The sequence below is a fragment of the Ruditapes philippinarum genome, unplaced genomic scaffold (genome assembly GCF_026571515.1).
Source record: "Ruditapes philippinarum isolate M1 unplaced genomic scaffold, ASM2657151v2 ctg7075_1_1_1_1, whole genome shotgun sequence".
NCBI classification, from domain to species: domain Eukaryota; kingdom Metazoa; phylum Mollusca; class Bivalvia; order Venerida; family Veneridae; genus Ruditapes; species Ruditapes philippinarum.
The window spans coordinates 562-72,650 of NW_026864059.1; the positions used below are offsets into that span (position 1 = coordinate 562).

Here is a 72,089-nt window from a genome sequence, read left to right on the forward strand (position 1 = left end):
TTGTAAATGATATTGTGGATTGTAATGCAAGTTGTGATCACGTTTCTGATATTTGATGCACTAAAAACATCGTAAACAACTTAAATTTACTGTTTTCCTTACATTTAAACAAACAGTGATCATTTAAAAGAAAAAACCGCACGCGCCATCATTGCTGTCCATTTTCATATTCGTGATTGTGGGTACCAATATTTAACTTATTTTGAATGTGATTTTCATTTTTATAGGTTAAAATAAACATAAAATTTCCTATTTTAGTTTGTTTATAGGGGGGTATTTTGGTCAGATCGTGTAGGAAGCTATAAGTTTCTAGAAACATTCTCTACTCCGTTCCTGGAAATTACCAGTACTGAGCAATGCGTGTAAAGTATCTTGCTCAAGGGGGTTTAAACCCACGCAGCTGAACTTCTGAATTAGAGGTCCAGCTCGTTACCACTAGGGCAAGCCACCACTTATCCTATTTGATTAATATGATTTTTCATTTCATTGAATAATTTTCAAATGAAATTTAGCATTTTATCCTCCGTTATTAGAACATTATAATTTCACTTTCATTTGGCTTTATTTCTTTTATCAAAATTTCTTTTTAAAACAGTAGCAGAAAAAGCACATGTCAGTAAAAAATATATCTTTCTTTCGAGAATGTCGTACGAAGACTTGGACGATACTTGCAGCAAATGGAGATTTTTTAAAATTCTATCTTACAATTGCAGAAAAGATAAATGTCATCAAAGGCTGCTTATTCAAAAACCCAAACAACTCCTTAATGTATAAATATGTTTTTTAATTTCATATCTGTTTTTATATTCTATTGCTCGGTACTAGGTAGTAGAAAAAATTTTTTACACTTTGAACAAATGGCTTACGGCAGTATGATTTAATGAGCCTGAGAAAAGGTCATTGCTTTAAATTTGGAGCGACGGACGCGACCGGTACCTTTATATTTAATTAAATAATGAATAAAAAGTTATCAATTAAACGTGTATTTTAATGCAAAAATAGCGTTTTGATAAATTTTAAAAGCATCACAAGAGCCCTCGTATTTTTTTTAAAATTTTTTGAAATCTTTTTCTTTCTTTATTTTAGAGAGATATAGATCTCTTATTACACTTTCTAAGTCAAAGGGGCATCAGATCCTGAAATATTTAATTTGCATATGTAAGTATTATTGGAATACATATTGTACTAATTATATTGATCTGTGTGTTTGCTATATTTTCATGGTGTTCTAGGTATTTTTCAATGTAATATACAATTAGATATTAAATCATAAACAATCGCCGTAATGAACACATCTGCGGATGTTCTAAATTAAAAATTTTACCAGTTCATGTTTAAATGTTGAATTCTGCTTAACCCGGGTTTGCCAGGGCGTGGATTGAAGTTTGACTTGACTTGCACTTGGCAGTACCGTCCATGAACAGGCTCTGCAACTTTTTTCAATTTGCCGTTTTGGACTTTCTTATGGATTATTTTCTATTTTCTCTATTTAACCATTATTAAAGGGCTATAAACCCACTCGTGTTTTTTGCATAATATTTAAATGATATTGTATTATATTTAGGGCTTTATACAGAATTGATTCTACAAATGTAAAAAAAGTTCTTCAATGAAATGTTGCTTTTAAAACTTTTCTGGCACACATAAAATGTATTTTTATTGTGTTAGAATGTAAAAGGACTTGTTTAATCATCATGGAAAATTGTCAAATTTTTTTTCATTTCTTTTTCATTCAGATGGGAAAGGTCGGGGGGTACTAAATCCCTTACAGCGATCAAAAGTTTTGCATCGTTGATGTTTATCAGCACCCCTAGGCAAAGTCCAAGTAACAAAACCAACTGTGATGAATGTAGGGAGAATTTTTAAGAGATATTCTAGGGGGACGTAAATGAAAGGAAGATGCCCTTTGCTTTGGAAAAGACCCTAAAATATTTCAAATGAAAAGGTTGAAATTTTTAAATTTAGTTTTTCATTAAAACAAGAATAGACGGGTAAAACGGGCGTTCGGGTTTCGATATGCGTTTTTTAATATTTTTTAAGTAAAAAGTTAAGTTATAGTTTATACAGATTTTTTTAAAGTTTCTTTGTTTACCCCGCAACTTGTTTTTTAATGACATGTTTATTTTGTTTGGTACAGTTATAAAATGTATTTGGGAAAAAAAAAAAGGAAAGCTGAAATTAGTCTAAAAATGTTTTTATCACTTTTTTACTACTAAAAAATTTGTTTAATAAAAAATAAAAATTTTGTTCCCAAAATTAAAATTTTAAATTATTTTGGTATATGTATAACAAAACCCTTAATTTTTCTCTATTGGGGAGCATTTTTTCTTTTTTAAAGAATACTTTTTTAAACTTTTATTTTTATCTTTATTTTGTTTTAAAAATTACTTAAAAAATAAAAATATTATTTTTAAATTTAAATTAAAAGTGTTTTTAAATTCGTTTCGGGTATGTATCGGAATGCAACGGTAAATACAATAAAGTTTTATAGTCCCAATTTGAAAAAAAAAAGGAAGACTTTTTCCTGCAAAAAGCTGTAAATTCAAATGAAAAATTAACTCCCCGTGTGAGTTCCAAAGGCACAAAAAGTTGGGGTGATGCAAAGATCCTTTTTTATGAAAATAACGTTTTATACATAGATAAAATTTAAAAAACGGGCCATTTTTTGTTTTAAATAAAAACCGTATTAAAGATTTTACCCCTATCTGTTTCGTCTGTTAGGGGAAAAAATTTAAATTTGGAAAGTAATTCTTTAAATTTTAATAAAATTTGTTTTTATATTTTTCCCCTTTATGTTCAATTTCATTTTTATTAGCTTTATAACCCAATAAGGAAAAAATTCTGGTAAAAAAAAAGGACGGACTTTTAAATTTTCCAGAAAAAAGAAAATTTTAACTTTGACTAAAATTTCTTTAAATTTTATTTTCCCTAACCCACGAGTTTTTTTTTTTAATGAAAAAATAAAAAAAACAAAAACAACAATATAACAACAAAAAAATAGGGATATTCAATTTTCGTTTTTTTTATATATACGGGTTTTTAATTTTCACGATGGGGGGAAATGAATACTTCATGATGGCTGTTTTATAAAAAATAACTTAAAATAATTGTTTTTTCGGGTTTTTTTATATACATTTTTTTTTTTTTGAAAAAACCAATTTTTAAAAAAATTTCCCGTTAAATTTTTTGTATGCAGTTAAAAAAAAGCGCCCGGAAAGAACCTTTAAAAATAGGGAAAATTTTTTCACTCAATAAAAAATAATTTTTTACTTTTAAAAATACAAAAAATAAAAATACCATCTTATTTCATAAATATTGCTAATTTTTCTTTTTTAAAAGGTTTTAAAAAAATCATATGTTTGCTTGGGTTTATTTGGAAAATCCCTTCCCAAGATAATTTGCCAAAGTGCTTAATTTATTGTGAAAAAAAAAATTTTTTTTTTAAACAGATACATTTTAAAATTACTTTTTTTAAAAATTTTTATTAAGGAAAAACCTTTTAAAAATTCACTCTGTAAATACGAGGATGAGCAAGGCCCACTTGGGAAAAATTAATGAAATTTAAGGGAATATTTTTAAAAAATACATCCCATAACCCTCGAAAATATTTTTTGTTTTAATTATTCTTTTTAATTTTTAAAACCCCCAATTATCAAAATTGAACAAAATTAAAACCCAAATATGTGCTTCTGAGCAAAACTGTTCCGAAAGGGCTTTTCCGGGTCTGTGACAAGTTTAGATTAAATTTAAAAAAAACACAAAATTTTTAAATTTTGCTTTTTCTGCTGCGTAATCCCAAAAGTCAATCCCATAAAACATTTTGGGGTTTGGTTCTATTCTTTTTTTGGGGCAAGTTTGGATTTTTTCTCCCCTTTACGTATGCTTAAAATTTAAACCCCTTTGGTTGAAGGGTTGGACGCCAAATTTTTTTCTAAAAGGGACACGACTTTTGGGCTTTTAAAAACGAAAAACGTTTAAATTGAAGAGAACTACATTTTTTTAGAAAAAATAAAATTTTGGTTTGATGCACCTTTTACAGGTTTTAGATTATGATTTTTGGGTTTGTAATAAATTTTTTTTTTCCATGAAATACAGTAAAAAGGGAAAGATTCGTTTTAAAGAGTTAAACAACAGTAATCTAACTTTTTGTAAAAGGGGTTCATATTTCTTTTTTAAATGTACATAACGAAAATTTTAAAAAATGTTTATTGTTCAGTTTCATTTTGCAATTGCTATGATTGAAATTGATAGAACAAGGTAAATAACTGTTTTAAACAAATCTGACATTTTTAATTTTAATTTTTTTTTGCTTTTGGGGCCGAAAAGGACTTTTTAAAAAAATTTTTAAAAAAAAAAGTTTTGTTTACTTTTTGGTTTGAACCGCCATGATGTTTGAATTTTTGTTAATGAAAACCCCCAAAAATGTTTCCCGGGTTTTAATATACTTATGATGTCCTTTAAATCTGAAGGGCTGTCAATTTTGGGATGAAAATTTGGGTTACTTTTTTACTTTTTTGTGAAAAAATTTAAACGAACTAATTCAAATATTTTCATATTTCTATTTTTTTTAGGGGGGTTTAAAAAAAATTTTTATTTTTATCCAAAATTAAAATTTAAATTTTTTAAATTTTGTTTAAAATTAAAAATTCCCTGCTCTTTTTAAAAACCTCGAAAATTCCCTGAAATATAATCATAGTGCCTTAGTTATTTTTATTATTTATAAAACAATTTAATAAATTTTTGGGTAAAAATCAAACTCGTCAAAATAAAAAATTTATTTTGTTTTTAAAATCTATCTTTTACTTGTGAAAATTTGTTTGTTTGTTTTCCCAATTAAAAACATCATTTTCTTTCCCAATATATGTTGTTTACCATTTAAAAACCTTTTAAAAGGGAAAATTTAAAATTTAAAAATATAAATTTTGATTAAAGATTGTTTGAACTAATGCAAAAAAATAATTATAAATTTATGTAAAAAATTTAAATTGAAATGTAAAAAAAAGGTGATTCTTCAAAACAATCCTGTTTCAACTTATAAAGTACTTATAAAAAACTTTGTGCAGTTTTTAATATATGTTTTTATTTTAAACCTAAAATACAATGATTTGGTATTAACTTTTAAAAGTTTTAAATAACGAAAAAAACAGTACGGGGAGAGCTTTTCTTGTTGCTGTTGTTTTTTTGAATCAAATATCCACAAAAAAATCCATAAAAAATTTTTTGATTTGATTTGTCCCAAAATTTTTTTTATAAAAATTTTTATTTTACTTGAATTTCTCGGAAAAATTTTAAAAACTCATTTAATATTTTTGGGGGAAAAATTTTTTGGGAATGCCTTTTTCATAAAAATCCCAAATTAATCAAGTAGCATGCATGAAAAAACAATTTATTGACAAATCATAAGCTTATGTTTTTCACCCAAACCCGTTTGAAGCGTCTTAAGTTAATTTCCCAAAGAAATTTATTTTCTTGACACAAAAAGCTCACGGTTTCTTTCTAAAAAGGCCCAAAAAAAGGGCAGGTCAAGAGCTTTTAATGGAAAAATTTTTGTCCCCTTTTTTATTGAAAAGAACACTAAATTTTTTAAATAAAGAGAATTTCAATCCCGGGGAAAAAAAATTTAACCCGACCGTTAAAAGTTTTAAAAAATGGAAAGTTTTTTGTTTATCATTATCGAGGGGGAACCCTGCAGAAAATGTTTTGTCCTGAAAAGGGACTTTGTTTCAAAAAAAATACTGTAATTTTTTTAAGAGTTTCCTTCTATTGTTTTTACATGAAAAATTTTAAAACCGAATTTACCCGAAAAGTTACCAAATTTTTTGTTACATTAAAATGTTGTTAAAGCACAAGAACTAAAGTTTTTATTAAAATTTTAAGTAAAAGGTTTTTTGGCTTTATTTTTTTCTTCGTCAAAATTTGTTAAAATTTAAATCAAACAAAATAGGTATAAATTTTTTTTATTAATGCCAAAAGTTACGTTTTTTTTGTTGGGTTATTTATTCCCACACAACACGTTCACAATGAGAGTAAAATATTAAAATTTTTTTCTTTTCTTTCGGCTCAAGGGGGTTTTTCAAATTTTCCCTTTTAATTTAAATTTAAAAAATTTGGGGTTTTAGGGGGGACTAACTGTATTGTATTTAAAATATGTTCATGAAGAAACCACAAACTAAACTTCGGAAGAACCCTTTTCTGATTTGTAAAAAAACCGTGGTTCCCAACCCCTTTTGTATTTTATTTTGTATTATGATAATATTTGTTTTAAATGTGTAAAAAAAAATAAAAAATGTTTAAATCAAAAAAACATGCAAAAAAAACTTGCCGTTTTGATCGAAAAAAAGCTTGAAAAATCAATTTTAAAAAGGTATTTACATACAAATTTGAAAATGCAAATGTCAATGACAAATTTCAAAAGGCCCAACCCTTTTTGGGGCCCCTTTCCCTCCGTCTTCGGAAAAAGGGCCTCGAACCAGTTTTATGAAAACACAAACGGATACGGTATTTTCCGGGTTTAAATCCGTAAGAAAAAACCCCATAAAAAATTATTTTTTTGTAATTTTGATAGTTTTTCCCAAAATTAATCAAGTAAAAATCAATTCGATTTAATATCAGTTCATTAATTTTTTTCTTTTTTATGGTCCCAGAATTCTAAAATACAAAAAAAAACCTTTAAAATTAAGTCGGGATTTGTTTTTTAATTATGATCCTTTGGGTTTTTTTCATTTAAAAAATTTTTTCAAAAATTTTTCATATTTGTTTCCAAACGCATTATTTTCCTTGGATTTTCAAATTTTAAAATTTTCATTGGGGTTTAAAATTATCGAAAATTTTAAAAACCCCGTTTCTGTTCACTTTGATTTCCTGTTTTGGGATTTTTTTAAAACCCTATTGTTTTGAGGGTTTTTTATGAAAAAAATCCCAGAGAAACTCGATTAAAATGATAAAAGCAGTTACAAATTAAAACTTAAAAAGTTTTTAAAAGTACCATCCGGGTTATTCAAGGGTTTATTACTGATTAAAAATTTTACGGATACCAAAAAATTTCAAATTTAAAAAAATGTTTGGGCCCCCTCAACCAAACCTTTAAAAAAACCCTTTCATTTTCGATTTATACCCGCCAAAAAACGCATGGCCCCCCAAAAAATTTGTACCTTGTCCGGGGTATTTAAAATAACCCGGGACGCTTTCAAAATCAAAGTATAAAATAAACCCCTATTTTTTCTTTTTAAATGTTGTTATTAAAAAAAGTTAATAACCAATCTTACGTCAAACATCGAAAAACTAAAAAAAACGTGCTTCGTCTCCTCAAGTTAAATACTTAAACCCCCCTTAGTGAAAAAAGACTTAATCTTGCAGGCAGACGTATAGCAGCGTCTATTTTTAGTTCATCGATGATTGACGTAAGATTGGTTATTAAGCCTTTTCTATACCACTAACAGTTATAGTTAAATACGGGTTACTTTATGACGTCTGATCTTTGCAGCGTACCGTTATTTTAATACATCGGACAAGGTGACGAATTTTCAAGGGTGTCCATGCGTGATTGCTGGTATATAGCTCGTAAATGCAAGCGTTTTTTAGAGATGGTGTATGGGGCCCTACATTTTGTTTCAATTGTAATTTGTATCCGTAAAATATTTAATCAGTTAATCAATCTTTGACTTGAATCATCGGATGGTACTTTCTTGAAACTTCTTAAGATTTTATATTTGTAACTGCGTTTATCATGTAATCGAGTTTCTCTAGGATATTGTTCATAATAACCTCGGAAACAATACGGATTGAAAAAAGTACCACATGGACTCAAATGTGAACAGAAACAGGGAGTGTAATCTTCGATAATGTTAAACGAATGTATATTATATTTGACATCCTAAGGAAAATAATGTCTGTTTTGGTACAAATATGATTGAAAAAATGTCTGACAACAATTTTTAATGTAGATATACCCAGTGATGCATAATTATAAACAAATCCGACTTAATGTTAACAGGTTGGCATTTTGTACTTTAGATTTCTACGACCATAATAACAAGTATATAAATAATGAACTGTATACAATTATATCTATGAAGTTGACTTTTACTTGATATATTGGGAAAAAACTAGTCAACAACTCCTAGCATTAAATTACTAATTGTTTATAGGTTTAGTTTCTTAGCGGAGGTTAGACCGGAATACCGTATCCGTATTGTGTATTCATACTACTGTGATCGAGGTCCTTAACCGAAGACTGACGGAAAGGACCAAATAGTTGCCATTGCAAGTTTCTCATCTGACATGTTGCATGTTACGATATTTGTGATGTCATACCTGTTTAAATTGATATTTCAAGCTTATCTTCTGTATCAGAAACGGCAAGTTTCTTTTAGCATAGTTTGTTTGATTTAAACATATTTTATTGTTCTTTTTTTACACATTTATAACATAATATTATCATAATACATATATAAATACAAAAGTAGCAAAAGGGTTGAACCACGAGTTCTTACAACATCAGCAAACGGTTCTTCCCTGAAGTTTAGTTTGTCGGATCTTCAGTGAACATATTGTTACAATACAATACAGTTAGTACGTCCTATACTGCCAATTATTTCAATTATTACAAGTGGACGATTTCGAATATCACCTTGAGCCGAATAGAAAAGAAAACAATTAATAGTTACTCGTCATTGTAGAACTGTGTTGTGTCAGGAATAAATAACCTCGACAAGAAGAATCGTAACATTTGCATTATTATAAGAATCAAATATTATATCCCTATATATGATTGAGTAAATTTAACGACTTTGACGAAGCAAAAACTAAAGCCATAAACTCTCTTCAGCATTATATATTTAATGAGAAAATCGTTAGTTCTTGTGCGTTTACAACACTTTAATGTACAAATAATTGGTGAACATTTCTGGTAACTATTCTGGCTTCTTATGAATTTTCATGTAAATACACATATGAAGGAAACTCTTATATAAATTACAGTATTTATTGAAACGAAGTGCCTTTCTAGAGACAAATTACTATGCTTCTGCATGGTTGCCTCCATCGATAAGTGATAAACAAGAAACGTACATGTGTTGTATCAACACTTTTAACGTGTCTGTTAATTTTTTTTCTCCGGTATTGAATATTCTGCATTATTTAGAAATATTCAGTGTTCATTTCAAGTAAACAAGGACAAAATATGTTACCATTAAAAGCTCTTGACCTGTCATTTATTTCGCCTTTTAGAAAGAAACTCGTGAGCATTTGTGTCTAAGAAAATAAACTGCTTTGAACTTAACTTTAAGACGCTTCAAGCGGAGTTAGGGTGACACAACTAAGCTTATGATTTGTCAATAACTTGTTTATTTCATGCATGTCTACTTGATTATTGGCATTTCATGAAAATGGCATTCAAATTTGTCAAACATCATTACTGATGTTAAGTATTATCGAGAAATCTCAAGTAATAGTAAAATTGTTATAAAAAAAACGTTTACGTTGACACATGCAAATCAAACATTTGTATGGATTTATTTGTGGATCATTTGATTACAAAACAACAACAGCAACAACGAACGCATCTCACTCGTACTGTTTATTTCGTTATTAAAGCTTTAACAGCTTATATACAGTACATTCGTATTGTATGGCATTGAAAATAAAATCAGTATATTATCAAACATGCACAAAGTTGTTTTATAAGTACTTTATAAGTATGAAACAGGATTGTCTGAAGAATAACACTATTTCTTTCACATGTACAAGTGCAATTTCTTACATAAATTCAGTAATTCATTTATTTGTCAATTATGTATCAAACAATCTTCAATCAATAATTTATATTATTATTTCAAATTACCATTTAAAAGGTTCTTTAAATGGTAGATCAACATATATGTGGTATGATACTGAGTGTTATTAATGGAACACAAACATAACAAATTTGTCACAAGTAAAATGATAGTATTAAAATCTAAAATAAATTATGTTAGTTATGACGATGTTAGATTGTTACCAATGTTATATACATGTAGTTTGATAAACTAATAACTAACTACGGCACATATGATTATATTACAGGTATCATGTCGATGGTTTTAAGAGACAGAGCATGGATATTTTGATTTAATGCAAAGTTATCTGAAAACTTTAAATTGTAGATATTAGGAGTAATATAAAATATTTTTTGTAAACGCCCTCGTAAATAATATAGAAGTATGAAAAGTATTTGAATCAGTTCGTTTAGTTTTTTGCACAAACAAATTGTAAAATGTAACCAAAATTTGCATCCGTAATATTGTACAGCCATCAGATTAAAGGCACATCATAAGTATATTAAAATCCCGTATCATTTTGGTCTGTTTCACTTGAACACAACTTCAATCATCATGGCATGGTTCACCAAGAAGTCAGCATACTTTTCATCTATACTTTGTTAGCTCTTTACAAATATGTCACTTGCGTTGTCACCTCAAATGTCTGAAAAAATAATAGTTAAATGTAAATATGTGCAGCAGTTTGTATATACAGTTATCTTACAATTTCTTGTTCATATCATTACAATCATAGCATCATGTGCATATGAAGACTGAACAATAATCATTTTTAAACTTCTTCGTTATGTACATTTAGAAAGAAATATGACCCTTGTTCACAAATAGTTTAGACTGACTGTTGTTAACTCTTTTAAACGACTCTACAATATACGTGTATTACACGTGGAAAGAAAATAATTTGCATTACTAATATCAATAATACATAATCTAAAATCCTGTAAAATGTCGTACTATCAATACCATAATAACATTTTACTAAATTAAATGTAAGTTCTCTTCTAATCAATACATTATTTAATCGTTCGTTAAATGCCAAATGTCGTGTCCATTTCAGAACAAAAGTTGGCGTCCAACATTCAACTCAAAGGGTTGAATTTGAAGCATACGTATGGAGAGAAATATCCAAACTTGCCCAACAAGAGAATATGACCACCCAACATGTCCTTATGCATTGACTTTGTATTATGCGCAGCAGAAAACGCATTGAAAATATTTGTGTATGTTTTAAATCAATGCTAATAACGTTGTCACAGACTGAATGCCGTATACGTATTACTATGTTTGCTCAGATATGCACATATTGGTTATAATTTGTTCAATTATGATAATTGCTGTTTAATTGTAAGAGAAATAATTACACATAAATATTCTCGTAGTGATTATGGTATGTATTTTTGAAAAATATTCCTTAACTTTTCATTTAATTTCCGAGTGACTCTGGCTCATCTCTCGTATTTACAGAGTGAATATAAAGGTTTTCCTAAAGTAAAAGTTAAAAAGAAGTAATTTTACAATGTATCTGTTTAAAAAGATATTTTGTTTCACAATATATTAATGCACTTTGGCACTTATCTCTGGTAAGGCATTACCTGAATAAATGCTTAAGCAAACATGATGACTTTTATATACTTAAAAATGAAATATTGAGCAATATTGATGAAATAAGATGCGTATTTTCATTTTTCGTATTTTAACTGTAAAAAATTATTTTTCATTGCAGTGAAACATATTTTCCATATTTTCACTGGTGTCTTGCCGGACTGCTTTCTTCTTAATTCTGCCAGTACAAAAAATTGAACGGAAATTCTTTCAAATTGTTATGTCAAAATAAAAAAAATGTATATAATAAACAGAAAATACAAGTTATTTAAGTTATTTTCTATAAATACAGCCACTCATGAAGTATTCATTTCACACCACTCGATGAAAATAAATCCTGTATATATAGAAAAAAACGAACTTGAATATCCTCTATTTATTGTTGTTATTATTGTTGTTGTTGTTGTTTTTATTTGTCAGTTAAAATAAAAACTCGTGATTAGGGAAAATAAATTAACGAATTCTACGTCAAAGTTAAATTAACTTGCTGGACATCAACACGTCCGTCCCTTTTTTATTATCCAGAATTTTATCCTTATTGCTTATAAAGCTAATAACATGAAATTGAACATTATGTCAAATATAATAAAAAATCTTACTTTGATTACACATTTAAAGAATGTACTTACCACATAATTTTTGCCTCTAACAGACGAGCAGATATGGGGTAAACTCTTTACATCACGTTTATATTTATACAAAGATGGACCTGTTGCATTTAAATCTTCATCTATGTCATAAGCGTTATTTACATAAAACACTGGATCTTCGTCATCACTGCAACTTTTGTGTCGCCTTGGTAACGTCACACGGCGAGTTATTTTTGCATTAGAATTTACAGCTTTTATTGCAGGAAGAGTCTTCCTTTTATTTACACTTGGGACTATAAAACTTTCATCTGTATTCACTCGTTGCATATCCGTATACATATCCTGAAACGAATTAATAACACGTTTAATTGATAATTAATAAATAATATGTTCTTATTTTTGAAGTAATTTTAAGACAAAGTAAAGATAAGATAAACTGTTTAAATTATGTATTCTTGAAACAGAATAATGTCTCCTATATAGTGAAATATTAAGTTTAGTTCATACATATACCAAGATAATTTAAAATTGAATTGTGATATCAAAATTTATATTTTCTATTATCAATTTCTTAGTATGTACACAAGTGATACACATTTCAGGACTAATTGACAGCATTGCTTTTCATTATTCTAAATACACTTATTATAACTGTATCCATATCAAACTATACATCGTCATTAACAAAACAAGTCGCTGTGTAACACAATCGAGCTAAAATAATCTGTATAAACTATAGACTTAACTTTGTACTTAAATATATTCATAACGCATATCGTAACATTTGAACGCAGTTGACTCCGTACTATTCTTGTTTAATGAATCTATTGAAATTGCAACCTTGTCATTTGAAATATCTGTAGTGGTCTTGTCCATGTCAGTGTCATCTTCCTCTTCATCATCGTCACCTAGAATATCTCTTATCAATTCTCCATACATATCATCACAGTTGGTTTTGTTACTTGGATCTTTGCCTAGTGTGCTGATAAACATCAACGATGCAAAACTTGTGATCGCTGTAAGGGATTTAGTACCCCGACCTTTCCCATCTGAATGAAAAAGAAAATGAAAAGAAAATTGACAATATTCCATGATGATTTAAACAAGTCCATTTACATTCTAACACAATAAGAAATACATTTTATGTGTGCCAGTAAAGTTTTAAAAGCAACATTATCATTGAAGAACTTTTTGTACATTTTGTAGAATCAATTCTGTATAAAGCCTTAAATATAATACAATATACACTTTAAATATTATGCAAAAGCACGAGTGATTTATAGCTTCAATAATGGTTAAATAGAGAAAATAGAAAATTAATCCATAAAGAAAGTCCAAAACGGCATAATTGAAAATGTTGCAGAGCCTGTTCATGGACGGTACTGCCAAGTGCAAGTCAAGTCAAACTTCAATCCACGCCCCTGGCACCGGCTTAAGCAGAATTCAACATTTAAACATGAACTGGTAAAATTTTGAATTTAGAAACATCCGCAGATGTGTTCATACGGCGATTGTTTATGATTTATATATCTAATTGTATATTACATTGAAAAATACCTAGAACACCAGTGAAAATATAGCAAACACACAGATCAATATAATTAGTACAATATGTATCCCAATAATACTTACATATGCAGTTAAATATCTCAGGATCTGATGCCCCCTTTGACTTAGAAAGTGTAATAAGCAGATCTATATCTCTCTAAAATAAAGAAAGAAAAAGATTTCTTAGAATTCTAAAAAAATACGAGGGCTTCTTGTTGATGCTTTTAAAATTTATACAATAACGCTATTTTTGCATTAAAATACACGTTTAATTTGATAACTTTTGATTTCATTATTTAATTACAATATAAAGGTACCGGTCGCGTCCGTCGTCTTACGCCAATGACCTTGCTCAGGCCGTCATTAGTCATACTGCCGTAAGCCATTTGTTCAAAGTGTAAAATTATTTCTACTACCTAGGTACCGAGCAATTGATATAAAAACAGATATGAAATTTAAACACATATTTATACATTAAGGAGTTGTTTGGCTTTTTGAATAAGCAGCTTTTTGATGACATTTATCTTTTCTGCAATTGTAGAGATAGTAATTTTAAAAAATCTCCATTTGCTGCAAGTATCGTCCAAGTCATTCGTACGACATTCTCGCAAAGAATGATATATTTTTGACTGACATGTGCTTTTTCTGCTACTTGTTAAAATGAAATTTTGATAAAAGAAATAAAGCCAAATGAAAGTGAAATTGATAATGTTGCTAATAACGGAGGATAAAATGCTAAATTTCATTTGAAAATTATTCAATGAAATGAAAATCATATTAATCAAAATAGGATAAGTGGTGGCTTGCCCTAGTGGTTAACGAGCTGGACCTCTAATCTCAGAAGTTCTAGCTGCGTGGGTTTAAACCCCCTTGAGCAAGATACTTTACACGCATTGCTCAGTACTGGTAATTTCCAGGAACGGAGTAGAGAATGTGTCTAGAAACTTATAGCTTCCTACACGATCTGACCAAAATACACCCTATAAACTAAACTAAAATAGGATTTCATGTTTATTTTAACCTATAAGATGAAAATCACATCTCAAACTAAGTTAAATATTTGGTACCACGAATCACGAATATGAAAATGGACTGCAATGATGGCGCGTGCGGTTTTATCTTTTAAATGAATCACTGTTTGTTTAAATGTAAGGAAAACAGTAAATCAGTTGTTACGATGTTTTTTTAGTGCATCAAATATCAGAAACGTGATCACAACTTGCATTACAATCCACAATATCATTGAACAAGTCAAATATGAAATTGAAACAATAACCTGGGTCATAAAAATATCAACAATATTTTCTGAAATGAAAGAATGGCAAGAAGGAATAATAAATTGAAATTCTAAACAATTATATTGCTAAATAGGAATTTCATCTCTTTATCCAAACATATCACGGAAACATAAACACAGGAAGAAACTAATAACAATATTGTATGAAATTTCTCCACAATATTTGTACACACCGACATCTTTCTATATAAGGGTTTGTAAACATTCCTTGGCATAACTTTCAGTCATTAATCAAAATGCCACAGCCTAGCTATCACAGTCTAAATGACTCAATGCAATGATTTATTTCGATTTGAAGATTGATGTCAATCTGTCTGACGGAGTGCTGATCTTTTTGTTGATGTTGTTGTTGTTGTATTGTTTTATTCTCTATATTTTCATTGCATTTCTAACATCTTCATCTTAATTCGAACGTAAATTAATTGGAAACTGTGATATTCTAAAATGTTGCTAAAGTAATCTTTTATTCACTAGCAATATATCGACAAATTTATATCATTTGCACTAATTTCCAATAGATTATTGCATCATTAAATTCCTAAATTACCAACATAGCTCAAACTGCATTGTATCTGATCCTTTTTCAGCATTGTATTATGTTATTCAATAATGTATAATGATTTTGTCTGTACAAAATGTTCGAAATAGAATATGTTTAAACCAAACTTCATTGTATATAAACACACATAATGTTAATGTAAACAAGACCAAACAAAGCAAGCTTTTTTCGAATTCGTAAATAATTAGCTAATATATGATAATAAAAAAAGGTTAATGACTAAAAACACACACGCGATGTACTTACCCGCATTTCAAGCATGAGATGTCGTAATTTCTTTAATTTCAGCACTACTTTCTTCTTAGACCGCTTTACGGTCATTAGTTCTATATGATGTTTACGATTTATTGTCATCACGAAACCTGTAATGTACAGAGTATAAGAAAATAGATAATTTTTCTTTGTATGAAAATTCATAAATATTTTAAAAGATAAATTCTTTTTTTCAGTATTTAGCCATAAACGTAAAACAGGAAAGGAAGACAATGCATCATGGCGCTTATACTGAAATATTTCAAAGTTAAGTCACATTTAAGTCAAGAGTGTATCAGTTACATGTTATTGAAAAATTTGATCAATTTTATAATTAATTGTAAAATAAAGTCTTATCACCGTTCAAAACGTAAAGTTTCATTAATTAGATTGCATTGACGTGAAAAATGAGAAATAATGAATCAGAACAAAACTTAGCAATACTTGCTAATGAAACATATTTTAAGGAGATATTAGAACTTACTGTTGATGATTCGTACAATCCTCCATGGTAACAGAAGAACAAGAATAGATGTAGCGTCTTTCCCTGTCTCATACCAGTTACTGTCAATAAACATAACGTCTAATACAAAAGACACCAACACAATGACCGCATCAAATACCTGCCATTAAGACAATAGAGAGCATCAATGTTAATGAGAATACAAAATAAATAAATAAATAAATATAAATACAGACGTTGGAATTTTACATTTTCCTACATTTACAAAATCATGTTTGTCACACCTAAGTATATTTAACGGACATTTGACATTGAACACATTTAACCATGTTTCACCGTTATAGCTTTCTATCCTAGTCATGGTCTTATTACACTACAAATAGGTATAACAATTAAAAGCACATTATGCCTGATAAATGGAAAAACGCAATGTTACTATAAAATGGGAACATATGTGTTATATACTGTTGTAACTTCAATAACAAATGTGCGAGATATAACCTGAAGATAAGATCGTTGAATGTGACAATTTGCTTTTGACTTCCATACAAAATGCTTATTCACTATAACTGAAATAATTGCCAAAACACGAAAAAAACAAATGTTCACTTAGGTTACAATTGGTGAACCTTTTGGAAAATGTTGTAGGACACTAAATATATGCAAAGAAAGGTTGTGAAAAATGAAAATGATAACATGTTTTTAGCTTAGTAATTATGCCTTATATTATGATATAAATACATTCAATCATAAACCATTTATTAAAACAGGGTACTTACTTCAATTTTCTTTCTGAAGAACACACAGCCAAGACACACCATTTTTAACAATGTCTGAAAAATGGAATAAGCTTAATTGCAATACTCTCTGTCACTATCCTTAAAACACAGGCATTGTCAATAAATTGCCTGTTTGAACAGTAAATATATACAGGTTTTTCCAGGCAGTGTACTGTTGAATATGTAGTATATTTATGTAGTTTTTGATAAGTGAATATTCTTTTATCATGAATATCAAGCTCGTAAAATAAGACATTTATTTTAATATCATATCAAAATTGTTTCTTTTTAAATCGTTGGTAGTTTAAAGTAAAGATAACATGAATAGATAAATTTGTTGATTGTAAACAAAGAAAACTTAAAATACACAGTACCTGATCATTAACCGCTTTATTTATTGGTTTTATCAATTTTACCCACAACTTGATTGTTGACCCGTAAAACTTACCATAATATAGATGATCATGTTATTTTAAGTATGTCAGTTCACCACAACATTAGATAGATCTATTTGATTTATTGCTTGTCATCAGAAATAGAAATGGCATAGTAACTAACATCATTTTCGCGTGGGAAAATGTCTTAAAGTTATCATCTAATGAAGGCGCCGAAACAATTCATTAAACAGACAATTTAGTATAGTGAAATACCCTTCTTGTACTCACTTGAAACGTGTTAGTCCTTCAGCATTAACGATGATTAATTATATTTTCTTATTTTCTATTAGTATTATCATTTTAATGTACACGCCAAACAAGTACAAGATATATATTCTTTGAAAGTATGGTGTTTAAAACATCTTTTTTAATAATGCATGCGCTTAATGTGGTTTTCTTTTTTCATTTTAGAAATCCAAAATGTTCTTAAACGGAGGCCCTTTAAGTCTCCATTTAAAATGGAGATGTCTGTGTAAGAGGCAAAACCGTTTAAATAAATAGTTTGTGGTATATATAGACATAACGCACTCTGCTTTCTCGTTTTAGCAACGCATTTGACGAAGCAGAAAAAAATCAGGTTTTCCAAGTATCAATTTTACTGAAATGCATAAAGGTTTCTGATTACTATTAAGAGTCTTTAGTATTCCCAAATGACTCCTTATGAAGATATTTTAAGGGTGAGAACATTCTGTACAGCTAATGTATCAAGACACACATTTAATAGGCCTGTCATGACATAACCAATACTCGCAGACACATTACCGTAATAGTGCTCTGATTTAGCGATGGCTGTCTTTTTTATTACGAATTTTATGGAGATTCTGGAAAATAAATAGACACACAGCTTGTATGCTAGGCACGAACTATCTCACGTTCAATTACGACTTACGTTTGGCAAGATTATTTGCAAACGACGATCTGAGTTTTCAAGGACCAAATTGCCCTGACTATACGGTTGGTATTAAACCGCATGTATATGATTGATTTTATCGTATAACAACCATAATGATACAATAACGACCAGTGTAATACATTGCAGTGAACTGCTTTGCTTTTATATACTATTCCTTCAATGCATAAAAAATAAACCCAAGGACTATTATGCATACAAGTATAATGATAGAAGTTTTAAAATTGCAAGACACTCCGACAAATAAGCGCTATGATTGTATTAAACTAGCATTGAAAATGAATGTGAAATAAAATCTGAACATCAAAGGTGACAAAAAGCTGACTTTTGTTGCAACAAAGGACCGAAATATTACCAGTAATTAAGTTGCACAAACAAAATATATTAAAATAACATGCTTTTGCGTGTTATGTTGAATCTTGTTTGAAAACATCAACTGTTTTGAATTTATTCTACGTACCTCTACAACCATCACAGATAGGATTGAGAAGCCTATATATTTGATAGTGTGTGATATTGTTTGGATCTTTTCATTTTCTTCTTTATAACCATCATATCTTGTACTATGAACACTGCCGTTTGTTTTGCGCAAGACTGACTTACAGACATCTTCAAATGTCGATATCACCATGTAATTTTCTTTATCAACGTGAAGGGTAAACACAAACACTTTTGGATCATGAGTGTTTCTCTTAGACTTTCTTGTCGACCTCTTTTTAACTGAATATCTATGAGGTCTTGCGCTTGACTCGTTAATAACACTTTCTTCTTTCTCACTCATTTCACGTTCATCATCCGAAGTTACATATCTCTTTCTTCTTTTGGCATCATCATTGTGACTGTTTGAATTTAAAGAAGATTTTGAACTATGCAGACATTTGGTGGTATTTCTGGAGTGTAACTGAGTATTTATAACTAAGTCTAAGACATCTCCCAGAGAGTTTGCATCTGTTACACATTCTCTATCATCTGACTTAAGTTTTTGTGTAAAAAGGTCCAGTTCCGCTTCTTCGTGATCGAACCGCACTGAAATTAAAATGACACTAAAATGTCTCAATGCTGTTTCATACAAATGATATATTGTTTTTTAACTAATCTAGAATTTAAGAAGGTTATGTATTTGTTGTTTTTGTAGCAAGCTCAAAAACCATAGATATGATTTATGTTCAATTTTTTTTTAATTTAAAAATAACGGTTTTCAGAATAGGGACTACTAGATTTAATTTTCTGAAATTATTTAAATTAGAGTGTTATCAATAGAATAGCTACTATATAAATGATTCATGTTTGCATATATTTATCACTTGTGGCAATCATAAAATTATATAATGTATTGTAACCCTACTTTATTTCTACTGAACAGAGACATACAATTGGTATTTATTACGTAAATTGGTAAGCAGCAGAAATGTTATTTTAATAAAAACACAGCTTCGTAGATTTTAGCATAAGAAAGAAAGAAAACCTAATTAGAATTTTAGAATTTAGATAGCATTTTGTGGACATCATACCTACATGTTTTCAGCATAACAACTTAAACACCATTTTTTTACACCAATCATACTTACATGTATTTCAATTGTTTTTGTATTGAACGTTTATGTGTTTAGGACTGTTGGTCTTTTTCACTGAATAAATTAGTAAAGTTGGTATATACATTAGTAATTATATGTTTCGTGACAGTATCTTTCACATATTTTTTGAAGTAGATGGAAACATAACAAATTACCCAAATATGTGACCTATTAAAAAGTTACACATAATTTTATTTGTACCTCTGATTCCATGAAGATCGACCATAAGTTCTGCCATAACACATAGACATTCCAAAATAACCAACATACACACAAATATTAGCATCGCCCGGCTGTGAAGAGATTGCAAGATTCGCCCTCGTAAACTGTAAAAAGAAAAGGTAAACATAAAAGTCATAAGTTTTTTATGAATATAAATTTCAGATTATTTTTATATCTCGGTTTGAATGTTACACAAAAAGATAACAATAGCAAAGGCTTGACCAAAATGAATTTACATTGTATTTACCTTGTATATTTATTGTTATATAATTATAATGCATCTTTATTTCATTTATGTAATTATTTTTATCCGTTTAAAGTACAGATAAAAGTATATTATATGCCTTGTAACTTTATGTTATTTACTATGTATCTTTTATTATGTTAACCTTGTATCTTTATGTTGCATGCCTTGTATCTTTATGTTTTATACATTTTATTCTTATGTTTTAAAATATGTATCTTTATGTTGTATGTCTTGTATCTTTTATGATGTATGCCTTGTATATTTATATTATATTCCTTGTATTTTAATGTTATATTCCTTGTATCTTTTATGCTGTATGCCTTGTATCTTTAATATTTTATGCCTTGTATCTTTATGTTGTATACCTTGTATCTTTATGTTGCATGCCTTATATCTTTATGTTTTATACATTTTATTCTTATGTTATAAAATATGTATCTTTATGTTGTATGCCTTGTATCTTTTATGATGTATGCCTTGTATCTTTAATGTTGTATGTCTTGTATCTTTATGTTCTATTGTATCTTTAAAGTTGTATGCCTTTTATCTTTAATTTTGTATGCCTTCTATATTAATATTATTTATATTGTATCTTTTTGTGTTGTATGCTTATATCTTTTGTGGTGTATGCTTTGTATCTTTATGTTATTTATCTTGTATCTTTAATGTTATATACCTTGTTTCTTTTATATTGTGTGCCTTGTATCATTATGGCATACCTTGTATTTGTATGGTATATGCCCAGGACCTTTATGTTATATGTTTTGTGTTTTATGTTATATAGCTTGTCTCTTTATGTTGTAAGACTTTTATTTTTAGGTTATATTCCTTGTATCTCTATGATTTATTACCTTGTATCATTATGTTGTATACCTTGTTTCTTTATGTTATATGCTTCATCTTTAGGTTATATTCCTTGTATAATTATGTAATATGCCTCGTATCGTTATGTTATATATCTTGTATCTTTATATTTTATACCTTGTTTGTTTATGTTATATACATTGTATCATTATGTTGTAAACCTTGTATTTTTATGATATATGCCTTGTATCTTTACGTTATTATTATTATTATTATTATTATTATCTGTTAAAAGTACAAATCGGTTCCATCATTATAATGACCTTTATTACAATGTTCACAACAACCGTAAACCTTAATGATAAACATATTCTAACGATAACTTATTGAAATATGTCCTCGACTGTCTGTAAATTGCTTCAAAAATAGAAAATCAAATTTAACTATAAGAAAATCAAAACACGACAATATTTACATTTTAGCCCTTCCTTGTCAAATTGAATAACTTGAAATAGACGAAGTCTTACAATGGTGTAAACGAAGTATACAGCCAGGAAACTTTGATTGCAGACTTAAATTAACTGAACGGTCCTTTTACGAAAACAAACCCCAAAAAACATCACTTAAGTTAAGCGTATATATCTCGTAATTGTAACATTGTTATGAAAAATGAATCTTCTAATTGCAAGAAAAGTGATCTTTACAAATTCAGTATATGATTATTAAACACTAATATGTTTTAGTTAGTAGAAGTAATGTTGTCGCTTCCGTTTCTTAAGTATAGTTTAAAGTTTATAAGTAAGTATTTACAAAATTAAATTGGTCAGGCGCTTAAATAATTTCATAAAGTTTTCTTTATATACAGTTTATTTCAATCAAAACCATTAGGCTTAAAAGCCCATGAGGCATACATACACAAAACTTTATACATTTAACAATAATTTAATTTTAACAATATATGTCTATTCCCTGAATAAATCGATACGATCTTGCAAACATAATTTACTCAAATACGATATATATATCATAAAACATAAGCAGAGTTCGATTGACGTACGAACGAAAATTGGACAATATGTTGGCAAGATTAGATGCTTCAATATCAGACTTGAAAGAGCAAATATCCATTTTCTTCAAGATTTTACCATATGTTGATGCATAATCAAAGCGATAAATAGAAACTGATTTGAATAAAATTTGTCAGAATAAAGTTCATTTCTTGATCTACTTGTAAATCTTCATCAGCATCGCTATTGGCTAGTTCATGTAGTATACAAATTTGAAATCGAATAATTTGATTTAAATGTAAATGTAAACAAGCATAACAAAGGAAAAAAATCTAGATTTCGCTTAAAGAATAGTACATGTAACATTAATTTTTTTAATGATTTCTTTACTTGAAGAGAGGTTTGCTTGTATATTGATACAACTTGTCCAGTCATGTACGTTTATAATTATGTTGATGACAATCGGTTATCGACAAAACGTCACTTTATTTACGACACACATTTTAGTATAGTATTTAAAGTTAAAGATTGTTCGTGCTTTAATTCATATTTTTATATCAACTTATATTGATATGTTAAATGTCAACATCCTGAAATTTGGTAGTTCTGAATTCCTATGACGAGAGTGAAGCTACGATTCTTGGTCCAGTAAAATCCTATTGATGTGATACATATGAGCCGAGTCACGACAAAACCAACGTAATGCGTTTGCGACCAGCATGGATCCAGATTAGCCTGCGCATCCGCGCAGTCTAATCAGGATCCATGATTTTCGCTTACAAACCGTATTACAAGTAGAGAAACTGATAGCGAACAGCCAGCATGGATCCTGATCAGACTGCGCGGATGCGCAGGCTGGTCTGGATCCATGCTGGTCGCAAACCCTCTATGTTGGTTTTGTCGTGATGTGGCTCAGATTGCTTTGTAAAAATGTATCATTCTTACAAGCATCACATTATTTAGATATTTTACAGACATCATTGGAGTGCATTACGTTATGATAATCAAAATAATAAGGATATTAATGTTTACACCAATCAGCGTAAGATCTGGATTTGACATTAATAAACAAAACATACTTCTTTGCTCATATTTATGTCAATTATTTTCTTTCTATAAACATGTAATTAGATATTATTTTATTTTAAACTGTTTAACAATATTACATGGTATATCGATAAAATGCTATGTTGCCTATAACCTTCACATTTGATATGTATTTTCTAAATTAATTCATTAATTATAATTATGGAATCATCTGGCAAAGTGTTTGTTATTAATTATTTCAAATCCAATATATAAAAGTTATGAAAAACTATTGACATTTCGCAAAGAAATATTCTTAAATGGTTCAGAATATTTGAGTAAAATTATTATTTTCATTTATTCAATGAATAAATTCTTACTGAATATCCTTTAAATATCATTGAATTTAATTTCATTATGAGAAAGTAACAACACTGTAATAAACTTGCTCTGAATTTTCTTTCATCGGCAATTTGTTCTTGCAATAAAAAAGAATCCTTGATAATAAGACACTTGAATAACAGGATGTAAAAGGTTAATTGGAGTTCAGAAACCAGAGTCAAATTACAATGTCGTCAAATTGCGCTGAAGATTTGTTTTATAAAATAGCGTTAAATGTCACATTGAATGTAGAACAAAATAATTAGTGTATAGTGATATAATGATATAAAATATCATCGTCATAGCATATACATGTATACACACGCAGAAATAAGATAAAAATCCTCTATTTTTAATCAAAGTCGACAGAAATTAACAAATGACATTAAAGAATCGTTCGTTTCAATTAAAATACAAAATTTCTAAAGCCTTTAGTATTTAATTGATTTACGTGAATACAATTTAGTCAACAATAACTGGCATTCTAAAAAAGTAAAAACAGAAATACTTAATCTCTCGTGTATGCATTTCCATTAGTTAAATCTGATCTGAATGTTGACCGTTAAAGAATGATTATTTCCGCTGATATTTTGTTACAGTGCAACCTCCGCAGAGTAACATACTTTGGGAAACAAGGATTTAGGTCAATACTGGGTGATGTCCCGTGTGGCTGAGGGGTTGCCGACGATGGTTGAGGCATAAGAATTGCAATCACCGTATATTCCTGAGTGATCGTAAGAGGTGACCAATAGGTTTAAATAATTGGTGTCTATGCACCTCCTAGCTCCAGCAGGTGACGTGATTTTTATACCTGATGTTTGAAGTTTGTTATATCTTTCCTGTCTCACTGCCATATTACATTTACTATATGTAGACCAGTTAAACCAAACAAACAAATAATGTTCGCTGGTGTTGCTTTCCAGAGGTTTAAGGGTATATTGGTATATTCTTATAAAATTTATAAACGAAAAAATTAGATTGCTTTCATAATATAATGTAATAGTTTTGATATAATATGTCTCTATTATTTGCACATGAATATTGTACGTAATCAGAACAAAATATAACGCTGCTATTTCATGTAAGAATTGTAACGTTTTGCAATAATTTCATGCATGCCATATTCTGAATGAAATGCATTGTATTTAAAACAAATTTCTTTCATACATGTACTTGGTATCATATTTTATTTAATCAAATAATAATATTGTTACTACAGACAACATAAATATAGCTTTATACATTTCAGACTTATTAGATAATCTTACTTTAGGGAAAACCTAAATATTTTTACAGAGGTTATTGCTTAAGGAGGGCTTTGTTTTTCCTGAAAGGTTGTACCGTAAATATAATATAGCGTATCTGATTATTGCTCGAATGCTCTATTCGAGATATCATTAAAAATATATTTCCTTAATGGACTTTGTTAACAGCTGAAAAGATCAATTTCATCTTTCGATGTTAAAGTGGAATAAATGTTTTATATATTGAGTTTTGCTTGAGTGGATATTTCAGGGATTGATTAAACAGTATTTCCTGTTGGTAATATCCCACGAGCATCATTTCAGTTATTTCAGGGCTTCCTCAAACTGAAATGATTTGAGATTTATTCAGATCTGCTTCAATCACATTAGACGAAAAGTATGTTGAACGTGCGTGTGTGCACATCTTCCCGTAGAATTATTTAGTAAAAGACCTATATTCACTTTAGATCCCACCAACGACAATTATTTACTGTCATATTTACATCCCATAATTTTCATTCTCCTGTTTTTGTTTACCTTACTTATAATTTTCTCTTTCTCATATTATTTCACTGAATTTGACCTTTCTGTTAGGTTTTTATTGCGAACCTGCCAATCATATACCCTAATTTTGATTTTATTTTCCATTAAGACTTTTTATTTGAAGCTCTAATATGTTTGAGAAAACATTGAACGAGTATGTAGTGAATATGCAGAAGTCGATAAATGCACGGAAATGTCGTATTTTCATAAGAACATAGCAGTTATAGCAGACGACCATATTCTTTAAGCTCATTTCATATGACGTCATGACAATTTAGAAAATACTTAAAATCGTCTTGTTGATACGTTTCTATACCACTGAAAACGAAGATTTTTCAGTCAGTATTGCATTAGAGTGACACGCATTTTAAGAAGTTTTGCGTAAATCTTTAACACACGAGCATGCAGTAATACCATCATAAAACTATCAGTTGTATAGACGTCTACGCTATTCAACAGAATTATCGTGCACACACGGAACAAATTTCATAGAGTTTTCCTGGTGCTGGATAGACAAAAAAGCACGTTATTACGGGCTTGGCTGACAGCGTTTAATTATTGTTTCCCGCTTTGCAGACGACATTTGTATTTGAAGCAGAATAACTGATAGAAGACTGTTATATGTCGTTCAAATGTCACAGAAATTCAAATAAATCTTACTTCTGAAGAAGAGTTCTTTCATAGTTAATACAGGTCAGGATCGATCGCTGTTGATGGAAGCAGAGAGACGAAACACATAAACTACGTATGCTATATATTATAACATAGGATAATGCTTGTCATTCTTTAATGATATGTGTGTGTGTGTGCGTGTGCGTGCGTGCGTGTGCATGCGTGCGTGTGTGTGCGTGTGCGTGCGTGCCTGACACACACACATATAAATCATACTTAGCCTTCTTTACAATGTTACAAATTTCCAATTAGTATATCATTATAGTATATCATAAGCGATTAGCAATATTTTACATTGTACAAGTGTATTTCTTTCTAATACTTTATCTATCCTATCTTCTTTATAAGTAAATTCATTCTTTTTCGTGCATGAAGACCATTTACTTTTTCAACAAAAAGTATTTATCATGTAGGCATATACTTATGAAAAAAACATAATTATTGTTATTGCAATGATTTCACAAATTTATGACATATTGATATATTACATCTGAGTAACTTATTCTATTCTAGATTACGGTTAATGTCCAAGCAAAATAAAACAAGGGTGACAAATTTTATTAATAATAATAATAATAATAGTAATAATAGTAATAATAATAATAATAATAAATAAATAAATAATAATGATCACAATTTGTTAGAAATGATACAGGTAGTTAAACGATAACCTACCAGATATTGCACTATTTCATTGCAGTTATCATTCATATATCTGTTAATGAAGAATAAGCTTTATTGTGCAATGGTTCACACAAGAACCACGAGCAATACATCAAAAATTCATGTCACAGTAATTAAAACGAAAGTCGTTTCTATCTGCGGCGTTTTTGTGCAATTAAAGCATGATAAAATAACTTGTCTTGATATTAAACTGTTCAGACCAATGTTATTTTTTTACACCTGTATGATATACTGTATCGCATAGAGAATGATTTTTCAAACAAAATTCAAAATTTTATGATATCAAAATAACCTACATATGCCTATTTCAGTGTAAAAACAATAACAAATTATGTAGTATAAATTTAATGAGCGCAGTTTTTATAAGCTCTTGCATGCTACATCTAGCTATGTTTCGAGCAATAAAAGTAAACAGACATTAGTCTTGTTTTTAGTTTTCGTAATTTGTATTTTTTGTTCCACACAATAGTTTTAAGATCATAATTCACACCACAGTTAAATGATCACAGTTCATACAAAGCTTAAATGGTCATGATTCATACAACACTTAAAGGATCATGATTCATACAATACTTAAAGGATCGTTAATCATACAATATTCAAAGATTAAATGATCATATTTCATAAAATAGTTCAAAGGTCATGAAATGCTTAAGGGATCATAATTCATACAGTATATATACAGCAGTAGTTGAAGGATCATAATTCATACAATATATGAAGGATCAGTATTCATAAATATTTAAAGGATCATAATTCATACAATAATTAAAGAATCATAATTCATACAATAGTTTAAGAACTATAATTAATACAGTGATGAAAGGATCATAACTCCGACAATACTCATTTTTACTTCGGAAGTCAAATTATTCATTGTAACAACGCGATAATTTATGCCAGTTCCAGAAAAACATTCCTTACAATGGGAGTTATAATTTTTAAATGATAATGTTTTATATTAAAAGTCTTTTGACATTTAATTTCTTGACTTGTAAACTATTCTTATGAACTGATGCTTATAAAATTATCCTTTGATTAATATTTTTGATTTTCTCCAGGTTATGGTATGCTTTGAGTAAATGATAATGTAAATAAATAATTCCGGTAGAATGTTTAATAATGAAAAAATGTGTTAAATTACAATCATTTTGAATATCACATAAACCACTACACAGTTGTGTAATAAAGCCATTTAATAAAAAATTATATTATACATTGGTTAATTTTTGTATATACTTATATACTACTACTGCTGCTGCTGCTGCTACTGCTACTGCTACTGCAACTGCTACTGCTACTGCTACTACTTATAATAATAATAATAATAATAATAATAATAATAATAATAATAATAATAATAATAATAATAATAATAATAATGAGTATATAAAGTTTTATATTAGAAAAATACAAAAATAAATCTTAAATCTATTTATTTTTTATTCCACATAACTTCAAAATGCGCTTACCTATTATTTTTAAACGAATGAATATACTGTCTTTTAGAATCCCTTGTCAACGACATTTTTTTTTTCATTTACTTTAAATCACTGATAATCCAAAATGTTAACGCTGCTTCTATCATCGGAATTTCAGCAGTCTGCTTTCTTCTCTTGAACAGCAGACGACACTGATTATCGCATCGGAACAATTATTGATACTGGTATACAACGCCTGAGAAGGCGATATACAAGACACACTTATTTGGTAAAACGTCGTTTGCAAAGATATATAATCACACACACACACACACACACACACACACACACACACACATATATATATATATATATATATATATATATATATATATATATATATATATATATATATATATATATATATATATATATATATATATATATTAGTTTTTGATAGACATTAAATGTCCATGTTGGTCGGACAATAGGATAATATTAAGGCATTACATTATTTAGTTAATAGTAGGAATAGTATTATCATACCATTTCTGCTCTTTGTGATAAAAACTTTCTCTGCTTTTGAATTTTAGCTTTCTTGTTAAAATTTACTAATGTGCCCATTTCCTTTCGTTTTCAACATGCTAAAATGTCAATTTCACACTATGATTCCGTATGATTGCGTTTTTCTTCTCATTGTTAAGTTTGTTAGCTGTTTGATAAGTTGTTAAAAAAAGCAACAAAAACTATTCCAAAACAAGTACAAAACTCAATAAAATGGTTTTATGACATGACTTTTAATTTCTTCTTGTTTCCATTGAGAGTCAATATAAATTGACATCGACTAGACTGATATCGATGTAACCGAACTACGTCAAAGGTGTGGCGCTAATTTCAACTGTCTGTCATTAGTTACCAATCGTTAATGGCTTATTGGGGTACAAGGTTCTACCCGAACAAGTAAGCTTCATGTTTACAATATAGTTTTGTATTTTATTTCGATCATATACTAAAAACAATTATGAGATTTAATGCTTTCGGTGTATATCCGAGTCTGTGGAGCTCGCTAATATGATCTTAACAAAGCTGAATTAACATGATCCATAGTATTGAACATTTACATTATCACCATGCAATATATATCCTAAACAATTTCAAATTGTATGGCCAAATTATATGTCATCATTACAGATTTGCATACAGATGTATATTACTTCGTGATGTATGATTTACTGTACAACAATTAAATCTATCGTCACTGATTGAAAGGGAAATTAAAGAAATTAAAGGCAAACCATTCATTCACGAATATAAGAAAAATATGAGAAAAAATGTTCCATGGCATTTTGTTATGAAAAAAAGATCACTTCATTTGTTTACCTTCATTCATGTATTCAGAAGCTTAAAGTTTTTGTTGAGTAAACATGAATCGAAGAGTGAATCATTTGTTATGTAAGGTCAATGTCTTATATAAATTAAACGTATTGACTAAAGTGTTTCTGGCATAAAATCCAATTAAGCCTTACTTACAAGAGGAAATTAGATGGCATACACCGTGATTCCATAGAAATATCACCGGAAATGTTTTTTTCAGAATTAAAGCAGAAGAGTAGTTTTATATACACAATTCATTACAGATGTAAAGAACTTAAGGACAAGTAGGAAAAGGTGATAATTCTGTAAGGCTAGAACAAAAACGATAAATTATTGCTATTTTAGAATTAAAATTTGTATCTCTATAGTGATGTATTAATGTATTATAAAATATGATTAACAAGATCAATAAGGAAGGCGGCGTTCATTGAACGTCTTGTTAGTACAGACTATAAAACTTGCATTGTTTTACCGATATTTTATTGTTCTAAAACCATATTTTGTAAGTCTTTAAGAATATCGTTCGGTATTTTCACTTGTTTGAACGTAAGATCAAACATTGCGCCATTCAGTGTATTTTGTCTATTTCAACTCTAGCGGTATATCATAATCGATTTAACATCGTAAATTTGCCGTATTATATTATACATGATATGTTTTCTAGAGAAAATTAAACTGGCATTATACCAATCCAAGTGTGAGGAAAAAGTCAAAATACCTTTTACATTTTGCCATAATTGTTTTTTATTTGTTTCCTTTGTTCTGCTTCACAAAAATAATCAATAACTCATGTGTCTTTGATGATCTTTCGTAAGTGGTCGGAAACCTTCACTGAATAGAAGAGTGGTTTAGTTTCCATTTTTGGCTTATCCTAGACTCTTATCAATTATTGGTCAATGACCAGTATAATAGCCAATATTTTGAAATATACAGCTAGTTCAACTCAACTTGACAGTGGACAAATAAGCATAACGCGATTCTAAAGAATGCGTTGTGCTTCTTACGTAAATTTCGTGAAGAAAAATATAAAAACGTCAAAGTCACTGGCCAAGGTCAACTTTAGCACGAAAGTGTCACATTAAAGGTTCCATGATAACCGCCGTATGAACATACCTGCCGATGTTTCTAAATTCATAAATTCGAAATTTCACCATTTTTATGTTTAAATATGGAAATTGACTTAAGCAGGTGCTAGAGGGGGCGTAGACGGTTATTTGCATTTTCCAGTACCTCCATGAATAGGCTCAATCAAACCTAGCAATATTTTCAATATTGTCCTTTTTGACGTTCTTTATGAATTCAGTTTTCTCTATTTTATTTGGTTATCAAAACGTGTGAAGTCTTTTATACAAAATCATTGCTTTAGGAATGTTAAATCTATGTCAAATATAAGGCAATAATATATAGTTTAAATTTCTGCATCAAAACACATTTAAATATTTTACTTTCAGTCGATATCATGAAAATTATCGCGGTAATATATTAACAAGACTAAAGGTGCAACGTTTAATCAGAAAAAAAACCCACGATGAATTGTTCCTGCTTCGTTTGGATTATTTGAAGCTCTCTGTGTTTCTTTAAAATGATTAAGTAAAATAAACATCTGGTATATTTACCATCAAACTGTTACTATGAAACACATTTCATAAAAAATTGTGAAGACTGTTTCTGAAGTATATAATTGATGTATTGTCAAAACATAAATAAATTGTGCATGTTTATTAAAATAATTAATTTGTCCTACTAACAAAATAAAGCTCGCAATTGAATTTGATGATTTTACAATTTTCTGATAATTAAATTTCATAAAATAGCATAGCATGATCTCCGTCATTTAACGATTTTTTTATTCATTTATTTGATAAAATACTGTTACTTGAGTTTTGTCAAAATACAGAAGTACCTTTGGATAATCATGTGATATTAAACAATATTTATGAGCTATGACAAGCTGTTAAATGATATGTATAATTATATAACTTCACAATGAAATGTCACAAAAAGTAAAACATAATGAGTTCCCACACAAGAAAATTAATTATTAAAATGCATCACAATCATTGAAAAGTCCTTCAAACATGAATCTTTATTGTTTATATTAGTAAAAGTAAGGATATAACGTCAAGTCACTACCTTTGCAGAAATAAGTGAATCCTTCCTATCAAAATCTCAGTTTGAATACATATAATGCTAAAATGCCTAAATGATGTATTCAGTACCTGAGTAGATATTATGATATCTGGTGATCGATATCTTGTAAAAAATACGATACCAATTAAAGATATAATATGCTCATCTTTTGGTGAAAAAAATTAATCACAGAAATGTGTTAAAATCTATGAAATTCTAACTGAATATGTCTGACATGAATAAAAGAATGAATAAAATAATGAATAAAATGTGAATGGGAAGCTGCATTCCCTGATACGGGTCAAGTAAAGTTGGTCTTTTCTTAAAAAACTGCCAGTTTTTTTAATGACACTATATATTCATATTGTGACCACCTATAGTTTTAGAATTTTTAACATAATATATCTACTATGTATGAAGTCAAAACCTTTTTTTATATTATGTTTACAAAGAGTCTGTGTAGCAATTATCAATATTTTCGAATATCAAATTTGAGCATAATATATCTTTAAGTAATCGTAAACGAGTAAATTTATGGGTTTAGTTATTTTTAACAAAATTGTTGAACCATAAGCAAAAGTGTTGCCTTTTACCAAAAATGTAAGTGTTTATAAGTATAGTGTTGCAAAAAACCATTTACTTGTGGATATGTTTGGTAAATCTTGACGATTTCGTAACCTAAAAGAACATTATGTAGCCAAATGTTTAAGATTTCGTCACCTAAAAGGACATAGTGTAGCCAAACGTTTAATAACGTGTGTAATCGCCATTTGCTAGGATTACGGTCTCAACCTTTCTCCTCAAACCCGGCATTTGCCTCAATTTTGACATGACCACAACTGAAATTTTAAATTTTATTTTGACAATTCCTCAAACCACCTGTAGTCAACGTGGAACATCTGGAACAAGCTCTGCACCAAGAATGGCACAATGTACCTCAAAATTGCATTAGATGCCTTACTGGTAGTATGAGAATAATGGTTGAGGCTATCATTTGAGCACGTGGAGGTTACACACGTTATTAAAAATTTGGGTACATAATAATTTGGTTAAGAATTAACTAAACTTTTAGATTAACTGCTACTTATCACATTACTATTTTTTAGCTCAATTAAGTCGTCGTCTCATGACAGTGCTTTCAATCACAATCAATTGTAATTTTACAGAGCGTGATTAACTTATTTCCAGGTATACAGTTTATATCTGCATCAACGAGAGGCACAGTATCAATGAAAGTAATTTAAAAACGAGATCCGGTTGCGTTGGCGAATTTAAGTTTACATGTATATAATGTCTATAAATTGTTGTATGAGTGTAAAAAGTTCTATTTTGTGTATGAATATTCGCATCGGAACAATTATTGATACTGGTAAACAACGCCTGAGAAGGCGAAATACAAGACAAACTTATTTGGTAAAACGTCGTTTGCAAAGATATATATTTACACATATATATTAGTTTTGATAGATATTTTGATAGATATTAAATGTTCATGTTGATGGGACAGTAGGATAAGTATTAAGGCATTACATTATTAAGTAAATAGTAGGAATAATATTATCATACAATTTCTGCTCTTTGTGTTAAAAAAATACGCTTCTTTTGAATTTTAGCTTACTTGTTAAATTTACTTATGTGCCTATTTCCTTTCGTTTTCAACTACTAAAATGTCAATTTAAAACTTAAATTACGTATGATTGTGTTTTACTTTCATTGATAAGATTTGTTAGAACTGTTTGATTAGTTATTCAAAGACAGTAACTAAAAAACGATTTTAGAACAAGTACAAAACTCAATAAAATGTTTTATAATATAACTTTTAATTTCTTTGTGTTTCAATTGACAGTAAATAAAAAGTGGCAACGATTAGACTGATATTGATGTAAACGAACTACGTCAAAAGGTAGTGCGTTAATCATAAGCAACCAATCGTTAATGGCTTATTGGGGTACAAGGTTCTAGCCGAACAAATAACAAAAACAACATTTCATGAGATTATAAGATTTCGGTGTATATCCGTGTCTATGGAGCTTGCTAATATGATATTAAGCAAGCTGAATTAGTAGTTCCATAGACTTGAATATTCACATTATCCCCATACCATATATATCCTAATCAATTTAAAATTGTCTGGCCAAATTATTTGTTATCAATACAGATTTGCATACAGATGTTTATTATTTCGTGATTTATGATTTACTGTACAACAATTAAATATATCCTCACTGATTCTTTAGAAAAGGAAATTAAAGGCAAACCATTCATTCACGAATAAAAGAAAAATGTAAGAAAAATGTTCAATGGCATTTTGCTGCATGAACGTCTTATAAGTACAGACTATAAAACTTGCATTGTTTACCGATAAAACATATTTTATATGTCTTTAAGAATATCGTTCGGTATTTTCACTTTTGTCTGAAAGTAAGATATAACATTGCGATACTGAGTGTATTTGGTCTATTTCAACTCAAGTGGTATATCATAATCGATTAAACATCGTAAATTTGCCGTATCATATTATACATGATATGTTTTCTAGAGAAAATTAAATTGGCATTATGCCAATCCAGGTATAAGGAAAAAGTCAAAATACCTTTTACATTTGGCCATAATTTTTTAAAATTATTTTTTATGTTCTGCTGCACAAAAAATAATCAATAACTCACGTTTCTTTGAAAATCTTTCGTAAGTGATCGGTAACCTTCAGTGAATAAAAAGAGTGGTTGAGTTTGAATTTGTTGGCTTATCCTAGACTTTTGTCATCATCAATTATTGGTCAATGACCCGTATAATAGCCGAAATATACAGCTAGTTCAACTCAAATTGACAGCGGACAAATAAACATAATACCATTCTAAAGAAGACGTTGTGCTTTTTACGTGAAATTTATAAAAAAAATAAAACGTCAAAGTCAATGGCCAATGTCACTTTTGGCACGAAAGTGTCACATTAAAGGTTCCATGATAACCACCGTATGAACATATCTGCGGATGTTTCTAAATTCATAAATTCAAAATGTCACCATATTTATGTTTAAATATTGAATTTAGCTTGAGCAGGTGCTAGGGGAGCGTAGACGGTAACTTGCATTGTCCATGAATAGGCCCAATCAAACCTAGCAAAATTTCAATATTGTCATTTTGGATGTTCTTTAGGGATTCCGTTTTCTCTATTTAATTTTGCTATCAAAACCTGTGAAATCTTTTATACAAAATCATTGTCTTTCGGAAAAATTGTCATTATGAAATGTTAAATAATGCCAAATATAAAGCAAGAATATATAGTTTATATTTCTGCATCAAACCACATTTAGATGTTTTACTTTCAGTCGATATCATTATATTTTCGTGGTACAATATTAACAAGACTAAAGGTGCAACGTTTAATTAGAGGAAAATCCCCACGATTAATTGTTTCTGCTTCATTGGGTTATTTGAAGCTCTCGGTGTTTCTTTCAAATGATTGAGTAATATTAATATCTAGCATAGTTATCATCACGTTGTAACTATGAAACACATTTTATCAAAATTTGTGAAAAATGGTATCTTATTGATGTATTGTCAAAACAACATTAAATTGTACATGTTTATTAAAACAATTAATTTGTCCTACTAACAAAACAAAGCTTGCAGTCAAATTTGATCATTTTTACAATTTACAGAAATTGGAATCTCATAAAATAGCATAGCATGATCTACATAATTTAACGATTTTACTTTAGTAAAAGTACGGATACAACAATATATTTATGAGCTATGACGAGCTGTAACTTGATATGTTTAATTATATAACTTCACAATGAATTGTAACACAGAGGAAAACATAATGAGTTTTCACATAAGATATGCATTATTAAATGCATCACAATCATTGAAAAGTCCTTCAAACATGAATTTTTATTGTTTATATTAGTAAAAGTACGGTTACAACGTCAAGTCACTACCTTTGCAGAAATAAGTGACTCCTTCCCATCAAAAGCTCAGTTTGAATGCATATATCATGCTAAAATGTCTAAATGATGTATTCAGTACTTGGGTTGATATTACGATATCTAGTGATCGATATCTAGTAAAAATACCATTCTTTGCTGATGTTGAAGTTATGAATTGTTTATCATCTGCAGTTATGCAATCAATTTACATTATATTTAGAAATCACTAGCTGTCAACAATTGCTCAATCCTTTGTATAAGTAAACATATTATCTGAAATAATTTGTTGTGTTTAATTGAAATGATAAGTTATGATAACAAGAAGACTTGTAAACTCATAAATAATTCAAAAGTTTAGAAATCTTGAAGATAATGTTCAAAGCTGGTGAATTAAATTTGCATTTATCAACGACTTTACTGATGCAACATCATTGATATAGAAACGTTGATGAAATGCAGAACCGTTTTTCATCTTAAAATAATGCTTTAGTTTTAAAAATCTGAGAATCGATCACATTTAGGGTGAAAATAACTTCCTACAGCGATTATTAAATTAGCGATAATATGATTGCATAAAGATTGCCCTAAAGTGTCTGCCTGTCAAAATTTATCATCGCCGCATGGTCGAACAAGGCGTAGCAACGATTTTATCCAGATTATATTGAAATTAAATATGCCCTCATGTTTCCGTTCAACTTCAAATATAAAACAATGCTTGTTTATATCTCGGTTAAACCGTTCCAACATACCAGGTGTGTTCTCTTCGACGTTTTGACAATAAAGATGATTATGTATTCGTATTGATTATTTTTTATTTGATATTTATATATATCCATTATTATATATTGATCCATGTCAAGGGTGATCCTCTTTTTTACTAAAAGACTTCATGAATTTATCCAAGGAGAAAATACGGTTTTCTTACAACACAAGTCCAAACAGTTGGATATTTGCCTGTAATCGTACACTGGTTGTATTTGTAAAGCTTATTAAACAAACTAAGTAAGTACCTGGTATTTAACACATTTATGTGTCTTGATGGCGAACTGCTCAAATATAAAGATTAAAATAAAAGAAGATGAATGAGTTTCAAATAAGCAGTTTCTATTTCATCATTATGATCCTCATTTTTTTATTGAGGGAAAAATTAAAGTTAACCCCACAGCTTAGTCCAGTTGTAACGAATATATTTCAGTCAGACTAAAACTGAAATTGACATTTGAATGAAGTTTTTTTAACCACTCTCGAAACCGCTTCTTGGAACATACCTGTGAGGTTGCTTTATAAGAGAGCTTTTATAAGAACAATGTCGGGCACGTTGAACAACAACATTATTATTTATCTAAAAAATGATTAGCTGTTTTTTGAAAATGAAAATAAGCCTAAACTTTTTATTTTAGACAATCTGTTCAGTTTTGCTATAAAATATAAAACTTCTTCGAGATATAAGAATCAAGATATCAGATTTCAGCTTGTCATAGTAAGTTTATGGATTAATAACATATGACTTTTTGGCCGGCAATATTGCAATTAGACATAGTTTTCTGGATTTTATATCATTAACGACGTAAGATAATGGCCGTGAACCTTTTTTGCGACGGTAATTTTCATTTCTTAACAATGCTTCAGTAATATTAATATTAATAATAATATTTTTCCTTACCCTTATGTTAGTTTATTGTTTGTAGAACATTTGTAACAACAACGCTCATATTTATACATATTAAGTTGAAGAAACATTACTGCTCTTAACAATGCAATGAAAATAATGTAATTTGTTATCTATAAAATTATGTATCTTAATTGTATGGAGAAACGTCTTAAGAACTTTCAAGGTTGTTTATATACCATACAACGTTTTATTGAAACGTTTTTATTTCAACAGAAACAATTCTGATATCACTCAATCATAACATGAACCGTTTATGCATTAGTTAAATGAATTCTATATCAAAGGTGATCGATGCCTATGTTATCAATAACAATATATCTGATTAAAATGTCTTTGTTTCTGAAATGCTAAAACATCACTGGTTATTTTCAAAGATGAATTAAATGATTAAATGCATCCCAGTTGACAAAGTCAGATTGGAAAAATGATAAAAGAAAAAATACAAATTAAAAAACCACGATACGTCTATTTCTAAAATTCTTATAATTCTTTGACTGTTACTTACGTTTTATATGTAACTGCCAACTCTTTTATCTAAATCGAACATTAAATAAAGTTTAAGTGCGTTTCCTATGTTATCAAGATTATAATAATTTACAGACAAATTGCGACAAAACGCTTCACAAAAGATGTTTAAATGTGGCTTAATGTTAAAAAAACATTATAACATGGACTACATCATTTATCAATCTTCAAGATGTATTATTTTATCCAGAAGTACTTGCAATGTGATAAAAACTTTCAGATAGCATTTTGTTTAACCAATAATTTTAAAAGAATTAATGGTTAAATAAAAATGTGTTTATATGAAATCGATTCAATGTTTTGTGTCGTATTTTTTATCGTGTAAATGATTATGTTCAGATAGTTCTGTAGTACCCAATCACCTATAGTAACTTACAAAGAATCTTTGTTCTCTCCCATGTGTTTTTCTCATCATTAAACAAACATCCCTTCACTGATGAACGTTCCGCCTTTTCCACTTTCCAAAAAGTTTACTTAGTTCTACATTGCAGATTGCATAGTCAGTTTAATAAGAGATAAAAGCTTATTTCAATCTTAAAATCTTATAATTAAAAAGAGTAAAATGAAATTAATTGAGATTTATATTCAATCAATGATATACTCAACACATTTGAGAACGATTTTAGTAAGATATTTGAAATTTAAAATTAAGTTACATTCGGAACCCTTCAATCTAATCCCGTCGAAATCTTAAAATCTAAAAGATTACAAAATTAGAATGGTCGTTTTTTTGTATCACAAACTCATTGTTTTCAATTCATGCGGATATGTTAAGATAAAGCAGAGGACATAATCTTATTTCTCTATTGCACAATAACAGAACTACATATATTAAGTAGAATATACATCAAAATAGATAAAAAAGAATATATAATAGAAAACTTAAAGAACGTTCTAGATGCGAAAAAATAAATTTTATGTTCCCCATATAAACAAATCTTAGCATTACCTACTATTATGTCGACCATCTCTTAAATAGAGGATATTGAATGAGTGTAGTTTAATACTAAATTTGTTGAACGAGTTGAATAATAACATATTATGCGAGCCTCTGGCGAGCATAATATTGTTTTATTCAACGAGTTCAATAAATCTAGTATTGAATCTACACGAATATAATATTCTATTTATCACATTTATGAAACAAGGACAGTAAACTGCTAAAATGAGTATTTTTTTCAATGACGCGCCCATATTGTAACGCTAACGTCAGCGCACTTTAACGCTATGTTTCTATATAGCACAAATGACGTCACGTCAAAGTGTTATTACATTAGTGTAATATCGTTTTCATTAAATGGCTTTATTACACTCCTGCGCCCCGGTTTATGTGATAAACTTATTTACTTCCTAATCGTATTTATAGCTAATGTAATAATTTTTTAGTTATAAAAAGGCTAAATAACACTCAAACCATAATCAACATTTGTGATTTTCCCATACTTAACAAAAGAGCAATCCTTTTAAATTCCCCAATAAAAGCAATGAAAAATTATGTGGTATGAATTTAATGAGAGCAGTTTTTTATAAGCTCTTGCATGCTACATCTAGCTATGTTTCGAGCAATAAAAGTAAAAAGACTTTAGTCTGGTTTTAGTTTTCATACTTTGTTGTATTTTTTGTTCCACACAATAGTTCTAAGATCATAATTCACACAACAGTTAAATGATCACAATTCATACATTACTTAAATGATCATACTTCATGCAATAGTTCAATTATCATAATTTATACAAAAGAAAAAGGATCATAATTCATAAAATAATTAAAGGATCATAATTCATACTATACTCAAAGGATCATTAATCTTACAAAAATTCAAGGATCATAATTCATACAATAGTTCAAAGGTCATAATTCATGCAATGCTTAAAGGATCATAATTCATACAGTAGTAGTTCAAGGATCATAATTCAAACAATAAGAGAAGGATCATTATTCATTAATATTCAAAGGATCATAATTAATACAATAATTTAATGACTACAATTTATACAGTGATTAAAGGATCATGATTCAGACAATACTCATTTTACTTCGGAAGTTAAATTATTCATGGTAACAACGCGATAATTAATGTCAGTTCCAGAAAAACATTCATTGCAATGGTATTTATGATTTTTAAATGATAATGTTTGATATTAAAAGTTTTTTTTACATTAAATATCTTGACTTGTAACCTATTCTTATGAACTGATTTATATAATCATCCTTAATATATTTATTTTCTTCAGTCTTTCGAATGCCTTGAGTAAATAATAATGTAAATAAATCATTCTGGTAGAATGTTAAATAATGATAAAATTCGCTAATATATCAATTATTTTGAACATCACATAAACCACTGAAAAGGTGTGTAATAAGCCATTTAATAAATAATTATATTAATCTAGTGTGGTAACAATGCAACGCACGGTCATTTTGTTATATTATCATTGAGTGAAAGTGCGCTTAATGTTACATACAATGTTACTGAAGGGTGCTTTTTATTGAAAATAGTTATTTTTGATGTGATAAAATGATACTGATATTATAGTTGTGTAAGTTCATTACTAAAATTATTGAACTCAATGAATAAAATAAATTTGTTTTCGTCAGAGACGCGAACTTTCATTGCACTGGTTCAGTAAGTTAAGTATTCAAACATACACTCATTTGACAATTACAAAATACATGGTTTATTTTTGTATATACTTATATAATATAATGATGATTTTATATAAATTGGTAAAATACCAAAATAATTAAAATATTATTATTAATATTATTATTATTATTGTTGTTGTTGTTATTATTATTATTATTAGTATTATTAGTATTATTAGTATTATTATTACAAATCAAAAAACATAAATTATTTGCTTTAACAATGTTTTTCCACATAACTGCAAAATGCGCTTACCTATTATTTTTAAACGAATGAATATACTGTCTTTTAGAATCCCTTGTCAACGACATTTTTTACATTTACTTTAAATCACTGATAATCCAAAATGTTAACGCTGCTACTATTATCAGAATTTCAGCAGTCTGCTTTCTTCTCTTGAACAGCAGACGACACTGATTATCGCATGGAAACAATTATTGATACTGGTATACAACGCCCGAGAAGGCGAAATACAAGGCACACTTATTTGGTGAAACATCGTTTGCAAAGATATATATATATATATATATATTAGTTTTTTGATTGCCATTAAATGTCCATGTAGCTAAAAAGTATTAAGGAATTGCATTATTTTGGTAAACGTAGGAATAGTATTATGATACCATTTCTGCTCTCTGTGATAAAAACATACGCTTCTTTAGAATGTTAGCTTACATTTTTAATTTACTAATGTGCCCATGTCCTTTCGTTTTCAACATACTAAAATGCCAATTTCAAACTATGATTGCGTATGATTGCGTGTTACTTCTCATTGATAAGATTTGTTAGAACTGTTTGATAAGATAATAAAAAATAGCAACAAAAAACTATTCCAGAACAAGTACAAAACTCAATAAAAATGTTTTATGATATGACTATTAATTTCTTTGTTACATCGACAAGACTGATTAATATTGATGTAAACGAACTTCGTCAAAAGGTGTGGCGTTAATTTCAACTGTCTATCATTAGGAACCAATAGTTAAGGCTTATTGGGGTACAAGGTTTAAGCCGAACAAATAAGCTTCATATTTACAATATAGTTTTATATTTATTTTTGATCATATATTAAAACAAAAACAACATTTTATTGGATTATAAGATTTTGGTATATATCCGTGTCTATGGAGCTTGCTTATACAATATTAACCAAGCTGAATTAGTATGGCCCACATGCGTGGATACCTTATCACCTATATCCTGACAAAATTCAATTTGTATGACCAAAATATATGTCATTATAAAATATATGCATATTACTCCGTGATATATGATTTATTTTACAAGAATTAAATCTACAGTCACTGATTCTTTCGAAAAGGAAAACGAAACTGTACAATTAAAAACAAACCATACATCAACGAATATAACAAAAACATATTCAATGATATTTAGTAATGAAAAAAGATCGCTTTGTTTGTTTGCCTTTATTCATGTATTCAGAAGCTTAAAGTTTTTGTTGAGTAAACATAAATCGAAGAGTGAAACATTTGTTATGTAAGGTACATTGTTATTCCAAAGAAATATCACCGGAAATGTTTTTTTTTTCAGAATTGAAGAAGAAGAGCACTTTTATATACACAATTCAGAACTTTAGGAAAAGTTGATAATTCTGCAAGGCTAGAACAAATACGTTAAATAATTGCTATTTTAAAATTAAAATTTGTATCTTTCAAGTGATGTTTTAATTTATAAAAACATGCATTGTTTTACAGACATTTCATGATGCTAAAACATATCTAATATGTCTTTGAAGTGACATTCTGCCTTGTCTCACCGCACTTTGGAGTCAAACACACTTTGGGGTCCGATCCCAGAGTGTGTTACGCACTTTAGGGTCCAATTTTGACCACAAAGTGCGTTAAACAGGTACATATGCATTTTAACATCAGACAAACGACCTCACTTTGGGGTCATAAAAAGTCAATCAATAAAATGAATTTTCATTATGTTTTAAATTATATATTGTAGTCAAAGCCTTATGGTAAACAAAAGTCAAGGTGTTAAAATATAGAAAATAAAAATCCCTTAAGAAAGCCTAACACGGCACAATTGAAAATGTTGAAGACTCTGTTTGATTGAGCCTGTTCATGGACGATACTGAAAATGCAAGTTACGGTCCACGCCTCCTAGCACCGGCTTAAGCAGAATTCAACTGGAACACTTTTGAATTTAGAAACATCCGCGGATGTGTTCTTATGGCGGTTATCATGGAACCTTCAATGTGACACGTAAGTGCCATTCCATGAAAAGCAGCATATGGTCCCCAAGTAAAAACATGCGTGTGCCCTAAACGAGGAAACAATGGGCGGAACTAAATGAAATGGAATTTTGAAAGGGGATCTGAGGCCATGAAGCCTGCATATCACAGACAAGACGTCAAAAGACAAATATAAAAAGCAGGCAACATATCCTAAGGGAGATTATACAGTATTCAAGTAGGAATACTGGAACCACCCAAGTTGACAAAGGCCGAATACAAGAAACTTAACAAGGCTAGAACAAAAACGATACAGTATTACTATTTTACAATAACAATTTGTATCTCTATAGTGATGTATTAATTTATATAATATGATTAACAATATCAACAAGGGAACGCGGCGTTCATTGAACGTCTTCCAATTACAGACTATAAAACTTGCATTGATTTACAATATTTCATGATTCTAAAACATATTTTATATGTCTTTAAGAATATCGTTCGGTATTTCACTTTTGTCTGAATGTAAGATATAACATTGCGCCATTTAGTGTATTTGGTCTATTTCAACTCCAGCGGTATATCATAGTCGATTAAACATCGTAAATTTGCCGTATCATATTATACATGATTTGTTTTCTAGAGAAAATTAGACTGGCATTATGCCAATCCAAGTGTGAGGAAAAAGTCAAAATACCTTTTAAATTTGGCCATAATTGTTTTTTAATTACTTTTTTATGTTCTGCTGCACAAAAATAATGAATAACTCACGTTTCTTTGAAAATCTTTCGTAAGTGATCGGTAACCTTCATTGAATAAAAGAGTGGTTGAGTTTGAATTTGTTGGCTTATCCTAGATTTTTGTCATCATCAATTATTGATCAATGACCAGTATAATAGCCAATCTTTTGAAATATACAACTAGTTCAACTCGACTTGACAGCGGACAAATAAAGCATTATGCCATTATAAAGAAGGCGTTGTGCTTCTTACGTAAATTTTATGAAAAAAGTCAATATCCAAGGTCACCTTTGGCACGAAAGTGTCACATTAAAGGTTCCATGATAACCGCCGTATAAACATATCTGCGGATGTTTCAATATTAATAAATTCAAATTTTCACAATTTTTATGTTTAAATTTTGAATTTGGCTTGAGCAGGTGCTAAGGGTGTAGACGGTAAGTTACATTTTCCATTTACCGTCTATAGCAGGCTCAATCAAACCTAGCAAAATGTTCAATATTGTCGTTTTGGAACTTTCTTTGGGGATTCCGTTTTCTGTAATTTATTTAATTATCAAAACGTCTGTTATACAAAACCATTGCCTTTCGGAAAAATTGCCATTGAGGAATGTTAAATATATGCCAAATATAAAGCAAGAATATATAGTTTATATTTCTGCATAAATACACGTTCAAATATCTAGATATTTTACTTTCATGTCGATATCATGAATATTTTCGTGGTAACATGTTAACTAAAGACTAAAGGTGCAACGTTTAATTAGAGAAAAAACCCCACGATGAATTGTTCCTGCTTCGTTTGGATTATTTGAAGCTCTCTGTGTTTCTTTAAAATGATTAAGTAAAATAAACATCTGGTATATTGACCATCAAGTTGTTAGTATGAAACACATTTCATAAAAAATTGTGAAGACTGTTTCTGAAGTATATAATTGATGTATTGTCAAAGCAACAATAAAATGTGTATGTTTATGGAAATAATTAATTTGTCCTACTAACAAAACAAAGCTCTCAGTCAAATTTGATGATTTTACAATTTACAGAAATTTGAATAATCTCATAAAATAGCAAAGCATGACCTACACCATTAAACGATTTTCTATTCATTTTTTAAATTATTTATTGTAACTTGAGTGTTGTCTAAATCAGAATTTCCTGTGGATAAATCATGTGATATTAAACAATATATTTATGAGCTATGACGAGCTGTAACTTGATATGTTTAATTATATAACTTCACAATGAATTGTAACACAGAGGAAAACATAATGAGTTTTCACATAAGATATGCATTATTAAATGCATCACAATCATTGAAAAGTCCTTCAAACATGAATTTTTATTGTTTATATTAGTAAAAGTACGGTTACAACGTCAAGTCACTACCTTTGCAGAAATAAGTGACTTTTTCCCATCAAAATCTCAGTTTGAATGCATATATCAAGCTAAAATGTCTAAATGATGTATTCAATACCTGGATTAGTATTATGTTGAAGTAATTAATTGTTTATCATCTGCAGTTATGCAACCAATTTACATTATACATGTTTATTAAGTAAGCACTAGCTGTCACTAATTGCTCAATCCCTTGTCTAAGTAAACGTTTTATCTGAAATAATTTGTCGTGTTGAATTGAAATAATAAGTTATGATAACAAGAACACTTGTAAACTCATAAATAATTCAAAAGTTAAGAAATCTTGGAGATAATTTTTAAAGCTGGCGAATTAAATTTGCATTAATCAACGACTTTACTGATACAACAGCATTGATAAAGAAACGTTGATGAAATGCAGGACAACTTTTCATCTTTAAACAATTCTTTATTTTTAAAAATCTCAGAATCGATCACATTTGGAGTGAAAATAACTTCCTACAGCGATGATTAAATTAGCGATAATACGATTGCATAAAGATTGCCCCAAAGTGTCTGCCTGTCAATATTTATCATCGCCGCATGGTCGAACAAGGCGTAGTAAAGTCTTTAGAATAACGATATTTTCCAATTTTTTTATTGAAATTGAATATGCCCTCACTTAATGTTTCCGTTCAACTTCAAATATAAGACAATGCTTGTTTATATCTCGGTTAAGCCGTTCCAACATACCAGGTTTGTTTTCTCAGACTTTTTGACAATAAAGATGTTTATGCATTCGTATTGATTCTTTTTTATTTGATATTTATATATATCCATTATTATATATTGATCCATGCCAAGGGTGATCCTATTTTTTACTAAAAGACTATATGAATTTATCCAAGGAGAAAATACGGTTTTCCAACAGCACAAGTCCAAAACAGTTGGATATTTGCCTGTAATCGAACACTGGTTGTTTTTGTAAAGCTTATAAAACAACTTAAGTAAGTACCTGGCATTAAACACGTTTATGTGTCTTGATGGCTAACTGCTTAAATATAAAGATGTAATAAAATTAGATGAAAGAGTTTCAAACAAGCAGTTTCTATTTCATCATTCTTCATTTTTTCAAGTTAACCTGTGAGGTTGCTTTAAAAGAGAGCTTTTATAAGAACATTGTCGGACACGTTGAGCAACAACATTATTATTTACCTAAAAAAAATGATGAAGCTGTTTTTGAAAAAAATATAAGCCTTAACTTTTTATTTTAGACAATCTGTTCAGTTTTGCTATAAAATATAATACTTCTTGGAGATATAAGAATCCAGTTATTAGATTTCAGCTTGTCATAGTAAGTAAGTTTATAGGTTAATAACACATAACTTTTTGGCCGTCAATATTGCAATTAGACACAGTTTTCTGGATTTTATATCATTAACGACGTAAGGTAATATCCGTGAATATAAAGTAACCTTTGGTGCGACGGACATTTATATTTCTTAACAATGCTTCAGTAATATTACTTTAATACATGTATGTTTCCTTACCCTTATGTTAGTTTATTGTTTGTAGAACGTTTGTGACAACAACGCTCATATTTATACATATTAATTTGAAGGAATATTACTGCACTTTACAATGCAATGAGAATAATTTGATGTGTTATCTTTAATGGAAAAATTATGTATCTTAATTGTATGGAGAAACGTCTAAAGAAATTTCAAGGTTGTGATATATGACAACCTTGAAATTTGTTCAGACGTTTCCCCATACAACGTTTTATTGAACGGTTTTTATTTAAACAGAATCAATTCTGATATCACTCAATCAATATATGCACCGTTTATGCATTAGTTAAATGAATTCTATATCAAAGGTGATCGATTCCTTTGTTATTAATAACAATAGATCTGATTAAAATGTCTTTGTTTCTGAAATGCTAAAACATCACTGGTTATTTTCAGATGAGTTAAATGATTGTTTTAGGTAATTTCATTCCAGAGAATCTCCGCGAAGCTATAGATGTTGAATTACGTTCAAAGCTTAGTGCGATAGGTGAACGGACAATTTCTAAAATTATTAAACGTTCAAATATTAACTAAACAGTTCATGTGTTTTGATACAACGTTACCAAATACTGTAGAAGAATTGATATTACACATCCTAGTTGACAAAATAAGATTGGAAAAAATGATAAAAGAAAAATACAAATTAAAAAACCACGATACGTCTATTTCTAAAATTCTTATAATTCTTTCACTGTTACTTACGTTTTAAAGAGATTTGTAACTGCCAACTCTTTTATCTAAATCGAACATTAAATAAAGTTTAAGTTCGTTTTCTATGTTATCAAGATTATCTCACCAATCGTTATTGGCGTATTGGGGTGCAAGGTTCAAGCCGAACAAATAAGCTTCATGTTTACAATACAGTTTTATACTTTATTTTGATAATATACTAAAACATAACAACATTTTGTGAGATTATAAGATTTTGGTGTACATCCGAGTCTGTGCAGCTTGCTAAATATGATGTTTACCAATCTGAATTAGGCTTGAATATTCACATTATCACCATATCTTGAAAAAGAATTCAAATTGTATGACCTAAATATATGTCATTTTAACATATCTGCATATTACACAATTTTTTTCTATCATCGTCGATTCTTTAGAAAGGAAAGTGAAACTGTACAATTAAAAACAAACCATACATTAACCAATATAAGAAAAAGATATACAATGATAATTACTAATGAAAACATATCGCTTTGTTTGTTTACCTTTATTCATGTATTCAGAAGCTTAAAGGTCTTAGTGAGTAAACATGAATCAAAGAGTGAATCATTTGTTATGTAAGGTCAATGTCTTATATAAATTAAACGTATTGACTAAAGTGTTTCTGGCATAAAATCAAATTAAGCCTTACTTACAAGAGGAAATTAGATGGCATACACCGTGATTCCATAGAAATATCACCGGAAATGTTTTTCAGAATTAAAGCAGAAGAGTAGTTTTATATACACAATTCATTACTGATGTAAAGAACTTTAGGACACGTAGGAAAAGGTGATAATTCTGTAAGGCTAGAACAAATACGATAAATTATTGCTATTTTAGAATTAAAATTTGTATCTCTATAGTGATGTATTAATTTATGAAATATGATTAATCAAATCAACAAGGGAAGGCGGTGTTCATTGAACGTCTTGAAAGTAAAGATAATAAAACCTGCGATGTTTTACCGATATTTTATGATTCTAAAACATATTTCATATGTCTTTAAGAATATCGTTCGGTATTTTCACTTTTGTCTGAATGTAAGATCAAACATTGCGCCATTCAGTGTATTTAGTCTATTTCAACTCTAGCGGTATATCATAATTGATTAAACATCGTAAATTTGCCGTATCATATTATACATGATATGTTTTCTAGAGAAAATTAAACTGGCATTATGCCAATCCAAGTGTGAGGAAAAAGTCAAAATACCTTTTACATTTGGCCATAATTGTTTTTTTAATTATTTTTTAATGTTATGCTTCACAAAAACAATCAATAAATCACGTTTCTTTGAAAATCTTTCGTAAGTGATGAGTAACCTTCTGTGAATAAAAAGAGTGGTTTCACATTAAAGGTTTCATGATAACCGCCGTATGAACATATCTGCGGATGTTTCTAAATTCATAAATTCGAAATTTCACCATTGTTATCTTTAAATATTGAATTTGACTGTAGCAGGTGCTAGAGGAGCGTAGACGGTAATTTGCATTTTCCAGTATCTCCATGAATAGGCTCAATCAAACCTAGCAATATTTTCAATATTGTCATTGTTTTATTTATTTTTTATATTTGGATGATTTTTTCCCCATATAAACAAATCATTCCGTTTTCTCTATTTCATTTGGTTATCAAAACGTGTGAAATCTTTTATACAAAACCATTGCCTTTTATAATTGTCTTTCAGAAAAATTGTAATTTAGGAATGTTAAATATATGCCAAATATAAGGCAAGAATATATAATTTATATTTCTGCATAAATACACTTTTAAATATTTAAATATTTTACTTTCAGTCGATATCATGAAAATTACCGTGGTAACAAATTAAATAGACTAAAGGTGCAACGTTTAATTAGAGGAAAATCCCCACGGTGAATAGTTCCTGCTTTATTGGGTTATTTGAAGCTCTCGGTGTTTCTTTCAAATGATTGATTAGTATTAATATCTAGCATAGTTATCATCACGTTGTATTAACTATGAAACACATTTTATCAAAATTTGTAAAAATATCTAATTGATGTATTGTCAAAACAACATTGAATTGTGTATGTTTAATAAAACAGTTAATGTGTCCTACTAAAAACAAAATAAAGCATGCAGTCAAATTTGATGATTTTACAATTTACAGAAATTGGAATCTCATAAAATAGCATAACATGATCTACATAATTTAATGACTTTATATTCATTTATTTAATTATTTATTGTTACTTGAGTGTTGTCTAAATCAGAATTTCCTGTGGATAAATCATGTGATATTAAACAATATATTTATGAACTATGACGAGCTGTAAATTAATATGTATAATTATATAACTTCACAATGAAATGTCACACAAAGGACAACAAAGAACGATTTCACACAAACACATTTATTAAAATGCGTCACAATCATTGAAAAGTCCTTCAAACATAAATCTATATTGTTTATATTAGTAAAAAGGTACAGATACAACGTCAAGTCACTACCTTTGCAGAAATAAGTGACTCCTTTCCATCGAAATCTCAGTTTGAATGCATATATCATGCTAAAATGTCTAAATGATGTATTCAGTACCTGAGTTGATATTACGATATCTAGTGATCGATATCTTGTAAAAATACCATTCTTCGCTAATGTTGAAGTAATTAATTGTTTATCATCTGCAGTTATGCAATCAATTTACATTATATTTAGTAAGCACTAGATGTCAACAATTGCTCAATCCTTTGTATAAGTAAACATATTATCTGAAATAATTTGTTGTGTTGAATTGAAATGATAAGTTATGATAACAAGAAGACTTGTAAACTCATAAATAATTCAAAAGTTGAGAAATCTTGGAGATAATTGTAAAAGCTGGTGAATTAAATTTGCATTAATCAACGACTTTACTGATGCAACAGCATTGATAAAGAAACGTTGATGAAATGCAGGACAACTTTTCATCTTTAAATAATTCTTTATTTTTAAAAATCTGAGAATCGATCACATTTGGAGTGAAAATAACTTCCTACAGCGATGATTAAATTAGCGATAATACGATTGCATAAAGATTGCCCTAACGTGTCTGCCTGTCTATATTTATCATCGCCGCATGGTCAAACAAGGCGTAGTAAAGTCTTTAAAACAACGATTTTTTCCAGATTAAATTGAAATTTAACATGCCCTCACTTAATGTCTACGTTCAACTTCAAATATAAAACAATGCTTGTTTATATCTCGGTGAAACCGTTCCAACATACCAGGTTTGTTTTATCAGACTTTTTGACAAAAAAAGATGTTTATTTATTCGTATTGATTTTTTTAATTGATATTTATATATGTCCATTTTTATCTATTGATCCATGTCAAGGGTGATCCGCTTTTTTACTAAAAGACTTCATGAATTTATCCAAGGAGAAAATACGGTTTTCCCACAATACAAGTCCCAAACAGTTGGATATTTGCCTGTAAACGTACACTGATTGTATTTGTAAAGCTTATAAAACAAACTAAGTAAGTACCTGGTATTTAACATGTTTATGTGTCTTGATGGCGAACTGCTCAAATATAAAGATTAAATAAAAGAAGATGAATGAGTTTCAAACAAGCAGTTTCTATTTCATAATGATGATCCTTCATTTTTTATTCAGAGAAAAGGTAAAGTTGACCTGTGAGGTTGCTTTAAAAGAGAGCTTTTATAAGGACATTGTCGGGCACGTTGAGCAACAACATTATTATTTATAAAAAAATGATGAGCTGTTTTTGAAAAATTATAAGCCTAAACTTTTTATTTTAGACAATCTGTTCAGTTTTGCTATAAAATATAATACTTCGTGGAGATATAAGAATCAAGATATCAGATTTCAACTTGTCATAGTAAGTAAGTTTATAGGTTCAAAACAATGACTTTTGTGGCCGGCAATATTGCAATATTGCAATTAGACATAGTTTTCTGGATTTTATATCATTAACGACGTAAGATAATGGCCGTGAATATTAAGTAACCTTTTTTGCGACGGTAATTTACATTTCTTAACAATGCTTCAGTAATATTACTTTAATATTTTTCCTTACCCTAATGTTAGTTTATTGTCTGTAGAACTTTTGTAACAGCGCTCATATTTATACATATTAATTTGAAGGAACATCACTGCACCTTACATTGCAATTAAAATAATGTGATTTGTTATATTAAATGGAAAATTATGTTTCTTAATAGTGTGGAGAAACGTCTAAAGAACTTTCAAGGTTGTTTATATATGATTAATTTGAAATTTGTCCAGACGTTTCTCCATGAAACCAGAAACAATTCTGATATCACTCAATCAATACATGCACCGTTTATGCATTGGTTAAATGAATTCTATATCAAAGGTAATCGATGCCTTTGTAAACAATAAGAATATATCTGATTATGATGTCTTCGTTTCTAAGATTTTAAACTGCCGACTCTTTTATCTAAATCGAACTTTAAATAAAGTTTAAGTGCGTTTCCTATGTTATCAAGATTATAATAATTTACAGACAAATTGCGTCAAAACGCTTTACAAAAACATGTTTAAATGTGACTTAATGTTCACATAACCCTTATAACATGGACTACATCATTTATCAATTTTCTTCAAGATGTATTATTAGAACAGAATATTTCATCCTAAAGTACTTACAATGTGGTAAAATCTTTCACATAGCATTTTGTTTAACCAATAATTTTGAAAGTATTAATGGTTCAATAAAAAAGTGATTATATGAAATCGATTCAATGTTTCGTGAAAATGATTTTTTTTTTCAAATTATTCCGTGATACTCAATCACCTATAGTAACTTGAAATAAATCTTTGTACTCTCTCCATATTTTTTTCTCATCATTAAACAAACATTCTTCACTGATGAACGATTCGCTCTTTCCAAAAAGTTTTCTTAGTTCCGCATAACAGGTTGCATAGTCAGAAAAGTTTGATATGTCTAGAAGAGTTTAATAAAAGATGAAAGGTTCTTTCAATTTTTATGCTACACGTTAATTGATACAATCATCAAATGCAAAATTACCACCTGTACCTTATGTCTGTATTATCACCTTGATGAACTAATCACAACCAGTGCTTAACTTATTTCAAGGTGTATAGATGATATCTTCATCAACCAGAGGTAGAGTATAAATGAATGTATTTAAAAAACAAGACCCGGTTACATTGGCAAATTTAAGTATATATAATTTCTATAAATTCCGTCCACAGGGATTATAAAAAATGCAACATTCCTTACGACCCTCTAGCACAGGTTTAAGCGGTTGAGCAACACATTTGTAAATTCTTAAAATAATGTGATTTTTTTTATGAACTCTTCATGTTGTAAATATGCTAGAAGAACATGATAAATGAATTAGATATTTTTCAGTAATGATCCGAAATCATGTCCAGGTAATATCAAGTTTACTATCAATGAAATAAACCTACATATATATGTATTTAAAAAAAAATTTTGAGGTTAAGCTTTTTTGTGAATGCCAACTCCGAGATTGGTATATTTTTGAGTCTACTTGTAATTCATCGTTGCTGTTGATGCAAAATAATCAATTTTCCTTAATGACATTTTACTAGCTTTAGAAAGTCAAATGAGGTTTTAAGCATAAGCTGCTTTAAGATTCAATAATTCATATTATTGTTATTCGTAAGACAGTTCAGATCATTATACGAGTTAAATGAAATAATTCAGAAATTTTCTTTTTTTATATTTGTTACATTGTTCTTAATCCGATTTCTGTATGTTTGTTTGTTTGTTTGTTTAATGATTGTTGGATTGGATTTATTAGCAACAACAACGCAGGTCATGTTTATAAATAAGAACATTATTGCACTGGACAATGAAAATAAAGTGATTTGATATCTTTAAAGGAAAAATATTGTGCATTGTTTCTTCATAAAACCTATCTAACAAACTTGAAATTCCTTCTGACGTTTCTCTATACAGTGTTGCATTGAATTGTCTGTTTCTTTTGAACAGGTTGCTAAGTTAATGACTAGAATTGTTATGACTTTTACAATATGTTACTTTTGTAACGTGTTTTAATCCTGAAAGAACAATGACTCGAACTTTGTCACATATTTCCATGTATCTTTGTGATAATATTTTACTGAAATATGTAGTATTATAAAACTATATTTCTTTTGTGTAAACATAATATGATATTTTGTCTTGTGGTGTAGCCTTTTCTTTCAAAAATTATTTGTTTGATTTATCGATCAGATTACCTTAGTCTTTTTCATTAAATACTTTACAAATTATGCAATGGTTATGGTTATGACATTAAGCTCTCTCGTATTTCTTCATGGTACTTATTGTTTATACAATGTAACAACTCATTTGCCGTCTCTAGCTGAATGACATTTACCAATACAACACTCATCTTCCAAGAATTTATAAACATTTTATATGCTAAAATTGGATAATGTAGCCGGATCTTGTTTCTAAATTATTTTCATTTATATTGTACCTCTGTTTGATACAGATATCATCTTGTATTGATCTCTTGCGAAGCTATCTTAATCTAAACAAACAAAAATATGAAGGATTAGATTATAATCATCAATGCTGGAGAATATCACGTTTCATTACATCAATAACATTCTGCTGTGCTGTATCAAGTTAAAAAGATATTGACATCATAAATCAGCTAAAGTTCAGTCTAAACAAGAAACAGATAAATTGGAAGGGATGTTATTTATTTTTAAATGCATTTAACGTTTAATACAATGAAAAGGTATCACAATTAACATCTTGGTGTTTGTAAACCTGTAACATTTTAATTTTTCGCATGTATATCGGTCTTAAAGTTTCACTTTATATTCTTTTTTTATATATATTCTAGACAACTAGTTCTAATATTGAGCAATAGTGAATTTAGATGATGTCTTCGGATTTATTTTAAAAAATATTCGCATGCTTTGAAAACAATGAGTTTGTGCTACAATGAATGATCACTCTTCTTTAAATGTGCCCTTAATTTTAAGATTTTATGGAATATCGCGGCCGTTTTAAATTGAAGGTTACAAATGTAACATAATTATAAATTTCGTTATATTTTATCAATTAGCAAAATGATGACTTCTGCGTAAGCTTGAAGCAGATGTTTTACTAAAATGTTGATAATAACCTTGATTGAATATAAATCTCAATTAATTCATCTTATGCTTTGTAATGATAAGATTAGCATTACTTGAGGAAAAGGTTTACTTCATCAATGTGATAATAAAAAAACACAGACTTACGGTAGAGGTGCTAATGTTGCGTTTGATGATTTTATCAAGTAAAGTGTATTGCAAACATTTGAAATAAGCTTTTATCTCTAAGTAAACCCTTCTAGACATTTCAAAATTTTTGGACTATAAATCCTGTAATTTGAATCTAAGTAATGTTTTGTTAATTGTTTTGTTTGTTTTTATTTTTTGTTGTTTTTTGTGTTATTTTTAAAGAGCAAAACGTTCGTCTGTAAAGTGATGTTTGTTAAATGATGGTAAAAAATATGGAGAGAAAACAAATATTTTTTCAAAGCTTCTGTAGGTGATTGGGTACCACAGATTATCTAAACATTTTCACCTAAAACAATACATTGAATCGATTTCAAATGATCACTTTTTTATTTAAATAAAAATTCTTTCAAAGTTCTTTATTGGTTAAATGAAAAGCAATTGTAAAAGTTTTTACCATAATGTCCACTTTAAAAAACTTCAAGTACTTCAAAATAAAAGATTCCCTTTTTAACTACGAATACATCTTGAAGAAAAAAAGTATTCCATGATAAAAGGGTTATGTGAAAATTAAATGACATTAAAACATGTTTGTAAATTTGTAATTTGTCTGCAAATTATTATAATCTTCATAACATAGGAAACGCACTTAAACATTATTTAATGTTCGATTTAGAGAAAAGAGTTGGCAGTTACAAATCTCTATAAAACGTAAGTTTCAATTTACAGTCAAATAATTATAAGAATTTTAGACGTAAACGTATTTGTATTTACCTTTTATCATTTTTCCAATCTTTTTTGTGAACTGTGACCGGTTACATTCTGTAAGTCGATATAAATATTGATAATGATGAGAAGTGATACGTGACGAGTACATAAAATAATTTAACAAGACTTTGTCATAACCAATCTCATTAAAATGAAATCAGATGGGATGAGGTTCAAATTTAATACGAACAATTGGTCTGTTAAAAGTAAAGTATTATTTTACCCATACAAGTAGTTTCTTAAAAACACTGTATTGATAAGAAGCTTAAAGAAATTCATTTGAAGTTATAATTGCATTGTTCTTGCTTCATTGACTGTATACTAATCTTTTCAACGTTATGCATAGTGTAATATTGATCTTAAGCCAAAATATTGACTTCATTGTTTCCAAGGAAATGATTAGATCAATCCGTGACTACAATTTAAAAATCGTATATGCTATGATTGATCAAATGGGAAGAGTTGTTACAGCAACTTCACCTGTTGCTAATTGCAGCATGGCAGCTGCAGTAAATTGTCCCTTACTTGTAATTTTAATTCAGAATATTCTCTATAAGAACTATCTAAATTCCTAGCAAAAAAAGAAGATATAACGTTCACTGTTTGATATTACAATCAATCTGTCCAAAACTGAGTTTCGCCTATTTGATAAGAAAATTATAGAGAATATATTCTACAGCATTATTTGTTTCTTGTAGAAATGTAATAAAAACATTAATTTGATCACTTAAAATCCTTAATAGTTGGCTATTTTCCATAAATATGAAACTCAAGTGTATATTTGTTACTTGTGTTGAACTACATTATCATTTTATTATTTTTTGTGACGATACATCATTGCCTATAAGCTATATAACAGTTTTGCAAAAGCGCGTTACATGTAATAGGGTAACACATTTTACCATTTGTTATGGTAATTATACTTGAATCAGACTAGAAAAATACCAATAAAAATGAAACGTAACAATTTTTTTTCAGATATATCAAGATATATAATTCACATTTGATGTTGTATTCAGCAAGGATTTAAACGCATTTTATTCAAGATATATATACCAGTAGATATTTTATACATGGAAGTAGAAAGTAATTTGACCAAGAATTGCGTGAAATTAAGGTACGACCTGTTGTCTTTGGATTTAATTTCACTAACAAGCCAAATATTTATTGGTTAACGTATATTTTCAACGATGTTATCTTTCACTTTTTACCTTTAAGATAAAATTTTAAAAAAATAATTAAATTTAGTTGTAAATAAAAAGTAACATATCTGTAGTTCAAAGACGTTCCTCTCTTTCAGATTAATCCAATAGATTAGAGAACAAGGGCACGGCTAGGCGGAGCATTACATGCCCGAAAGTGATTTTTTAGAAAGGATGAAGCATTCGTAGACATGGGAATTAAATAATTTTTCTACGACAGATGGACATTATCCTATGAAGTTTGAATATTGTGGGCCAAATGGAAATTAAGTTATGCTCCGGAAACTGTTTTCAGTTTTAAGGTGATAGTGACCTTAACCTTTGACCTTGTGGTCTTCTACCCAATATGGACAATAATTCTATGGAATTTGAATATTGTGGGCCGAATGGAACTTAAGTTATGCTCCATAAACCAAATTGCTAACGGACGGACAGACGAACGGACGGAACGCCAGGGGGTATAACATAATATGCCCGAAATTCTTTCGGGCAAATAAAAAAAGTGAACCAGAACGCAAAAAAACCCCGTCAAAACTGAAATCTTACAGGTTTGGTTTGATTGAGTCTATTAATGGTCTGTAGTATTAATTATTAGCTACCGACCACACCCCCTAGCACCGACGCTTAATTGAACTGGTTACATTTTTAATATTGAAACATTCTCAGATGTGTTCATATGACGGTCATCATTGAACCCTGAATGTGAAACGTTAGTGCCACTCCATGAAAAGCGGCATATGGTCCCCAAGTAAAAGAATTTAATTCCTTTTGAGATAAAGATCTGGTCACTTATTCCTCTTATCAGTTATATCAACCTTTCAAGTTCTTGGATAAGATTTGCAATAACGATATAATTCTATACAATTTTCGTCGTCAATCATATAGTTATTCGTATAATCTTGTCACAGACATAATGAGTTCATGATGTCAGAAACTAGAACACAAAATTATATATCTAATCTATTCAAGAAGAATAAACTATATTGCTGGAGAAGTGGAATAAAATAAACGGACGTAAGCATATTTAGCCTTAACCATGCTAAATAACTTAGCTCAACACTTGTCCATCTTTTAATCTAGACCAAAACCATTCATCATTTTTGGGAAAGTTTCAAATATTAACTGACTGAATAGTTGTCTGCACTGGTTGCATAGGTAAATTTGGTTGCTGCCAGTAGGCTTAAAGTAGAGAAAATAAGAATTCCTAAAGTAAGCCTTAAACGGCATAATTGAAAATGTTGCAGGCCTTTATTGAACTCATTCATGGACGCTTCTGTCAAGTGCAAACTACAATCTGCAGCACCTATCACCGGCTTAAGGTTAACAAGGTTAAATACCTGAAGAAATGTGTATTCTTATTACCAATGAAAGTATGGTATCTGAAGTGAAGTTTATTTGAATATAAAAGATGAAGGTTAAAAATGATTCATGCAGAAACAAAAGCAACAAAAAAAAAAACAACGACAAAAAACGGATTCACACCACAAAATAGATGATCGAGTAAACCTTTTTTTACAATTCCAATACACTATTAATCTTAAAGTTATTTCATATTACAAATATAAGTTCGAACAAAATATTCATATAAGATCATCTCAAATGTGCAACTTCTTGGAGTAATTAAATCCACGAGAAAAACAATGGAAACCAATTGAAACATTTAAAAACTACTATTTAATCAAAATCAAAAATTATAATTTTAAAGTCAGATGTCGTTATTTCCCTTTTTTCAAGCAAATAACTGATTGGCAGTGCCTGTATCTTCTAACTAATAATGTTGGAATTGATTTCGAAAATATAATTATTTCAATTTAAGAAACTACTTAAAAATATATATATATTTAACATGCTGGTATATTTTAGACAAATTTAAAAATTTATAATTTGTTTCGTTGCTTTGCCTTTTCATGAATAACTTTTTTCATTGAAAAAATGTATTTAACTCGGCATTTGGTCAGTCCTTCTAGATGATTTTAAGAATGATATAATTTATTTGAAAAATGTCTTGGTAAAATGAAGGTTAGGTAGTTTTAGACAAAATCTTGTTTAGATTTAACCGAAGAATATATCTTACAAACAATTAAATATTCCAATCAAACATGTAAAATCCTAGAAAGTGCAACAATTGTAAAACTTTTTTTAGGTTAACAAACAAAATTACATTAGTATATTGCATATTGCCTGTCGATTATTCAATTTCTTTGCAGAATAAAAAAAATACTTGGCAACGATTGAATTGTTTCTTTTCGAAAGTCACCTAACAATTAACATAATTTAACTGAATCATAAGCTTGATAAAAATAAAAAATAACAAAAGTTTACCATCTTGTTTGAAAAAATATTGACTATTTAAGTTAAGGTTTTGTACAACCTATAACAAAGAACAATTACAAATATTTTCTGGAAACAAAGTGATCCCTCGGAAGTATTAAAATAGCAAAATTCTTCAAAACAGTAAACTCGGTTTGATTGACTCTGTACATGAATGAAAAAAGTGCAAACATTCCTCACCCCTGCCCCCTCCTAGCACTGGCTTAAGCGGTACTCAGTTCTCAACACTTAATAGTGCTGGACTCAACGATCCCGAAGGACTAGAAAAATATAACAACACTGAAGTGAAGTACGGGACAACTTTTTACGGCTGCCACACGGCACCTGATACCTGCTGTTGTGTTGTATAAATATCTGGAAACAAAGTGATTCTTCGGAAGCATTAAAAACAGCAAAAGATCGGTTTAAATCGTATCATTTTAATTTTACTTAAGAAGTGGTATAAAACACCAATGGTTTTGAAATAAAAACAGGCCGTAAGAGGGTGAGTTAAGAAAACAAGTTATATTTATCATCTTTCATAAGGCATTGAAATATCACCATCTTATTATTTTCTAGATATAATTCTGAAAATTTGTGCAAAACATAAGGGAGGCTTACCATCCCAGTTTGGAAACAGAAACATTTTAAGTTGTACAACTACCTTATTTTCATTCACTGTAGTGTATTTAATTCAATATCTTAAAAAACTTAAGCCATTATCTGACATTATAATACAATGAAAAAATGCAACCCCACACCCGACGTTATCCTTACTGAATAGAAAGGAGATCCTTTAGACATGAATACCTTAAATACTTACAGAGAGGTAGAGGGGTACTTCTTACAATACAAATATTTTATCATATATTTTTGAATGGCAATGCAATGGAATAAAATGTATCCTTCATGTGATGCTGGTACTGAATGGAGGTTACTTTACATTGAAGTACGTTAAAACCCGTGAAGAAATTACTGTTGAGTTAATTTTACAAGATATATTTTATCGTAAGATAATTTGTAGATTAGTTAACTTATCGTTTACATGCTGATAACATCAGTATATTGTGAAATTTATAATCACAATTCCTTTAAACTTAGAAATAAACATACATATAACTTCTGTAATCAGTTTGTTAAAATAATATTTATATTTAGCACATTAGTAAGGTAAGGAACTGTTGATAACATTTTACTCTTATTAACACTTACTGTAAAAATAGTAAACATGTATGTGCGATAAACTGTATAACTTTACCTTCATTTTTTTTTATTTTATTATGCTTATTCTCTTACGTACTTGCCCAAGTGTTGCTTCCTCTATTTAAGACATACACACAACGATTTGAACTTGTCTTCAAAACGAAAAAGCGAACGTTACTGTTGAAGTGAGACTTTTATTTTCTTGCCATAGTATTTTCTTATCTGCAAGTTTGGCTACTTCAGCAACAGTTTTTTTTAAATAATAACTATTCATTTATTGACGTCATCATAAAATCTTTGGAAGAATACATCTTCCAGTTTTAATGAGATGACACGGATGCTTTATTTTCACTTTTGTTTCATTGCTCTAAATCCGACTTCTAATTCATTTTAATTTATAGAATCAACTTCTCGCAAAACGAATACAAATGTATAATCAATCTGAGCAAATATACACATTTTCATAAAAAACGTATCGTGAACAATGGCTTTTTAATTGCTTAATATTCATCGGTGTCTAACAAACATATCAAAATCGCTGACACCAGATAAAACTTACCTCTGTACATCTAGTGTTTTCATCTGATCTACCTTATATCTGAAGTATTGATATTTGTTTTTTTTTTAATATCTGTCTTCATTATTATATACTGATCCATGTTTCTTCTTTTTTGCTTAATTAATTTATCTAACTTGACGGATGATATAAGGTTTCCCCACAACACAATTCCCTAACAGTTGGATATTTCCCTGTTATCGCAAACTCTGGTTATATTTATTATACTTATAAAAACGAACTAAGTAAGAACAGGTATTTAACACGTAAATAATGTGTCTTGATATGAAAATAAAAGATAATGAATGAGTTTCAAAGAAGTAGATTCTATTTTATCATCATGATCGTTGATGTTGTTTTATTCAGGGAAAAATAAAGTTTAACACCACATCTTAGTAAAGTATAAATGTGTTTATTTTAACCCGACTAAAGTTTAATTTGACATTTAAATGAAGTTTTTTTTAAGCAACTCTCGAGGCCGTTTTCTGAAATTTTCAGTGCTCGCTCTTTATTAGAAATCAATGCCAAAAAAAATAGATTGGCGCGGACCAAATGTCCCCGGGGAGTGAAAGCTAAATAACATCATACTTTGCTATAAGTAGCGTTCTTTGTTTTTGTGATTTGTTTTACAAATGCATTATCAATTTTTGTAAGTATAAACGCATTTGTGAAAGGTCATGATCAAACAATTTCATTCAATTGAGTTAAGTAAATATCGACTCTAATTGTCTCTTACATGATTAAAAGCAAAATTATATTTCTTGTCTCATATACATCCGTAGATAACAACAAATATCTATTTTATGCTTAAAAAGGTAGAGATAAAAACGAATCCCTAACGAACGCCCAAAACGGCACAAATGAAAATGTTGGCGTATGGTACTGGAAAGTGTATGCTACCTTCATGTCCTTTAGCATTGGCTTTAGCAGTATACAACAGTCCATATCAAATGAGAAATTTTGAATGAAGAAATTTAAATTTCAGAAAGTCTCTGAGAAATTAGAATCCAGATATCAAATTTCAACATGTCATAGTAATTCGTTTTTTCGCTTAATATCACATAACTGTTCGACCGGCAATATTGCAATTAGACATATATCATTAAAAAAACTTAAGATAATGGTCGCTTTTATTATATTACCATATTATGACATACATTTAACTTACTTAACAGCCACTGTTAAATGCTTGATATGTCCGCTTTTTGTAATAAAATATTACCCTTTAATCCGAGTAAGCTTACCTACAGTACAATAAAAAGTAAATGTTTTTATATCTTTAATGGGACTTCTTACGTCTTAATAAAGCATATCTATCAAATTTGTCATAACTATCAACGTTTCTTCGTACAAGACGTGAAAATTAAGATTTTTAAGTAAGGTCTGGATTCAAAGAACGCACCCCGCAACGAAATCCAGTTACACAGGACCACCGACAAGGAGTCTTAAAGGACACCAGACACAGAGCACACGGGGCAAATCATGGACGGGTCTCATTAGTAATTATTCGAAATAGGAAATCATAGAACCCGATAAGGGAATTAAAGACGAAAATTAATTGAATGGTGTACACAAAGATAAGGCCGTAGAGGAAGGAGCCAGAAGTACTGATTACAAAATCTTTATTTCTATAACGCTGAACACTCTCCGGGTTTGTTTTCTCAAAAATGAGTGAAATGGAGTTTTTATGTTGTTTTCCATGTAGAAATTCGCTATAAATCACAGGAGATTTGGTTTAGAGTTCTAAAATTATTGAACATAAAATATAAACAGCTAAGTTTCAATATAAATGAAATGTTGCTCTTGTTGTTTTTTAACTTTTGATGTATTTCTGATAAAGGTTTTTTTTAAGTAAACCAATGAATCATTACTGTATTTTATCAAAAGAGGATATGCAGCCCTAAATCCGATTCTTTTCTTTTTAATGTAAAACATATTAAACTAAATTAACCTACAACCCTCACTGAAAATTACCCACACTAAATGATATGCATTTGACGAACCTTTTGATAGTGCTCGTATCAATCATTATGATTTCGTAAATTTACTTGCAAAAAAATAATGCAATTTTGTTTTTTGGCATTTTTTAGTTTGTTTCAAGTATAATTACTACAATAAATTGTAAAATGTTTCAACCTATTTAAGACTCAAACATTTTATTTCTTTTGAGCGTCTGACGTCATAATCTTTACGTATGTCTGTTTCCGACGTTTCAATAAAAACAGTAAAGTGAACACATTTTATAACTTAAATGCAATGATATATCATCATAAAAGTTAAAACGTTTTTAACAGTCTATAAACAGCTCAACACAGGTAACGAATATACACTGAAGTTTCATATTAATGAGAAATATCCAACTGACAAGGATTATAAGTGATCAAATAAATGTTTACATAACATTTCTTCGAGAAGCTCGTAAATCTCTAGAACTTATTTTCTTCACTTCTCTCTAATCAAATAGACGAAACACAGTTTTGACAGAATGATGTTTGTAGATGAATCTGATAGTGAACGTGAGAACATTTTGCTCTGATAGGACTTAAGATACTGTGATAGAGTGTGTTCTGAGCAGTGGTATTAGTGATCCCGAGGACTTGAAAAATAAAATATAAAGTACGGGAAAATTTACTGCAGCTGACATGAAACAATTAGCATCAGTTGAAGTCAGTATAAAAATTCTCCAAATATGATCAATCATAGCAGAAACGTTATTGTAAATAAATCACGAATTGATCTAATCATTCATGGGAAACATTGAAGTCAATAATTTGACTCAAGATCAATATGACGATATGTATAATGTTGAAATCGATAAGTACTCATAGTCAATATTAAGCAAGAACAGAACAATAATTACTTAAAATGTTTTTAAATAAGCCTCTTATCAAAAATGGTGTTTCTATGCATAACAGAATATTATTCTTTATGATATAATTCTTTGCAGTTATCTTATATGATTTCAAAGTCAATTTAATGATGACATGTTGGTTTAAACCTTATTACATATTTATTCTTGAGAAATTATATTATATTTTACACGTACATGTATAATGACAATGTAGTTTGAAAAATATCTATATATTCCTTTGAAATCCGTGCAATTCTTCTATGAGGTGATTTGAATCATTGAGCATATATATTTATAACCGTATTGTTCTTACTATAACACAATATACGCATTATTCATCATGATAATATCACATGTGAGAGTGCAACCGGGCACAGTTGAAAAGATTGCAGAAAGATCAAAACAAAATAAAAGAGCGTGACAATTACACGTGTCAGATTTCTAGAATTCTTTGACTTTTAACTGGAATTAATGTTTAATGCAGACATGTTACTGATTATTTTTCCACTCTTTTCTCTTATTCGGCTATTAAGTAAAGTTTAAGTGCATTTTCATGTTACAAACTTGATAATAATTTACAAATAAGTTGCGACAAGACGATTAACAATACATTTTAATGTGTATTAATGCTCACATAATCCTTATCTCATGAAATACTTCATTTATTTTTTTCTTCTTTTCTCTAAGATGTATTCTTAGTAAAGGGAATTTATATGTTGAAGTAATCGTAGAACTATATATACATTGTGGTTTACACTTTTACAAAAGTTATTTTTTTATTTAACCAATAAATACTTTTGAAAGAAATAGAGGTTATCATATGAAATCGATTGTTATTTCGTAAATTTCTTTGAAAAAAAAACCCACAACATTTATATTTAGATTATCTGTGGTACCCATTCATCTATATGGTGACCTTGAAAAATATTTGTTCTTTCTCAATATGTGTTTCCCATTATTAAAAAAACATCTCTTTACTGATGAATGTTTCACAGTTTCCAAGACAAAATTAACTTAGAACAACATAACAGGTTGCATAGTCGGAATGGTATGATATGCCTAGAAAGGTTTAATTTGCCACAAAGGCTTATTGCAACATTAATTTTTTTCCACTAATCTTTAATTGATCCAATCATTGAACTTGAAATTACCACCTGTATTGTATGTCTGTATATTTTCATTATCACATAGATGCAGGAAACCATTGGCCAAAGAATTGTTGGTCTTTAAATGAATAAGACAAAGCCTCAAATCAAGCTCTCGGACAAAATTAATTTTACATAACACTATGTATTTATTTAACCCGCCGGCTGCACAATTTTACTACACGTCTTTCAGCCTATAGTTTCAATTCGTAAAACAGGAGCCTTCCGGAAGTTGATATTGACCCGGCATCTTTTTTTTTATATTTCATGACTAAGTTGCGTTAAAAGGGCAATTATTTTTTCCTGTAAGTTATCATAAATTGTTCCATATACTTCAATCAGTTAAAATTTTCTTATTCATGAAACGATCGTGGACGTGCAGAGTCTTATTTTGGGAAATGTACCATCGCGAAACTTTATATAAGAATTGATGGTAATAAGGTTTTCCGAAAGTCAATGAGAATGGGAACCATAGTGATACAGGAAACCAGACAAACTGTTTCACAGCGAACATCGATTAAGATAATACAGGTAACCTGCTGTTACGGATTCCTAGCTTGCTCCAAATTTAATAGAACAGGGGACCAAAACAATCTCCGATGAAGAGCATACAAACTTATAAGCCATAAATTTGCTGTACTGCCGGTGTCACAGGGTGAGAAAAATGTGCAGCCTGACCGGGACTCCAACCCGGGACCCTCGGAACACCGTACCGCGGCTGTACCGTCTGAGCTATCCGGCCGCTTACACATACACTCCCATAAATAGTGAACAGTTCTGAACCGTGACATACTCTCCTGCTATATTCAAATTCGTCCTCGAATTTCACAGAGTTACAGAGTAATGCAAATGAAACTCTGAGCTATATCAGTCACGGCCCACATTGGGCGTCAAATGTCACAGGGTGAGAAAAATGTGCAGTCTAACCCTGGACCCTCGAAATACTGTACCGCGGCTCTACCGACTGAGATATCGGGGCGCTTACACATACTCTCCCCTAAATAGTGAACAGTTCTGAACCGTGACACCGGCAAAAGTTTATAAAAGCAACACGTCTGAAGATACTCAAGTTACCGTATGTTCACTTTGCTCTTCAAGCTTGCTATACAGCTTAAATAGAATAAAATGAGATTTATATTCGATCAAGGATATAAAACCAACAAATTTTAGTAGATTATCTTAACTATACTATTAATCATGCTGGTAAGCCAACATTTTGCTATTAATGTAGTGAAATTTCAATTTTGTAATATTTGCTGAGTGTTCATACGGAGGTTTTCATTCAACCCTCAATAAGAAACTATTGGGTTATTCCTTTGAAATCTGACGCGTGGTATCTCCTACGAGAAAACAATGTTGCATTATATTCTTTTATATATTTTTTTATAGAAATCTTCAGACTATAAATGGTCGTTTTTTTCTTTCACAAACTTTTTGTTTTCAACGCATGCCAAAGAAAGACGAGATGAGGAAATAAACTCATTTCTCTATTGTACAATTATAGAACTAGTTCTCATTAGAATATACGTATATCAACAAACTAGATAAAAATTACACAAAGGTATACTTAATTTATTTATAGTTTTGCATACTTTCCGATATTGATCAATTCACTTTAAAGTACGTTCAGCACGCGAAAAACTAAAATGTCGCTTCTGTTTTTTATTCAATTAATATGCATATATATTTCATTAGAAAGTAACATGAAATATTTAACTTTTTAACAATAATTATCTTTTAATAAAAAATTTCATTCAATGCAAATCAAGTTTGTTGCATATGTCAAATATCATACTTCCGTACCCCTTCCTTTTTAACGAATCAAATAATAAATTATTGTTGACAACAACGATTTTTCAAATCAAATAACATCCATTCTACTACGGATATTGATAAAATTGTTGTTTTTTACTGGTCTTGGTTCAAGTTTCGATAAATTATGATGTCAATATATTTTTCAACTTGATATAGAATATTATTGATTTTTATGAAACGTGATATTCTCTAGTTTCTGTGATTACAACTGAATCCATAATTATTTTGTTACTTCAGATTCAGTCAAGTTCAACTATAAATCAATGCAAGAAGATAACAAGAGGTACAATATTACTAGAACCGTAGTAGTATTTGGCGAATTTAAGCATTTACAAATTGCATAAATTCTGGATAAACTGTCACTTAGCTACAGTAGAAAAATGAGTTGTTGCATTGTATTTTCGTTGTATTCTACATACAAATTATGACTGATTATAAAGTAATATAACTATATATGTTAATTTTCAATAAAATCAAGAAAATCTAGACGTAATCCTCATCTTATTATTTAGATAAGCAAAGTAAGATATTTCTTATGTTATGTTTTCTGTGCTCGAAATGGTGTGATTGTTTATACATATTTAAGCGTTTTATTTAGTGACCATGTATTAAATATATTTGTACATCTGTCTAAATAGAAAACTTATAAGGATAAATAAAAAAGTGATGGTTTTTTTTAAAGTTGTTATCCAGTTAAATGCACGACTTCATCACAGAAATGCCTTACACCGCACATATATCAATAAATACACTGTAAATGGTGTGGTCGTAACGATTTTACTGTCGAGACAAAATATTATGCTGCTTATTTAGAAATTACTCATATTAAGTTGTAAAAAAATGTAACGTATTTGTACTTCAGAGAGGTTTCTCTCCTAAAGAATAAATCCAAATTGATTTCCCTTGAAGATTACGATCTTCGTTTATTATTCTTCCGTCTGTTATTTAGGCTTTCCCAGCTTCCTTGACAAGATTTGCAAGTACAAGATATTTCTATACAATTACGATCAGTTTATCATATAGAAAAATATAAAAGCAACCCATATAATCTCATCAAAAACTTATTAGTGCTTTAAATTAGTCACGCTGTCGGAAACTAGAATACAAGATCATATCTTAACCATTCGCCAGAAAGAAAATGTCCTACAAGACAAATTTAATGGCAATTGTTTTTTTTGTTTTTTTTTTGTTTTTTACATGATTCATACATGAAACAATGTGTATGTTTTACACAACTGAAAGTATTGTAGGTTTATGGGGGTTGCGTTCATTGAACGCCGCCTTTCCTTGTTGATCTTGTTTTTCATATTTTAGTATATTTGTAAATAAAGACTTTTAGTCAATTGCAATATACTATCAACATGAATCTCAACGTATGACTTCTTCCCCAGGTTAAGTAGTTGATTTACATTTCTGTTTTAAGATACAGAAACAGTGACTTGAATATTACTAACATGCAAATATTAGTTAGAGGTAATCTCAAATTTGTCACTTCTCGGAATATTTTAAATGCAAAAAAGTTAGAAACTACATGAAATATCAATATAAAAAAGACATCAAATCATTTTATAAAGTTAAAGTTGTTTGTTTCCATTTCTAATCAATAAAAAATATGAAAATATATGATCATATAATCTTGTTGAAATTCTAAATAAAAAATAATAATGTTTGAGTCTGATTTCTTATAATGTAGGTTTTCAATTTCTATGTTCTGAAATCTAAAATATCTATTCAGTATATGAAAAAGGAATTGCTAGAAAATGTATATAAATGTGTCTTAATGTTAAGTGACGTTCAATCTATTTCTTACGATGCAAATTATGTGCAAATTGTTTGTTTCGACATGTATTGACTTTTTCATGATTAAAAGCAAATGAATATTATTTCAACAATACATCGGTAATCTTGTTATAGGTTAAACTAGTTTAATAGATCTAAAGATGTTGTCCTTTCTCTTACTGTATATGTCTTTTAAAAGAATTTAGAATAAATAAACCATCTTTATAATGAGACAGACAAACATATTTTGAATCACTCGATACCAGACATTGATAACTCAACATATCTCTAAAACAAAATATGTAACACCAATTAGAATGGATGGAAATAAAAACCTTACAGAACTGCCGGGTGAGCAATTTAAGAAGGAATTGTAAGCAATAAAACCCATTATGTAGTGCATTAAAAAACAGACCACTGGATGGTTTGTCTAACGATTTTGCTGTGTGATCTCCCTGTTGAAACTTTTGATACATGCACTTATATTTTTCTTCATAGAACTACAGGACATTTTAAAAAGTATTTATAGAGTATGCGAACTGTTTAACTGTCTTATCAAAATGCAATATGTGTTGTGGACTCATGTAACATGTCAATATCAAGTGGAGGTTTCCAGTAAATATTAAACGGTCATTCTGACTCATTCAATTCGGAAAGTGGACCTGCAAGTGCCATGTACGGTGTTTCATAGTTCAGTGCAAAAAATAGACTGCGTATTTGCACAAACTAACTTCCGGAATTTAGCATTATTTAAACTTGAGTGAAGCCTCTGCTTTCTATTTATGCACCAAACATAAGAATTATAGATCTTTCGGGTTGTAAACTCCTGTTGGATAAAGAATTTTAGGTGCTTGAAGTGTGTTCATACTGAAAAGTTTAACGTTCGTTTTACAAACATAACACGATCGGTTGCAAATATATGTTTTTTAAGCCAATGACCACTGTAGATGCTAGTTATGTTCCAACTAACATTAAACATTGTCAAAGCATCCTGCAAAACGTGAATGGGCATTTAGTTTATTTACATATATCCTTCCACAGCTGCATTAGTTACATTGCATATAAAGATCATATCTTAGACTGTTTTCTTGACCCCTATATCAAACTTTATAAACATTAGTAGGTGAAATCTACGAGAAACCCTCGACCTACTAGACGAATTTGACAGTAATATTGATAGTGATTTAGGAGATTTTCAGCACCATTTTACAAATTGAAACTGATGCTAATTTTGAAGCCAACCATACTATTTTTACAAGACACTTGTACGATATGGTTGCATTACCAACTTTGTTTGTTGAAGAAATTAAAAGCATTGATAACATTCTTGAGATAGCTATTATAACAGAATCATTTATGATTATAGTGATATATGTATTAAAAGTACAAATGTTGCGACTGTAACAATAGATGAAGAAACGACAAACCAGTCAGATCGAATTCAATAAGATAGATCAAATGAAATTCAACATGAAGCAGATGCTATGAATTGTCTTGAAACAGTTTGAGATACATTATTAAGACATAATTTTACCCCCAATGATATTTTACAGTCCACCTTTATGATGTAAATTAATTAAATCGAGGATCCCGTCACGACTAAGGATCGGGTCAATTTTGGTCCATCACGTGCACCGGAGCTGAATCGAGGCTATTCTGAAGCTGAGCCGATGATGATCTGATGATGATCCGAAGCTGAAACGATCGCTATTCGTGATGGACCCAAGCTGACATGATATAAGATGAGTTGAGGCTTAACTGAAGCTGATCTGAAGCTGCCTCATGCGAGGTAATATCATTTCAGCTCGGATCAAGTAACGACTAAAGATCAATTCAGCTTTGGATCATTATGGGAGCTGAACCGGAACTGAACTTAAGCTACCCCAATAATGAATCAGAAGATGATCCGAAGCCGGACGGATCGTTTGTCGTGACTAGACAAAGGCTGATATGATATATGATGACATTAGGCTAAACCGAAGCTATTTGAAAATGCCGCATGCTATCATATCATTTCAGCTCTGGTCCATTCACGACTAAAGATCAGTTCAAATTTGGATCATCATGGGTGCTGAACCAAAGCTGATATCAAGTTCAACCAATAATGATCCGGATAAGTTCCTTAACTGAACCAATCTTACTCGTAAATGTACTCAAGATGACACGATATAACATGACATGAGGCTAACCCGAAGCTGATCTGACGTTGCAATATATCATTTTCATCATTTCAGCTCGGGTCTAGTCCCAATTTATAATTGGCTCAGCTCTGGATCATCATGGGTGCTGAACCAAAACTGATCTAAAGCTGAACAGATGATGATGCAATGATGATCTGAAACTGAATAGGTCCGTATCTGTGACTTAGTCGGAACTTATATTAGATAATCTGAGGCTGAACCGAAGCTGATATAACTGGCAATAAAAAGCAGGAGAAAAACTGAAAGATTGTAAACTAAACTGATCGTCCGTGTGTCAAGTTAGAATTTGTTCAATACATATCTTTAATGTGCCCGTTTTCTACCGGTCTTTTCGATTGAACATATCAGATCAATACTAACATGTACAATAAAATATGCCAAAGGTACAAAAGCCTAATATTTTTTTCTATTTTCAGGCATTTGTGTCAGGAGCGTATTTCATTGAATCGTGTTGGACTCTGCAAGTGGACCTTTCATAGCTAAAAAGTAAGTACAATATTTTGACCCTTTTTGTTATAATGTGTGACTGAACCTGAGCTGATATGATATGACATTATGTTGAAGCAAAGCTGATGTAACGATTTTTCGAAGATTATCCGAAGCAGAACCGATCGAATTTTGTTACTTTACCCAAGCAGTTTTGATAATACATGCCGAGAGGCTGAACCTAAGCTTTCTGAAGCTGTCTCATGACATCTTATATCATTAAATCGAGGATCCCGTCACGACTAAGGATCGGGTCAATTTTGGTCCATCACCGGAGCTGAATCGAGGCTATTCTGAAGCTGAGCCGATGATGATCTGATGATGATCCGAAGCTGAACCGATCGCTATTCGTGATGGACCCAAGCTGACATGATATAAGTTGAAGAAATGGAAAAAACAACGTGTAAATTTCTGGAAATAAATAACGTCGAAGATACTTCAATAATATTATTGATTAATTGTAGATCTAACCCGTGTTAGCATGGGTGGACTCGTACCTGCGACCTCGTAGTTGTCGCGTCAGTGTTAATTCTACTGAATCGACTCCACGATTGCTGGAATGCAGTGTACCTCAGGGGAGCTGTCTTGGTCCGTGGCTCTATCTCACATATGCGGGAACAATATTTGATGTGATACCACCAACCATATCTGTGTACGGTTTTGCTGATGACCACATTGCTAGTCAACGCTTTCGACCAACTTCAGTGACCAGTGAACTTAACGCTATAAAGCAACTTGAAGACAGTGCTATAATCATCAATGACTGGATGAATGCCAATAAACTCAAAATGAACACCACTAAGACAGAATTCATTATATTTGGTAGTAAAGCACAACTTGGTAAATGTTCAATTAAAGAAATTGATATCGCCGGTGATAAAATACAAAATGTCAGTGTCATAAGATACTTAGGTGCCTACTTAGACGAGAGCCTAAGATTCTCAACACATGTTAAGTGTAGAACTGCCATGTTAAATTATTTGAGAATAAAAAGCATTCGCAAATATCTGACTCAGTACGCCACAAAAATCCTAGTATTGTCACTTGTAATCTCACATTTGGATTATTGCAACGCATTATTGTTTGGCATTTCAGAAAGTGAGTTACAGCGTATCCAGAATATGTGCGCTAAACTTGTTTTGCAACGCGGAAAAAATGATAGCTCCAAAGACTCTTTGTTTGAACTGCATTGGTTACCAATTAAAGCTAGAATCAATTTTAAAATACTATGTACAATGTATAACTGTTTCATTGGCAATGCTCCGGTCCATCTAACAGAATTGTTACACAAACCTGTCATAAAAGACCAAATCTCAGATCTGTTGATAATATGGATTATTGTTTTGCTGTCCCCTTTAACAAAAAGAAAACTTTTAACGACAGAAGTTTTAATACCGTTGGTCCAACTCTCTGGAACAAATTGCCTCTGTATATTAGACAGTCTTCGACTTTCGACATGTTCAAGAAAAATGTCAAAACCTACTTTTTTAGAGATTTTTACGCATTGTTTTAAGATTGTGATTGGGATGTAAACTGATCGAGATGTGGAAATGTGTTTAAAATTTTACTAAAATAACCATTAATTTTTATTTTATTTTAAATTATTTTTTATTATTATTTAT

General features: G+C 29.5%; 1 protein-coding gene across 1 annotated transcript; it reads right to left on the reverse strand.

Moving 5' to 3' along the window:
• Positions 1–9,569: 9,569 nt before the first annotated feature.
• LOC132724295 (uncharacterized) lies at positions 9,570–28,272 on the reverse strand. The gene is made up of 10 exons (XM_060709134.1): positions 28,129–28,272; positions 20,028–20,152; positions 18,713–19,278; positions 16,906–16,959; positions 16,148–16,286; positions 15,658–15,773; positions 13,640–13,712; positions 12,848–13,056; positions 12,047–12,349; positions 9,570–10,461 (listed from the first exon to the last, which is right to left on the reverse strand). Exons 1-10 carry the CDS (start codon positions 28,194–28,196, stop codon positions 10,426–10,428), a joined length of 1,689 nt encoding a protein of 562 aa, XP_060565117.1. The 5' UTR covers positions 28,197–28,272; the 3' UTR covers positions 9,570–10,425.
• Positions 28,273–72,089: the final 43,817 nt, after the last annotated feature.

Bases quoted from the DNA above. Each gene is read 5' to 3' on its own strand.
- LOC132724295 (XM_060709134.1), bottom strand. From the start codon at position 28,196: ATGAAAAAAAAAATGTCGTTGACAAGGGATTCTAAAAGACAGTATATT. The intron at 20,153-28,128 runs GTAAGCGCATTT...TTCTTTTTACAG, and splicing joins CATTCGTTTAAAAATAATAG to TTTACGAGGGCGAATCTTGC. The intron at 12,350-12,847 runs GTTGCAATTTCA...AATTCGTTTCAG, and splicing joins CAGATATTTCAAATGACAAG to GATATGTATACGGATATGCA.